Below are 72,089 nucleotides of genomic sequence, written 5' to 3'. Positions count from 1 at the left end.
GAAGGAATTGAAGAAGCTTTTGTCGTGGTACTCTGAGATACGAAGGGTGATGCTTTATGCAGTTCAGATTCTTACGAATTGAGAAGGTCGACATTATTACAAAAGGGGAGATTGTAAGGGTTGAAATATTGTTGTAATATGTCGAAGGGTATGTAAGTTTATTTTACAAGGCATTTTAGTAACGAAGCTTAATGTTTTAGTCCTTGTAATTTTTTGTATGCTTTCATGTCTCCTATAAATAGGGACATTACTTAGAGTTAGATAAGAGTCCTTGTAAGAACTTGTCTACTTTCTCTCTGTAACAATTGAAAGCATAATACGAGCTGAAACCAGATTATATTTACACTCTTTGTTCATTTACTCGATTACTCTAATATTTTCTCAATTCATCACATCATCAATTGCTCAACACCTATAGGTTGCGAGTCTGCTAGTGTTCCGCTGGACTGTCTAGAATAGTCTGTGGTTGTCATCCATACTCTGCTAGATGACGAGTCCAACGCTTGGGTAAAAGGCTTCTCTCATTGTTCACCTCTCACCCTTATCTCATGGTCTATATCACCTCTCATCTCATCATCCAACTCATAGTTCATCTACCCATGTTTTACCCAACATATTTTGTAGATATAAATTACATATACAGTTTAAATCATTTAAAACATGTATAAAATCATTCATCCAACATAGATAGCAAGTATACAGATAATATGCACACGTAGCACGTAATTTATATAAAATATTTCATATCTATGTATAAGATGAAAATAACTATGCACTCACCTGTTAAGTTGGCAATTTTGAACTCATACAGCGTTTCGCTTTTAAAAATAATTTCCTTCGACGAAACCTAGTATTATTATCACTATATTTTAGTCTAATATTATCGTGACTAATTATTAGTCTTAGTATTATTATTATTATCTAAGCATTTAAACAATACTTTTCACCCACTATGTACAGACAGGGTCAGACATGAAAGTGCAAGGATGAAAAGTCCAGGCTTTGCCCCAGACCGTTTTTTTCATGTTTTTATGAAAAAATGTAAAAGTTTTGACTGCAAGGACCAGAAGTGTCAAAATGGCTAAAGAATTAAAGGGGTAGGAATTAGCAACTTTTTAGAAAATGGATCAAAGTTGTCAAACCGTTAAAGTTTTGTGGCCAAACTTTAAATATTAAAAGCTTCCAAAAAAGTGTAAAAATATTGATTGCAAGGACCAAAAGTGTCAAAATGGGTAAAGAATGAGGAGCAAAGTTGCCAAAAAACATCCAAATTTAATATTCCTAACTTTGAAGCCCAACAATAATACAGGGACCAATTCTGCCAAAAAAATGACAATTTCACTATTCCTTTTCTTCATAACTTTAATATATATAATAATAATAATAATAAAGGAGAAAACATTGAAGTAATGAAAAATTCACAGATGACGAAATCACCCTTTTTAATTAAACCATTGTTTAACATATAAAACCAAACTTATAACCATTTATCTAATATTAATATTACATATAAATTATGCTTCTTACAAATAAAGTTCACCACAGAGGCGAATGGGAGATAGGTTGAGATTTTGTTAGATAAATGCCATGCTTCATATCTGTGAATTTTCCATTACTTCAATGTTTTCTCCTTTATTATTATTATTATTATTATTATTATTATATATTAAAATTACGAAGAAAAGAAATAGTGAACTTGCCATTTTTTTGGCAGAATTGGTCCCTATATTATTGTTGGGCTTCAAAGTTAGGAATACTAAATTTGGATGTTTTTGGCAACTTTGCTCCTCATTCTTTACCCATTTTGACATTTTTGGTCCTTGCAATCAATATTTTTATACTTTTTTGGAACCTTTTAATATTTAAAGTTTGGCCACAAAACTTTAACGGTTTGACAACTTTGATCCCTTTTCTAAAAAGTTGCTAATTCCTACCCCTTTAATTCTTTAGCCATTTTGACACTTCTGATCCTTGCAGTCAAAACTTTTACATTTTTTCATAAAAACATGAAAAAAATGGTTCGGGGCAAAGCCTGAACTTTTCATCCTTGCACTTTCTATGTCTGTCATATTTATCAATTCGGAAACAACATTGAAAGCTTCTGGCCCCCGCGTAGCGGGGTAACCTTTCTAATTATTATTATTATTATGAGAGCTCATATGCAAATTGAGATTATGATAAACAACCATCTCCAATCCTACATCCATTTTCTTTAGATCAAAAATGTATAAATAATATTTTATCTTTAACCGACACTATTTTTTATACAAATTTCTATACCAAAAATATATTTCTAGTATATTCATTTTTTAAAACTTATATAGATTATGATAAAATACTCATCAACTTATAATCTTTTTTACATATTTATTTATATTTCCTATATAAAAACTTTATAAAACGTACAAAAATCGGTTCCGGTCCATTAAACCCGGTTCCGGTTTTTTTACATATCCGGTTCCAAAAACCGGTTCCGGTTTTTTTACCCGGAATACCCGGACTCGTTGGACCCATACCCGAAATACCCGGACTCGTTGGACCCATACCCGAAATACCCGGAACCCGGATAAGACTAAATTTAGAACCCAATACCCGGACCGTTTAAATATTTTCCGGTTATACCGGTTCCGGTTCCGGTCCGATTCCGGTTCCGGTCCGGTTTTTCGGTTTTATAACTCATCCCTAGCTGCGGCTGTTGCGACAGCCATGGCTCAATATCACACTACTGGTAGAGCTAGCGGAACCTATTCATTCCACACAAGTTGAGGTCGTCGTGCGCTCGCGAGAGTGCTCTTATAAAGACTTCACCAACTGTAAACCCCGAATCTTCAATGGAATCGGCGGAGTCATTGCCCTATTGCAATGGTTCGAGCAGACGGAATCGGTCTTCGAAATCTGTTCATGTACCGAAGGAAGCAAAGTCAAATTTGTTGCATGCACCTTCGGTGATAGAGCCCTGACATGGTGGAATAGCCATGTCAAGTCACTAACTTTAATAGTGGCAAATGCTATGGGCTGGGAAGCTCTCAAGGAGCTTATGATCGAGGAATACTGCCCTAGGGGCGAAATTCAAAAAATGGAACAGGAACTCTGGAGCTTGACCATGAAGGGCTCCAACATAGTGGCTTACACCGCCAGATTCAGCGATCTGGTGGCACTATGTCCTAATATGGTTCCCACTGAAGGGAAGAAAGTCGAAAGGTACATTTGGGGGCTAGTTCCTCCATTTCAGGGGAATGTCTTAGCTTCAAACCCCAGTACTTTCGACAGTGCCAAGCGATTGGCACAACGACTCATTGATCATAGAGTCACTACCTCAACAACAACAACCCTAGCCATCTTAGAACCCTCCAAAGCCGCTGACAACAAGCGGAAATTCTGGGATAACAAGAAGATCAAATCGGCGCAGAACTCTGCGAAGAAGCAACAAGTCGTGGATGTTCATGCCGCGATTGCACCTGTTGCTACTACACCAAGGAAGCCGTATACTGGAAATTTGCCCAAGTGCAACAAATGCACTTTTCACCACAATGGTCCCTGCCGGGAAATGCAGTGCGCTAACTGCAACAGAAAGGGACACACCATCCGTTTCTGCAAGTCTCCGGCGAGGCCAATTAACCAAGTCCCCGACATTGTTGTGGGCCAAGCTTGCTACGGTTGTGGCGAGGCTGGTCATTTCAAAAGGGACTGCCCGAAGGCAGGAAATGCCGGTGGAGTGGGAAGAATTCTGGCGATAGGCCACGAGGAAGCCGTAGCTGATCCTACGATAGTTACGGGTACGTTTCTCCTCGATAATTCATATGCATGCATACTCTTCGACAGTGGAGCGGAGAGAAGTTTCGTGAACCATAAATTTGCTCATTTACTTAAACAAAAACCACGATCACTAGAAGAATCATTCACTGTAGAAATGGCAAATGGGAAAACAGAAACCACGAATTGCATATACCTAGGTTGTACTCTAACTCTAGATGGTCATTCCTTCCCAATCGACCTCATGCCGGTCCAAATTAAAAGTTTCGACGTCATAATCGGCATGGATTGGTTGAGTCTTTTTCTCGCCGGCATCATGTGCTTTGAGAAAGCAGTTCGTCTTAATCTCCCTAACAACGAATCCCTCATTATCTACGGCGACAAATCAAGTTCGAATCTTCGTATCATTTTGTGTATTCAAGCTCGGAAGTGCTTACAAAAGGAAAATCATGCATTCCTTGCACACATCGTCGACACAAGCCAAGAAGTAAAAGACATTCAGAATATTCCAGAAGTACGCGACTTTCCCGACATCTTTCCAGAAGAACTATCGGGATTACCACCGCAACTTCAAGTCAAGTTCAGAATCGACTTAGTTCCAGGGGCTACCCCAGTAGCCAAATCACCTTATCGTCTGGCGCCAGCAGAGATGCAGGAACTTTCTAGTCAGCTTAACGAACTTCTCAGAAAGGGATTCATTAGGCCAAGCTTCTCACCTTGGGGAGCACTGGTCTTGTTCGTAAAGAAGAAAGACGGATCGTTCTGTATATGCATTGAATACAGAGAACTGAACAAGCTTACTATCAAGAATCGTTACCCTCTACCCCGCATTGACGACTTATTTGATCAGCTTCAAGGATCAAATTACTTCTCGAAGATAGATCTAAGATCCGGGTATCACCAGTTACGAGTGCTTGAGGAGGATGTTCCCAAGACAGCCTTCCGAACTCGTTATGGACACTACGAGTTTGTAGTGATGCCGTTCGGATTAACCAACGCACCAGCTGTATTCATGGATCTAATGAATAGGGTGTGTCGTCCTTACTTGGATCAGTTCGTTATCGTCTTCATCGATGACATACTTATTTACTCCCGAAGTAAGGAGGAACATAGTCAACATCTACGAAAAGTCTTAGAACATTACGATCAGAGAAGCTCTATGCGAAGTTCTCCAAGTGCGAGTTTTGGATTCGAAGAGTCGAATTCTTGGGCCATGTCGTTAGCGAAGAGGGAATTCATGTGGACCCTTCCAAAATCAAGGCCATTGAGAACTGGTCAGCCCCGAAGACACCTACATAAATTCGTCAATTTCTAGGTCTCGTTGGCTACTATCACAGGTTCATACAGATATTCTATAGCATTGCGAAACTGCTTACTACGCTGAACCAGAAAGGCGTGGCCTTTGACTGGGAAGAGAAACAAGAGAAGGCGTTCCAAACACTGAAAGAAGCCTTGTGCACCGCACCGATATTATCCCTCCCAGAAGGGATAGAATATTTTGTTGTGTATTGCGATGCGTCCAACTAAGGGCTTGGTTGTGTTCTTATGCAAAGAGGAAAGGTCATTGCCTATGCCTCCCGTCAGCTTAAGACACACGAAGTCAACTATACAACACACGATCTTGAGTTAGGAGCAGTGGTATTTGCTCTGAAAATCTGGAGACACTCCCTGTACGGAACAAAGAGCACGATCTTCACAGACCACAAGAGCCTTCAACACATATTTGATCAGAAGGAGCTCAATATGAGGCAGCGACGGTGGGTCGAGCTACTCAATGACTATGAAATTCGTTATCACCCTGGCAAGGCCAATGTAGTAGCTGACGCCCTCAGTCGGAAAGAATACTCTGGTCGGAGAGTCAAATCGTTGACTATGACTATCCATTCACACTTGTCCACACAAACTAAGGAGGCTCAGCTAGAAGCGTTGAAACCTGAAAATGTGGTGGGTGAATCCCTGAGAGGGATGGATAAAAATCTAGAAATCAAGGGTGGCGGAGCTTTATATCTCATGGACCGTATCTGGACACCGCGACACGGTGGATTCAGAGACTTGGTCATGACCGAAGCACACAACACCATATATTCCGTCCACCCAGGTTCAGATAAGATGTATCTGGATCTTAAGAAACTATACTGGTGGCCTAACATGAAAGCAGAGATTGCTACCTTCGTGAGTAAATGTCTTACTTGCGCAAAGGTTAAGGTCGAGTACCAGAAACCCTCAGGATTACTACAACAACCGGAGATACCGGAGTGGAAATGGGAGCGGATTACTATGGACTTCATAACCAAGTTGCCCAAAACAACAGGTGGACTTGATACCATTTGGGTCATCGTCGATAGATTGACCAAATCCGCACATTTCCTACCAATCAAGGAAACTGACAAGATGGAGAAGCTTACAAGAACTTACATTAGGGAAATCATACGACTGCATGGTGTTCTAATATCCATTATCTCTGATAGAGATAGTATATTCACTTCAAGGTTCTGGCAGTCGCTACAAAGTTCCCTAGGAACTAGGTTGGACATGAGTACAGCCTACCATCCGCAAACCGACGGGCAAAGTGAGAGAACGATTCAAACTTTGGAAGATATGCTGAGAGCCTGCGTGATTGACTTTGGAAAGGCATGGGACATCCATTTACCCCTTGTCGAATTTTCCTACAACAACAGTTATCACACGAGCATAAAGGTTGCTCCATTTGAAGCCCTCTATGGCCGTAAGTGCAGATCCCATCTGTGTTGGGCTGAAGTTGGCGACACACAGTTAGCTAAAGGACTAATTCCTGAAAGCACTCTCACAGGTCCGGAAATCATATGGGAAACGACAGAGAAGATGTAACATCCATAAATTTTACGCCAAATTCAAACTTTTCAATCATAAATAAAAATCAAATATCATTGTTTACAAAAAAATGTTTTCAAATCAATATCCATCAGAGTGTCCCAAAATCATATCATAAGGATGAGGAGCGGTATGGTCACGCCTTCGCCTTGCCATGATCTCCTGAAGTACCTGAAACAATAAACTGAAAACTATAAGCCTGAGGGCTTAGTGAGCTACCCCCAAAATACCAATACCACATTGACAATGTCATATCAGCAACAATCAATCAATCAACATGCTTACTGGGCCATCGACCTGACTGGACCGCCCTACTGGGCCTACAGTCCATCTGAATCTGTCCTGAGCCTTCGGCATGACTGGTCCGCCTCATGGGCCTGCAGTCTCCCCGGACCGCTCATAGGGTATGTTGGCCTTCAGCACAAAGTAGGACCGCCTCAACCCAACCAACAACCAAATAACCACGTGCGCATAACTATCATATACTGGCATATACAAACATCAAACATATCTATCACACTGATCATCAATCATAGAATTCTCTCGTAACTAGAGTCTCGACCTAGCAGGTCACTAACATACCAATCCTTACGGATCATAAGAGCATAACATACTGTCTACCCTGATTCCGATCTAACAGATCATAACCACATGTAGCATACCATAATAATAACAACTAAAGGGTCGGCCTTGGTGTCGTAGACCCTATCGATATAGTGAGGATAACTCACCTTGCAAATGTCGACTCGGAAGATAAACTCCAACTCTCGTATCACTTGACACAGGCTCCACCACCTATGATCATAGTACAATATACTCATAAGTCCTTAACCTTATAAGGTACTCCATAACCCACCAGTCAACCCCTGGTCAAAGTCAAAGTCCTCAGTCAAGGTCAACAGTCCATGTTGACCCCAACTCGCCGAGTACCCTCGGCTACTCGCCGAGTTCCTTGAAGTACAATCCAACTCGCTGAGTCATTGGGGTGACTCGTAGAGTTCCTTCGATTCTCGCTCAAACTTGAAGGCCACCCGTCGAGTTCCCTTCTTGCATCTCGACGGATACACACGCATACATATTCTAGGGAAAACTCATCCGACTCACCGAGTTGTTCTTCAACTCGTCGAGTCTTATGGTCATCTTCATCGGACTCGCCGAGTTGTTCATCCAACTCGTCGAGTTCACGGCCATCTTCATGTAACTCGCCGAGTCAACCTTGTGACTCGCCGATTCCATTCAGTCCTCTTTCCATACAAACTTGTTTTGAGCCATGCAGCGGCTCCAAATCACAGATCCAAGCTTCTAGGGCATGCTTATCACGTAAAGTTGCAAACTTTACGTGCATGCAAGGCTATAAAGGCTCTAAATACCTATTTTAAGTTCTTAATGGAACTTCATGCTCAAGAGGGACCTTAATCATGACCAAAACTGAAACTTTATGCTTCTAGAATCCAAGGAGGGTCCAGATCTGAAGTTACAACCTCAGATCTAGCCCATAGCTCCTCTTTCCAACTTATTATCTCACCAAAAACCCTAAAACTCAACCAATAAAAGAGATTCACAAGGGAAAAGGCGATGTGGTAACCTCCAGAAGATGATAACTGAGGTAAGAGTTGATTCCCACACTCTACTTGCTCCAATCTCCTTCTCCTCCAAGCCTTCTCCCTCCAAAGATCCTCTTTTCAAGCTTCAAACATACAATGGGCACACACACACACACGCGTATTAGGGTTTTAAGGGGCTCTCAAAGACTGCAAAGAGGCCAAAGGAGGCTGAGGCTCCTTTAAACAGGGGTGCAAACCCCGGGATTTAGGGTTTCATCTGTCAGCTCCTACTCGTCGAGTCCCAATATGGACTCGTCGAGTAGGTCACTTAACACGCGATCCCACCCCGCTGCTACTCGACGAGTAGGTCAACCAACTCGTCGAGTAGAGCTTAACCCAATAAATCTTATTTAAACAATACCTGAGAATCGGGGCGTTACAGAAGATCGTTCATATTCGTGAACGATTGAAAGCCTCTAGAGACCGACAGAAAAGCTACGCTGCCAAAAGGAGGAAACCTTTGGAATTCCAGGTTGGAGACCGCATACTATTGAAAGTCTCACCCTGGAAGGGCTTGATACGCTTCGGAAAGCGTGGAAAGCTAAATCCAAGATACGTAGGGCCTTTCGAGATTCTTGCCAGAATCGGCCCTTTAGCTTACAAACTCAATCTACCGCATGAACTCAATAACGTACATTCTACTTTCCACGTCTCGAACTTAAAAAAGTTTCTGTCCGACGAGACTCTTGTAATTCCGCTCGACGAAATCGAGATCAACGAGAACCTCAACTTCGTGGAAGAACCAGTAGAGATCATGAACCGAGAGGTCAAACAAACGAATCAAAGCCGTATCCCGATCGTGAAGGTTCGCTGGAATGCCAAGCGAGGACCTGAATTCACATGGGAACGCGAGGATCAGATGAAACTAAAATATACTCATCTCTTTACTTAGTTATTTTGTAACTACTTATTTGCTTAAACTCTAATTTCGGGACGAAATTCTCTCTAACGGGGGGATGATGTAACAACCCGAAATTTTCATGTTCAATAGATCAATTCAATCAAAGTTAGACTCATTTTGCTATCATTTAGCACTGTTTAGGGTCTACTGGAGTGTTCTAAACAAAATACAATCAAGGTAGGAGCTTAGAAATGGGTTAACTCGATGCATATGAATCAAACCTGGGCCAAACACTCCAACACATGGAGTGTGCGGCCACACACATGGAGTGTGCGGCCACACACCCATTTCAGCCACACTCCTTCATATAAATAGAACACTTAGCCAATTTTGATCACTTTTCCACTTCTTCAAGGCTAGAACTCGATATTCTCTCAAGTATCATCCATATATTCATCTTGGTCTTCATAAAAGTAAGTAATACTTCCTTTTGATTTGTTGATGCAAGACCTTAACTAGCCTTTCCCTTTGTTTTGATCCATGAAAACATCCATTTTGAGTCAAGAACACCAAGAACACCAAGAACACACACTAGTTTTGGACCTTAGTCACCCTTTCAAGCCTCTATAACATGTATATACTTATCATAACATGTTATATGCTAAGAACACTTGATGATTCACATGAAAAACTCAAATTTATCATCTTCATAGAGGGTGTGCGGCCGCACACACCCTTTTTAGGTCCTAAAATAGCAATGAACTTCATATAGGGCTAAATCATGAAGAATGAAACCTTCCTAAATGAGTCTTATAGCTTAAAATCATGTTTTGGCACATTCCATAAGGAGTGTGCGGCCGCACACACACCCTGTCCGCACACACACATTTGTTGTGTATTTTGACCATACACTCCCTTGTATAGTCATATACCACTTATATACAATCTTATATGGTTGTAACACTTCATTATAAGTGTTTACTAGTCCATAAGTTGGTTCCAAATCAATAATTAGTTGTTATATACACTAATTGTGTATAGGATTCGTTTGTGCTCAAGTCTTCAATTGACACTCAACTTCCTATATCGATCTTACATTCGACTTACTCACAGACAGGTGAGTTCATAGCCCTTAATCTATCCTTTTAAATGATTTTAAATACTTTTAGGGGGGAGGGGGAATACAAGTAGAAAACATGTAGTTATAGAATCAATCACATGTGATTTATAATTGTGTTTCAAAACAATGGATTTCATATACTTCAAACTATGTTTCAAACAAAGGATTTCAATTACTTTAAACTGTGTTATCAAAACAAACTGCTTTTAAATCATTTTACAAATTGACATCAAGTCATCAATATTTATCATTAAACTCTTCAAATGTTTTACAAAACTTCTTTTAAACTTATATAGTGTCAAATGCATGCCTATATATGTATAGTTATGTAAGTAATGTTTAAAGGACTTAGGACTGATAACTCGCTTTATTTCCTTTTGCTTGTTTGGATGTGGCCTTAGGGTATCGGTTATTTGTCCGAATGTCGTCTAAATATTAATTATATATTATGTATACATATGTGGACATAAAAGTTCTATTCAACCAGTTCACTACTCATATACATCAATTACTAGTAAACTATAATAGGTATAGTTTAGGAGAATACTATCATATACAAGTACATATACAGAGAATACTATCATATAGAGAGAATACTATCATATACAAGTACATACAGAGAATACTATCATATACAAGTACATACAGAGAATACTATCATATACAGAGAATACTATCCAGAGAATACTATACATAGAATATTATTACTATAACAAGTATACTATAACAAGATTCAAGGATAACATAATGTGAGATACTACTTCATGACACATCGACCATTTCGTTGTGTCACGTTTTGTAACCAGAATCCCCTGGAGGGAGAGCGTGAGTTTGCGTATAGATCTATACTGGATTGACTATCCTACACCTTTGCTGTTCGCTACAGTGGGACTTGCAAGTATACAGGTGCCAAATGTCATTTCTTCCGACGTCTTTCATCGTCGTGTTATAGTCGGTTTAGCATGGTAACAACCATATCACATTTTACCTTAATTAACCATTGGTTTTGAGGTAGTTATTACTACAGTGATTAATACAAATAATATTGCAGTACACACTTACAGTTTTCCCATTATATTCAAATTGTGATCTTCTCACATAAAGGATAATATAAACCTATATTTTGGTAATAGTAGTCAACTTGGGAAAGATACTCTTTTACAAAGAACAAACATACAAAAAAGTTGGGTCTTGGTAGAAGACTACTTTTTATTATACTAGTAGAAAATATAGGATTTTTCTAGGGTTTTCAAACATATACAAACATTTACAAACATATACATTGAACATATACAAACATTTTCATCAAACTTATACAAACATTCACACTAAATACTTATGAACTCACCAGCTAAAATGCCGATCTACTCTTTCAAAATAACTTGTATTCTCAAGTCACCAGTAGACAGGTACGATGACCAGGTTTTGAGAAGACGGAGCAGTCAAGACTCGTCTATTATTTTGCTTATTCATTTTTGGTGTCTTAATACTATCAAAGAACACACATGTATTAAACTTTACTATTAATGCAATGGATGATGTTGTTGCTTGTTTACTACTTTGCATTGTTATGATACTGCACATGACGTCCTCCGCCCCCGAACGTTTCCGCCGTTCCGGTTTTGGGGTGTGACAAAAAATCTCAATTTGGATGTACCAAGTGGTAGATATCTTAACAAGGTTTTCAGAAATATAAAGAACACAAAAATCCGAGTTATAACGAAGAAGTTATGACCAAACAAAGATACGCGACAAATACTGTAAAACACTGTTAAACGAAAAACGCGAAGTTTCAATAAACTACTTATTAGCCTTAGGCATCTAAACGAAAGTCATAGATTATGTTAAACCGTGAACGTGCACAAAAAGAACGTCCAAATCTGACTCCGTATGTGGAAGTTATGATTTTTCTAAGTTTCGGAATAGCAGTACACAGCTAAAAACTCGAATTAGAGATCGAGAGATTTTTGGCCGAAACAACCTAAATGATAATCGAAGATCTAAACAATAGTAACACAACGGTAAAAAGTCTAACGAAAACGGACATCTGATGAAGAAGTTATGGATTTTTAACGGACTTTTCGTGTCCCGGCCTATTAAAAATATATAATTAAAATTAAAGTCAAAATAAGCCGACGAAGTCTAAACGAGAGTTGTAGAGTATATTCTCGCCTACGCATACATATAAAGAACGTAAAAATTGGAGCTCGTATGTGAGAGATATGAATTTCTTAAATTCGGGTGACGAAACACGAAGCTGTCAGACAGCTCACGACGTGAGCCAGCTAGCTCACGACGTGAGCCTATGACCGATGGGTTCTAGAGCTTGGCCAGTAGACGTCGTGTCCATGGAATGGATAAGGTCGACCTCACGACGTGAGCAACACCATTCTCACGTCGTGAGACCCAAAATTCACCCTATAAATAGAAACGAAGGCCTCGGGTTTAGGCTGCTAAATTCTCTCCTTCTGGCCACTTTTGCTCTGCGTTTAGCATCCCGAGGCCACCCCAACACCCCGGTTACGTGTCCAAGTCTCGACGAAAGTTCGAAGCCCCGCGATTTCCGAGAAATTGACTTCTTCTCGGTCGAAGTGCTGCAACAAAGCATCATTTGCATCAAATCGTCACTTCTACCAAGTGAGTTCATACCCCTACAAACACACTTTAAATACGTTTTAACTGCTTTTTAAATACTTTTAGGCGGAGGATACAAGTATACACACGGTTAAAATCGTTTGAAAAACATCAATCTTTTGCTATACTTTTCATTATATAATCAATCATATGTGATTTATAACTATCATACGAAAACATTAGCATGCAAAACATCTCACGATACCATTTTGCCATTTTGGAATAAAACATGTTTATATATATATATATATATATATATATATATATATATATATATATATAACTATGTTTCATTTATATGTTCGTATAACATATCATAAACACGGGTAACCTTTTCATCATAATATTATTCATTTCATAATACGTGACTTAGTTGAGAATATGTGAGGCATTTGTCTTCCCGTACCTATCAAGGTATACATTAAAGCCATGTTTTATAACCAGAATCTCCTCCTGAAGAACGTGATAAATGTGTATAGATCTATACGGGACTGATGATCCCGCGCCTTGATTGTTAGCTACAGTCCAAGAGGTTCCTGAAGAACATCGCGACAGGCAAATTTATCTTAGTATGATTATGAAAACTCACAGCATAGACAGCTATTATGGTATTCATTTTTACGGGAAAAGTAATATTACAATTACTTTTACGTATGATTTCAAGCTGTTGGATTAGGTGTCTAAGCCCATAACTATAATTGGTATGTACTTGAATTGATAGCAGCACAGTCCTTTTGGGTTGCCCTCAACCTAGCAACTGGACAAGGAAATCATAAAAGGAGAGATATTAATTTATAAGATTAATAAATTAATATATATATATATATATATATATATATATATATATATATATATATATAAATGATTTATTAATATGTTAATGGATTAATATATTAATTAGAAATCATTATGTTTAATTAATTGTTAGCCAGAAATTAATCAAAATTGATTTTGGGGTTAAAAGAATTAATTATAAAGTGCAGGGACTAGTTTGCAATTAACTGATAGTTGAATGGAAGGATCCAGAACTCCCTTGGAAGGGGGTGGACGAAAACCCTAGGGGAAACCCTAGAGAATTCGTCCAAGGGGTCCAAGATAAGGCCCTTGGGTCTTGCTTAGGCCCTAAGCAAATGATAACTAGGGTTTTCCCTAAACCCTAGTTCCCTCAACTATTTAAGGAGCCTCCTGGCTTACATTTTGAGGTACTGATTCTTTGGAAGAATACTAAGGCCGAAATTGCATACTCCCTCCCCTCTCTCTTCTTCTACTTTCCTTCTTGCTAGTTCTTGGGTGTGATTCCATTAGAGGCATTACACTTGTGGTGCTAAAGCTTCCAAGAAGATCAAGATCAAGATCAAGGGAATTATCAGTTGTTTGCTATAACAATTGAAAGGTATGTAAACCCTAAACCCTAGTTTACTATTTTTGAAAATAGCCTCTCTCCTCTAGGGTTCTTGTTTTGCAATTCAAAGTTGTATGTTCAATAGTTAAAACATAGATCCAAAGTAGGTTGCATGTGAACTTAGGAATTGTTTTCTAGTTTATTTGTTTTACCAAAATCCCATCAGTGGTATCAGAGCCATTGTTTGTTTTAAATTGAATTGCTATAATTGTTGAATTGCAAATTAGGGTTTATATCTATTAAACCCTAAAGGCCAAATTTTCGATTTCTAGGGTTTTGGATCAAAAGGGTTTTTTCGAAAACCCTAGCCTCCAAAGAACCCTAATCGAAATTAGGGTTAGGGTTTTGAAAACCCTAGCCTCCTCCCTTGTAAATTTCGAAATTGCTAGAAGTTTTAGGGTTTCTTGTTTTGGATAACTGTTACTTAATTAGATTAATTGGATAATTATCCTTACCCTATTTTTCGAAATTTAGAGGGATAAGGATTAGGATTAAATTAATTGATTAATTTAATTAGATAATCCTTACAAGATTTAATAATTTGATTAATAGTTAATTAAAAGATAAATATTAAATCTAGTTAATTGGTTTATTTAAATTTAAATTTAATAGTTTGAATTTCGAAATTTATATAAACCCTTGAAGTTTTAAAATATTTTAAAACACACCTTATATATGTATTATGATTAAAAGTTTAATATTATATATGTATAAGAATATGGTCAGTCAAATCGCTAGTATGCCTCATTCACGAAGCTAATCTATAAGGGGGGTATAAGGAAACTGCCTATAAAATGGTAGTTGAATGGGTGTGCTCTCTCACCCACCGCTTCCTTGATTAGTGGAGGGTCGTTAGCAGAACGGAATTGATAGGACAACTACTTCTCATTAAAAGTATAATGATATTAAAGAAAGTACTAGAACATTATTTTCAAAATCCCAACTCTAGTTACTTTAGGAAAAATGTGAAAAGTATGCTAATCCATGAAATTGCACATTATGCTTTATTGGTCGTTAGTGGAGCGTGTGTGGTTAACCAGCACACTAAAAGGCACTAATAAAGAGTAGTAATGGGTATCTCATAATTGTCATTTTGATGGAGCGTGTGTGGTTTACCAGCACATCAATAGTTAATGATAAAGACAATGAGGTTACCAAGCACATTTGCATGGTTATTCACATCTTGTTTGTGATCCTCGGCATCCCAGTCACAAATAGAAGAGCATAATTTGAGATTAAAACATGTCATTGAATAGTTTCAATGTATCTCAAAAGGAATTAGGAATTTCACTTCGTTTGTTTCGTCTAATGGTGGAATTGGTGAATCGTCATTCACCTACCTTTATGAAATTTACTCTTGGATCTCGGCATCCTATTTCTAAGTTGTGAATCTTCATAGTTGGATCCTAACCTTGATATTTTATCTTTGGGTTATTATATTGAGGTATCTTGAAATCTAACTAAAACTTTCTTTCTTTTCAGATGTCTACTCCTGGAAACACTTCTGCTTCATCCTCCAACCAAAACTTCTCCTTGCTCAATATCTGCTCCAAAGTCGTTATGGATGGCTCAAACTATAACGATTGGATGCGCAACATCAAGATGGCTCTTCGTTTCGAGAACAAAGAATATGTTCTTGAAAAGGAGCTCAAAGAGCTTGATGAGTCTGAAGCTACTCCTGAAGATCTCGCTGCCTACAAGAAACATTACGATGATGCTACCAAAGTGGCGTGCATCATGGTGGAAACCATGTCCCCAGAACTGCAGAGGTACTATGAGGACTACTGGCCTTTCGAGATGAACAAGGACCTTATGGAAAAGTACCATAAGCGAGCTCGTCAAGAAAAGTTTGAAGTAGTCAAGTCACTCATGGCTTGCAAGATGAAAGATGGGGAGTCGGTGGTGTCACATGTGCAAAGAATGCAACGCTACATAGAGCGTTTGGTCAAGCTCAATATTCACTTTGATGAGGAATTGGCCATTGACATGGTCTTGAACTCACTTCCTGAATGTTATGGTCAGTTTATTCTAACTTACCATTTGAACAATACTGAGCAGACCTTGGCCCAATTGCACAACTTGTTGCAGACAGCTGAGGCAGGGATGAAGGGTAAAAGTATACCCTCCACACCTGCGAGTGCCCCTGTTTTGGCTATTGGACAGGGAAAGGGGAAAAAGAGGAAAGGTCCTCCCAAGCAAAACTGGAAGAGCAAGGCTCAAGCTGGGTCATCTAGTAATGGCCCAAAGGCTAAGCCCAATGGTTCCACTCCCCATGTTTCTGATCCAAAAGAGGCCGTTTGCTTTTACTGCAACCAAAAGGGGCATTGGAAGAGATCTTGCCCACAATATCTGCAAGATATCAAGGATGGCAAAGTGAAGCCATCTTCGGCAGGTATTTACACTATTTCTGCTAATAACTCATTATCTTCTCGTTCATGGGTCCTTGATACAGGATGTGGTTTTCATATATGTTCTGATTTGCAGGGTCTAACGGAAAGTGAGGAGATAGAGCGAGGAAGGATAAACATGATCATGGGAAACAGAAAGTCTTCACCAGTAACCAAGATCGGAGTTTATCAGCTTCTGCTTAGTAATGATGTTAGATTAGATTTAATAAATTGTTGCTATTCGTCTGAGATGACGAGAACCATTATTTCATTTCATGCATTGTTCAGACAAGGTTTTACATATTCTTTTAATGATTTGAATGGTTCAATTTCTGTTTATAAGAATGGTGTTTTTATGTTTGAAGCTTTGCCTTGTAATGGTGTGTATGAAACAGTGACTTGTGTTGATAGCTTCGGAAATAGTGTACTTAATATTGACTTGTCTAATAGTGTAGACAAGGCATGCTTGTGGCATTGTCGTCTTGGACACATTAACAAGAAACGCATAGCCCAACTCCAAAAGGATGGAGTGTTGGAATCATTCGACCTAAAGTCAGATGATATGTGTGAATCTTGTCTTTTGGGAAAGATGACAGAATCACCATTCATAGGGTCTTGTGAAAGAGGTGAAGGTCTGTTGGATCTCATACACACGGATGTGTGTGGGCCCTTCAGATCAACTACAAGAGATGCTAATCGATTCTATGTGACTTTCAATGACGATTATAGCAGATATGGATATATCTACTTGATCAAGCATAAGTCAGAAACTTTTGAAAAGTTCAAAGAGTTTAAGCATGAAGTCGAAAATCAATTGGGCAGAAAGATAAAGATACTCAGATCCGATAGAGGCAGGGAGTATCTTAGTATCGAGTTTAACGACTATCTGAAAGAATGTGGGATAGTCTCGCAATTGACTCCTCCTAGGACACCACAGTTAAATGGTGTAGCTGAGAGGCGTAATAAAACCTTGTTAGACATGGTTCGTTCTATGATGAGTCGGGCTTCGCTTCCTATTCACTTCTGGGGGTATGCCTTAGAGACAGCCGCCCACATCCTCAATCTTGTCCCTACAAAGAAGGTTGCCAAAACGCCTCACGAAATGTGGACAGGGAAAGTTTCCTCGTTAGCACATATTAAAGTCTGGGGTTGTGAAGCTTTCGTAAGACGAGAGACTCACGACAAGCTAGCAGCTAGAAGTGAGAAATGTGTTTTCATTGGTTACCCAAAGCAGTCTTTTGGATATTTGTTCTACAGGCCTAGTGAGAACGTGGTCTTTGTAGCACGAAGAGGAGTCTTTCTTGAAAGAGAGCTCATATTCAAAGAGGACAGTGGGAGCACTATTGACCTTGAAGAAATTCAAGAGTCAGCAAATGAAGGAACCTTAGATGACACTAGCACTCAACCAGAGGAAACAGTTCCTGTTGAACCAATTGATAACTCATTACCTCTTAGAAGATCCACTAGGGTGAGTGTGCCACCTGAGTTGTATGGGTTTCATATTACTTCAGATGGTGACACATTCATAAGTGACAGAACACTGGTAAACTTAGATGAACCAGTCACTTATAAGGAAGCAATGGCAGGCCCAGAGGCTTCCAAGTGGAAAGAGGCAATGGACAGCGAGATTAAGTCCATGTATGACAACCAAGTTTGGAATTTGGTTGATAATGCACCAGGTCGCAAGACAGTTGGATGCAAATGGATCTTCAAGAAGAAGACAGACATGGATGGGAATGTGCACACATTCAAAGCTCGACTGGTTGCAAAAGGTTTCACTCAAACCCCAGGGGTTGACTATGATGAGACCTTCTCACTAGTAGCTAAGATTAAATCTATCAGGATATTGCTCGCCATAGCTGCCTTTCATGATTATGAAATCTGGCAGATGGATGTCAAAACTGCTTTCCTTAATGGGAAGTTGGCTGAATATGTTTACATGAGTCAGCCAGAGGGTTTTGTTGATGCAAAGTTCCCCAATAGAGTGTGCAAGCTTGAGAAATCCATTTATGGATTGAAACAAGCATCTCGCAGTTGGAATCTTTGCTTCCATGAGAAAGTCAAAGAGTTTGGTTTCTCTAGAAGTGAAGATGAGTTCTGTGTGTATATCAAGGCTAGTGGGAGTATAGTAACTTTTCTGGTGTTATATGTCGATGACATATTACTCATAGGTAACGACATTCCAACCTTGAAAGAAGTTAAGTCTTGGCTTGGAAAGTGTTTTGCCATGAAAGACCTTGGAGAAGCTGCCTATATTCTTGGGATTAGAATATTGAGAGATAGAAAGTAGAGACTAATTGGACTTAGTCAGAGCACATACTTGGATAAGGTACTAAAGAGGTTTAGTATGGAAAATTCCAAGAAGGGAGAGCTACCTATCCAGAGCAATACCAAAATGAGTAAGACTCAATGCCCGAGTACAGATGAGGAAATAGATGACATGAGTCGTGTACCTTATGCTTCCGCTGTCGGATTGATCATGTACGCTATGACATGTACTCGCCCTGATGTGGCTTTTGCTTTGAGCATGGTCAGTCGCTATCAGGGAAACCCAGGTAGAGCTCATTGGATAGCAGTTAAGAATATACTCAAGTATTTGCGAAGGACAAAGGACTGGGTCCTTGTGCTTGGTGGCAGTGATACTTTGAGAGTAGATGGTTACAGTGATGCCAGCTTTCAGACGGATAGAGATAACTTCCGTTCTCAGTCGGGCTGGGTGTTTTTACTGAATGGAGGAGCGGTTACTTGGAAAAGTTCCAAGCAAAATACGGTGGCTGATTCTACTTGTGAATCAGAGTACATAGCAGCGAGTGAAGCGTCAAAAGAAGCAGCTTGGTTGAGGAACTTCATCGGAGATCTCGGAGTTGTTCCAACCATCCAGGAGCCTATGGAACTGTTCTGCGATAATGAAGGAGCGGTTGCCTTGACAAAGGAACCGAGAGATCATGGTAAAACCAGACATATCGACAGAAAGTACCATTTCATCAGACATAGAGTAGAAGAATGACATCTTATAGTAAAGAGGGTGTCATCTGAAGATAACCCTGCAGATCCCCTCACAAAGGGTCTGAGTAGGGCTAAGCATATTCAGCATGCTCGGAGCATAGGACTGAAAGATGATATTAGTTTTAGTAGTTAGATTAGTTTTGTTCTGAAACTTGTAACAAAGTAAATGTAATTGACTTTTGGTGATTAAATAATAAAGTATTATTTATAAGTTTGGTTTCTGCCTCTTGTCAATTGTTTATTATTGTGTTTCATTTTTGCATGTTTTACTTCCTGAATAATAAGATTATTCAAACTCCACAGTCGCTCATACTTTTGGAAGTAAGTAGTGAATTAAGACTGTCATGAATTGGATTGCAGATTGTCTAAGGATAGACATGGCAATAGAATTGCTGCAACGTTCATGAGTACTCAGAAATTGAGATTTGAGTATTAGATAAACCCTCGCTCAGAGTATCACTTCATGGAATTCATCACGAGTGATACTGAGACGATAATATCTTATAATCTTGAAACGAAGATATATAAGTTGTAATTTACAAGTCGGTTATGCATTGGTGATACGAAAACGCATCAGTAACTTGGTGTTATAAAACGTATTGTCATGTATAATTTGATGAGTAAAAGATACAAGCATATGAGTCAACGTTTATTCGTTCCTTTTGCTCTAACAGGAAAAGCGATATATGTGGGCCCCTCGATGATTTGGTGTTGACTTATGTGCTGGGCCCAACCAGGACTAAATTGATGTGTTCAATTAGAAGTCCTACATCATCACAAATCAGGAATCGGGAAACATAGATTCTGGACAAAGAGATTGATTACATTCCATGTCTTATGTCTAGGGATATCTAGCAGAACGAAGGATTATATGATCACTTATCTTAGGACACGTAACTGACTGGGTCAGAGTTCGGCAGCAGCTTTTGGAAGCTACAATTTGCTGGTCAAATTTAGAAGGCATACTAGCAATTATAGTTACAGACTTATCCAAGTGGGAGACTGTTGGATTAGGTGTCTAAGCCCATAATATAGTTGGTATGTACTTGAATTGATAGCAGCACAGTCTTTTTGGGTTGCCCTCAACCTAGCAACTGGACAAGGAAATCATGAAAGGAGAGATATTAATTTATAAGATTAATAAATTTATATATATATATATATATATATATATATATATAAATGATTTATTAATATGTTAATGGATTAATATATTAATTAGAAATCATTATGTTTAATTAATTGTTAGCCAGAAATTAATCAGAATTGATTTTGGGGTTAAAAGAATTAATTATAAAGTGCAGAGACTAGTTTGCAATTAACTGATAGTTGAATGGAAGGATCCAGAACTCCCTTGGAAGGGGGTGGACGAAAACCCTAGGGGAAACCCTAGAGAATTCGTCCAAGGGGTCCAAGATAAGGCCCTTGGGTCTTGCTTAGGCCCTAAGCAAAGGATAACTAGGGTTTTCCCTAAACCCTAGTTCCCTCAACTATTTAAGGAGCCTCCTGGCTTACATTTTGAGGTACTGATTCTTTGGAAGAATACTAAGGCCGAAATTGCATACTCCCTCCCCTCTCTCTTCTTCTACTTTCCTTCTTGCTAGTTCTTGGGTGTGATTCCATTAGAGGCATTACACTTGTGGTGCTAAAGCTTCCAAGAAGATCAAGATCAAGATCAAGGGAATTATCAGTTGTTTGCTATAACAATTGAAAGGTATGTAAACCCTAAACCCTAGTTTACTATTTTTGAAAATAGCCTCTCTCCTCTAGGGTTCTTGTTTTGCAATTCAAAGTTGTATGTTCAATAGTTAAAACATAGATCCAAAGTAGGTTGCATGTGAACTTAGGAATTGTTTTCTAGTTTATTTGTTTTACCAAAATCCCATCAGTGGTATCAGAGCCATTGTTTGTTTTAAATTGAATTGCTATAATTGTTGAATTGCAAATTAGGGTTTATATCTATTAAACCCTAAAGGCCAAATTTTCGATTTCTAGGGTTTTGGATCAAAAGGGTCTTTTCGAAAACCCTAGCCTCCAAAGAACCCTAATCGAAATTAGGGTTAGGGTTTTGAAAACCCTAGCCTCCTCCCTTGTAAATTTTGAAATTGCTAGAAGTTTTAGGGTTTCTTGTTTTGGATAATTGTTACTTAATTAGATTAATTGGATAATTATCCTTACCCTATTTTTTGAAATTTAGAGGGATAAGGATTAGGATTAAATTAATTGATTAATTTAATTAGATAATCCTTACAAGATTTAATAATTTGATTAATAGTTAATTAAAAGATAAATATTAAATCTAGTTAACTGGTTTATTTAAATTTAAATTTAATAGTTTGAATTTCGAAATTTATATAAACCCTTGAAGTTTTAAAATGTTTTAAAACACACCTTATATATGTATTATGATTAAAAGTTTAATATTATATATGTATAAGAATATGGTCAGTCAAATCGCTAGTATGCCTCATTCACGAAGCTAATCTATAAGGGGGGTATAAGGAAACTACCTATAAAATGGTAGTTGAATGGGTGTGCACTCTCACCCACCGCTTCCTTGATTAGTGGAGGGTCGTTAGCAGAACGGAATTGATAGGACAACTACTTCTCATTAAAAGTATAATGATATTAAAGAAAGTACTAGAACATTATTTTCAAAATCCCAACTCTAGTTACTTTAGGAAAAATGTGAAAAGTATGCTAATCCATGAAATTGCACATTATGCTTTATTGGTCGTTAGTGGAGCGTGTGTGGTTAACCAGCACACTAAAAGGCACTAATAAAGAGTAGTAATGGGTATCTCATAATTGTCATTTTGATGGAGCGTGTGTGGTTTACCAGCACATCAATAGTTAATGATAAAGACAATGAGGTTACCAAGCACATTTGCATGGTTATTCACATCTTGTTTGTGATCCTCGGCATCCCAGTCACAAATAGAAGAGCATAATCTGAGATTAAAACATGCCATTGAATAGTTTCAATGTATCTCAAAAGGAATTAGGAATTTCACTTCGTTTGTTTCGTCTAATGGTGGAATTGGTGAATCGTCATTCACCTACCTTTTTGAATAAATTTTTATAAAAGTATTCATACATACAATATAGAGCAGTGTCGTAATAAAACAATATAGAAGTATTATAGATGAGTTGTTCACTGCAAGTATGCCTTGGGACATGTAATCGGTACTTGGACGAATATAGCCTGATCAACTATATTTATCCGAGAGCCGACTAACGTATGTCGGGGAATAGCTGCAGTGGACAACAAGTCTAAAACTTACCAAACTTATAAACTTTAGAATCAAACATAACATTTAGAATACTATAGGAGTATTTTGTAAATGCAATAGCTTAACCTACATGTTCAGATCTACATGCTTTAGTTTTAGACAATTCTCATATCACTATTCTCGCTTAGATAACAATGGATGGATTCCACCCTCCCGGAGATCCGTACTTTCCCAACCAAGGGAATGCTGGTTGGCTCGGTGCCGAACCAGAAGAAGATCCTGCAATTCCCCTAGACGATGATTTTGCTGAAGACTTTCCCGAAGGCGAGGATACAAAATCAGAAGTTTACAATCCACGCCAAGTTGCTCAGAACCCTAACCCTCGTCAGAACTTTCAGGGCCCGACGCCTCTGTGGGCCATAAACTTAGACAGGTGGAGTGATGAACAAGGTCAGAAACACCCATACCAAGGAGACCGAAGCTTCTACAATCTAGAAGACGGAGGTTCAGCAGATAGGGCATTTCCTGTACTGGTTCGTCGTATTTCTCGTAACACCGAATAGGGAAGAGCTATCATCGATCGTGTTATGCAGATTGAAGCTACAGCTGGTGTCAATGTCGTTTGTCTTCGCAACCTGGAAGGCATTCATGAAGCAACAAGGGAATGTGCCAACTTCTTGCTTAGAGAACTGGCGGCATCCCAAGCCAAAGTTAGAGAGCTGCGAGATCGTCAGATGGTACAGGAAAGACGTATATACGAGTTAGAACGCCAGCCTTCCAAATCCAAATCAGGGTCTCGCAAGAAGTAGTGCTTGCACAACTCCCAAATTTTGTTATAGACTAGGACCACGGCTAAATGTTTTACTTTTATTAAACTTCCGTACTGTAGACCTTTAGAAAGGTCCAATTTTCACAACAATCACGATGTATCGGATATATATATATATATATATATATATATATATATATATATATATATATATATATTAAAGTATTTGCTTTGCATTATGCTTCGTTACGTATCACTCGAAATTTATGGTTTATATTTCATATAAACTCTTGTCATAAATTGAATACGAATTACCTCTTAAGTCGAATCACAACACATGAAGACCCTGAAATGATTAGTCTATTAACACTCGACTTCCATATTATCAAAGACTTATTGTCTTTCATTGTTAAATTCGTTAGCGGCAAGATGCCTCCTCGCAGATCTGCTCGCCGTGTCAACAACGCAACACCAACACCACCTTCACCACCTCCACAATATGATCTCGTCATGGTGCAGGCTGCTATCACTGCAGCAGTAGCAGCTGCTCTTACGCAAATAAACACTAACGGCACTGGAAGCAGTACCAACCACTTGAATCATGGCACTGGCCATGGTCATACCAGGGAATGCACATACAAAGAATTTTCAAATGCGAAACCAAAGAATTTCAATGGAGTAGGAGGATTCATTGCACTTATGCAATGGTTCAAGAAGACCGAAACGGTCTTCGAGATTTGTGCATGCTCGGAAACGAGCAAAGTCAAGTTCGCTGCTTGCACTTTCACTGATCGAGCTCTCACCTGGTGGAAGGGTCATGTGAAAGCCCTATCTCTCCTAGTTGCTAATTCCATGAGCTAGGAAGACCTCAAAATCTTGATGCTGGAAGAATACTGCCCAAGGGGCGAAATCCAAAAGCTAGAGCATGAGTTATGGAGTCTAAGGATGACTGGATCGGACCTAGCCACTTACACGGCCAGGTTCAGTGATTTGTCAACCTTGTGCCCAGGTACGGTAAACTCGGAGTCAATAAAGGTGGAGAAATACATTTGGGGACTGTCACCCCAAATCCAAGGGCATGTCTTGGCTTCTAACCCAATCACGTTTGACAGCGCAAAGCGCTTAGCACAACGATTGATTGATCACAGTGTTAAACAGGGTACTATTACCGCTGTTTCGTAGTCACCAAAGGAGACAGAGGACCGAAGGAAACCCTGGAACAAGATAAAGGGGCAAACCATGCAGGAGAACCCCAAGAGGCAACAGTTAGTGACAGACCACGTTGTTACTGTCCCTACCGCCCCTACACCAAAGTCATACAACGGCAACATGCCGAAGTGCAATAGATGCAACTTTCATCACCACGGACCCTGCCGTGAAATGCATTGCACTAGGTGCAACAGGAAGGGACACATTGTCCGCTTATGCAAGGAACCAGCCCAACCGGCCGCTCCAGCCACAAATGTCAGAGTAGGCTATACTTGTTATGATTGCGGAGCAACGGGGCACTTCCGAAGGGATTGTCCAAAAGCAAACAATGGGAATGCTGGTGGAAGAGGCCGAATATTCGCAATGGGCCAGGAGGAAGCCATTACAGATCCCATGGTGGTTACGGGTACGTTTCTACTCGATAACTCTTTTGCATACATTCTATTTGATAGTGGAGCGGAGAGGAGTTTCGTGAGTCACAAGTTTAAAAATCTACTCAAACAAACACCCCAACCATTAAACGAAACATTTATAGTAGAAATGGCTAACGGAAAAACAGAAGGCGCTAAAGAAATATACCTAAACTGTACTCTCACACTAAACAACAATTTTTTTCCAATCAACCTCATGCCAGTCTCAATCAAAAGTTTCGACGTTATCATAGGCAACGATTGGTTGAGTTCTCATCGTGAGGACATTTTATGTTACAAAAAGGCCGTTCGCCTTAATCTGCCAATTGGCGAAACCCTCGTTATATATAGCGATAAACCTAGTACAAATCTTCGTATCATCTCCTGCGTCAAAGCTCAAAAATATTTACGCAAGGAATGCCATGCATTCTTGGCACACGTTGTAGACATAAAACGAGGAGTAGAAGACATCAAGAGCGTGTCCGACGTCTGTGATTTTCCCGACGTTTTTCCCGAAGATCTCCCAGGAGTACCACCTGCAAGACAAGTCGAATTCAGAATCGACTTAGTTCCTGGAGCCACCCATGTAGCCAAAGCACCGTATCGTTTAGCCCCAGCAGCGATGCAAGAATTATCCAGTCAACTGAACGAACTGCTCAGCAAAGGATTCATCAGACCAAGCTTCTCACCTTGGGGAGCACCAGTGCTGTTCGTGAAAAAGAAAGACGGATCATTCAGAATGTGAATCGACTACCGCGGGCTAAACAAACTCACCATTAAGAACCGGTATCCCTTGCCACGAATAGACCATCTGTTCGATCAAATCCAAGGGGCAAATTACTTTTCAAATATCGATCTGAGATCAGGATATCACCAACTGCGAGTCTTGGAAGGTGATATTCCTAAGACGGAGTTCCGAACGATGGGCACTACGAGTTTGTAGTGATGCCTTTCGGACTAACCAATGCACCTGCCGTGTTCATGGACTTACTGAACCGCGTATGTCGTTCCTTCCTGGATAAATTTGTGATCGTGTTCATAGATGACATACTCATTTATTCAAGGAGTAAAGAAGAACATAGTCAGCACCTTAGACAAGTCTTGGAGACACTACGAGCAGAAAAGCTATACGCTAAATTCTCGAAGTGCAAGTTTTGGATTAGGAAGGTAGATTTCCTAGGCCACGTGGTCAGCGAAGAGGGAATTCACGTGGACCCCTCCAAGATAAAGGCAATCAAGAATTGGTCAGCACCAAAAACGCCAACCGAAATTCGCCAATTTCTAGGCCTTGCTGGCTATTACCGTAGATTCATACAGAACTTCTCCAGTATCGCAAAACCACTTACCACCCTGACTCAAAAGGGAGTAACCTTCAACTGGGGAGAAAAGCAAGATGCCGGATTTCAGACCCTAAAGCAAGCCTTGTGCAGCGCGCCCATTTTGTCTCTTCCAGAGGGGACAGAAGACTTTGTAGTATACCGCGATGCATCCAAGCAAGGACTGGGTGGCATACTGATGCAACAAGGAAAGGTTATTGCTTACACCTCACGACAACTAAAAACTCACGAGGTCAACTACACCACTCATGACCTAGAGCTTGGAGTTGTAGTGTTTGCTTTGAAGATCTGGAGGCACTACCTATACGGTACAAAGTGCACCATCTTCACGGACCACAAGAGTCTTCAACATATATTCGACCAAAAGGAGCTAAATATGAGGCAACGATGTTGGGTCGAACTACTCAACGACTACGAATGTGAAATTCGTTATCATCCAGGAAAAGCCAATGTAGTGGCGGATGCCCTTAGTCGAAAGGAGTACTCTGGTCGAAGGGTGAAAGCACTAACCATGACAATCCATTCACACCTGTCAACACAAATCAAGGAAGCCCAACTGGAAGACTTGAAACCGGAAAACGTAACAGGTGAAACACTTAGAGGGATGGACAAGAACTTTGAAATCAAAAGTGACGGATTTCGTTATCTCATAAACCGAATCTAGACGCCAAAGTTTGGTGGGTTCAGAGAGGTGGTTATGAACGAAGCGCACAAGACTCAATACTCCGTACACCCAGGTTCAGATAAGATGTATCTGTATCTCAAACAACTCTATTGGTGGCCAAACATGAAGGCAGAGATTGCTACCTACGTTGGCAAGTGTTTAACTTGTGCCAAGATCAAGATTGAACACCAAAAACCCTCAGGTCTTCTCCAACAACCTGAAATAGCTGAGTGGAAGTGGGAGTAGATTACCGTGGACTTCATAACCAAACTACCCAAGACACAAGGCGGTTACGATACCATTTGGGTGATAGTCGACAGGTTAACCAAGTTTGCCCACTTCTTGCCTATCAAGGAGACCGATAAGATGGAGAAACTGACAAGAACTTACATCCGGGAAATCGTGTGACTTCATGGAGTGCCGATATCTATCATCTCGGACAGAGATAGCAGATTTACATCCCGATTCTGGCAATCGCTACAGATGTCCTTGGGAACTAGGCTCGATATGAGTACAGCCTATCACCCGCAAACTGATGGACAAAGTGAGAGAACTATACAAACCCTAGAGGACATGTTGCGGGCTTGTGTAATAGACTTTGGTAAAGCATGGGACATCCACTTACCATTAGTTGAATTCTCGTATAACAACAGTTATCACACTAGCATCAAGACTGCTCCATTTGAAGCCCTTTAAGGCCGCAAGTGCAGATCCCCTCTGTGATGGGCGGAAGTGGGCGACACGCAGTTGGCAAGAGGTCTAGTCCCTGATAGCCCTCTCACTGGCCCGGAAATCATTAGGGAGACAACTGAAAAGATCATTTAAATTCATGAACGACTGAAAGCCTCACGAGACAGGCAAAAGAGTTACGCCGACAAGAGACGAAAACCCTTGGAATTTCAGGTTTGGTGACCGTGTTCTACTAAAGGTCCCACCCTGGAAGGGCATGATACGCTTTGGAAAGCGTGGAAAACTAAACCCACGGTACATTGGACCCTTCAAAATTTCTGCCAGGATTGGTCCAGTAGCTTATAGACTCCAGCTACCACTCGAACTTAATAACGTACACCCGGTGTTTCACATGTCTAATCTGAAAAAGTGTCTCTCCGATGAAACTCTCGTAATTCCACTCGAAGAGATCGAATTAAACGAAAACCTTAACTTTGTGGAAGAACCAGTCGAAGTCATGGATAGGGAAATCAAACGAACGAAGAAAAGTCGCATACCAATAGTGAAGGTTCGCTGGAATGCTAAGCGGGGACCTGAATTCACTTGGGAGCGCGAAGACCAGATGCAACAGAAGTACCCGCATCTCTTCCCTAGTCCTTAAACACTTACTTTGTAAATAATTTCTGGACGAAATTCCCTCTAACGGGGGGATGATGTAACAACCCAATATTTCAAGTCAATGTAACGACTTCCAGTCATCTGTTTTTAAGTTAATAAAATAGCTTCGAAAATAAAATGTTCAAAAATATCAATTTGGATGTACCAAGTGGTAGATATCTTAACAAGGTTTTCAGAAATATAAAGAACACAAAAATCCAAGTTATAACGAAGAAGTTATGACCAAACAAAGATACGCGACAAATATTGTAAAACACTGTTAAACGAAAAACGTGAAGTTTCAATAAACTACTTTTTAGCCTTAGGTATCTAAACGAAAGTCGTAGATTATGTTAAACCGTGAACGTGCATAAAAAGAACGTCCAAATTTGAATTCGTATGTGGAAGTTATGATTTTTCTAAGTTTCAGAATAGCAGTAGACAGCTAAAAACTCGAATTAGAGATCGAGAGATTTTTTGCCGAAACAACCTAAATGAGAATCGAAGATCTCAACAATAATAACACAACGGTAAAAAGTCTGACGAAAACAGACATCTGATGAAGAAGTTATGGATTTTTAACGGACTTTTCGTGTCCCGGCCTATTAAAAATATATAATTAAAAATAAAGTCAAAATAAGCCAACGAAGTCTAAACGAGAGTTGTAGAGTATATTCTCACCTACGCATACATATAAAGAACGTAAAAATTGGAGCTCGTATGCGAGAGATATAAATTTCTGAAATTCGGCACACGAAACACGAAGCTGTCAGACAGCTCACAACGTGAGCCAGCTAGCTCACGACGTGAGCCTATGACCGATGGGTTCTAGAGCTTGGCCAGTATACGTCGCATCCATGGAAGAGATAAGGTCGACCTCACGACGTGAGCAACACCATTCTCACGTCGTGAGACCCAAAATCACCCTATAAATAGAAACCAAAGGTCTCGGGTTTAGGCTGCTCAATTCTCTCCTTCTGGCCACTTTTGCTATGCGTTTAGCATCCCGAGACCACCCCGACGCCCCGGTTACGTGTCCAAGTCCCGACGGAAGTTCGAAGCCCCGAGATTTCCGAGAAATCGACTTCTTCCCGGTCGAAGTGTTGCCCAAACAAAGCATCATTTGCATCAAATCGTCACTTCTACCAAGTGAGTTCATACCCCTACAAACACACTTTAAATACGTTTTAACTGCTTTTAAATACTTTTAGGGGGGATACAAGTAAACACACGGTTACAATCGTGTGAAACATCAATCTTTTGCTATACTTTTCATTATATAATCAATCATATGTGATTTATAAGTATCATACGAAAACATTAGCATGCAAAACATCTCACGATACCATTTTGCCCTTTTAGAATAAAACATGTTTATATATATATATATATATATATATATATATATATATATATATATATATATATATATATATATATATAACTATGTTTCATTTATATGTTCGTATAACATATCATAAACACGGGTAACCTTTTCATCATAATATTATTCATTTCATAATACGTGACTTAGTTGAGAATATGTAAGGCATTTGTCTTCCCGTACCTATCAAGGTATACATTAAAGCCATGTTTTATAACCAGAATCTCCTCCCAGAGAACGTGATAAGCGTGTATAGATCTATACGGGGCTGATGAGCCCGCACCTTGATTGTTAGCTACAGTCCAAGAGGTGACAATTATCATATCATTTCGACGCCTAAAGAACGTCGCGACAGGCAAATTTATCTTAGTATGGTTATGAAAACTCACAGGATAGACAGCTATTATGGTATACATTTTTACGGGAAAAGTAATATTACAATTACTTTTACGTATGATTTCAAGCTTCATATAGTTTCATTCATGGATAAAACTATACACTTCATTATAAGTATGACATATTTACTTACATGTTCGGTCTTGGTTCATTTAAGACTACTTCTCACTTTTAGGAAAATATAGGATTTTCCTGGTTCAAACACATACATTTTACACAAACAATGATTTGTAACATCTTTCATAAGAAAATATCGGATTTTCTAAAAACAAACGCGGACTTTCAAATGGCATTCATTTACTCAAATAACAACTTATGAACTCACCAACTTAAATGTTGACACTTTTTCTTTCAAATAACTTGTATTCTCAGGGAATCGCTAAACCAGGTTGGCAACTACTTTTGAAGACTTACGCGCAGGCGTTAGTTAAATCTTTTGGACATCATATTGTAATTGACTTTTGCAAACATGTAATACTACAATCATGTAAACTTTTCAATTATGTATATGATGGTTGTGTGTACTTTCTTTACTATTCATTTGTTATGATACTGCACATGACGTCCTCCGCCCCCGAATGTTTCTGCCGTTCTGGTTTGGGGTGTGACATATATATATATATATATATATATATATATATATATATATATATATATATATATATATATATATATATATATATCAAATGTGTAAGTTAAAAATTATTCTAATGTTACATACAATTGATAAGCAATTACTTGACATGTCCTTTTAATTAACTATACCATACTCTAATATTAACATATACTATGTTATCGATTAACAAGTTTAAAGTATTGTTATACCCATCCAGTGGACGGTTGACTGATGTAATGAAAAAAACTATCGAACGGTTTTACTTCTTTGTATAACATGTATTTTCGTTCATTCCAACTATAGCATTGTATTATGAAATCATTACTTTTTGTATTTATATCGTTCCTTTGTTCCTATTATACAAACACATATACTGATAAAATCCATGAAACAAATATAATGATAGTATACGATACAAAAATAAGTCATTTTATTTAGTAATATTAATAATTTATATTATTCAAGAATAGAATGAGTAAGTACAATAGAAAAAAAAATAACCATTGAGAGTATGACCGAAATGCAATGAATCTTAAAATTATTATGTTATTCAGAGTAGGTTCCAAGACCATTATTATTTAGCCTTACACATTTATTAAAATTATTTTCAAAACGAATAACAATTCCGTGAAATCAATAACTAATTGTTTTTATTTTTTTATTTTATAGCATCTGCAAAGTATAATTTTTGTTTATGTGTTTAATTTTGTACCATTCATTTATAAAACATATATACGGTAATGAATAATGTTGGTAATACATCTTTTCCCTCTTTTCCCTCAAGTGATTTTGATTTAGTGACAACAACCGATGTTTATGCTTCTTTACCTTTTGATATTGTTGAAAACCCACAAGTAAGCCATACACCTATATTTTTATTATTTTTCATATTTATTAACCCGTACTACCAACACTTATTACACACCCATTTTGGTCCTAAGCCCCTACTCACCCATGTAACTTTTAATTAAAAAATTTATTAATTGAAAATATGAATTTATATAGTTCTATTTAATTTGTATATTAATTTATATTTTATATGGTGATATTAAAAATAAAGAAAGTATTGAATATAATACTTATGTAATAATATATTAATATATAATACTAACATCATTAATCATTATATCTCGTCGTCGTTCAACTTGCACGTCGCCTGCCGCCTCTAGGTAGTCAGAACTGATGTGAGTATGGTCTGCGTTGATGTCTCTTCGGCTCCGATTCTTCATACATTTAAACTGTTCCCTAATGTGAAAATGGTCCTTTTAACATTTTCATCACCAACCGACGATAAGTTGCATTTTATCCTCCTCTGTAAAAAAAAACTCCATCGATCAATGGCAAATATCGATCCAAGGGCTAAGCCACAATTACAACTATGGAGTATAAGCAGTGAAGAACCAACAAAGTCACCAATCGTAGAGTATGGGAAAGGAAATGATAAGAGATTCACGATTAGAGTTGTTCATGGAGGATATTTTACCGATTATCCAGTTAAATGTTATGAAAAAACAAAAGTTCACTATATTCATTTTGTCAACATCGATTTGCTTAACATGGAATTGCTTGGTCGGTTTTCTAAAAGTTTGGGTTATCCTACTATGGGTTATTGGTATCATATGCCTACCGAAGAACATTGTGGTTTGTCCATGACTCCAATTTTGGACGATGATGCTTTGGGAACTTTCAAAATGACGGTTAGGGCATATCAATTTCGTGAGGTTGAACAACTATATCTAGAACACAAGCCGATATATGTGTCAATCAATTTCTCCCACTTCATGATGAACTCACCATCCAAGAGGATTGAGAAGTTTAACCTATTTGTAACAGAACACCCAATGACAACAGTTGATGAGGGAATAGCAAACATCAAGCACATGCTTAATATTACGATTCCCAGAGGAAAGATGGAAGATTTAATGGACATGGCCAACGAGAACGTGATTGCATGGCGAATGGTAGTGTAGGGAACTTTTATGTATTTTTTTGATGAAGCAAGCTATTTCATGGTTAAGACATAGTATATATGCTGTGTATATTGGATGGAATAGAACATCCTATTTTGTAAGCACTTTAAAACTTCTTTTTGGTTTAATGTTATACATGAAGTGTATATATGCTTTATGTTAATGGTTGTGTTGATTCTAATTGTGAAAGGGGAAAAATGGGGATTAATGAAAAAAATATGAATTTTCCATTGTAATCTTCATTGTTTTTCATAATTATCATAAAATTATTATTATACATGCCATTTTTAGTGTAGATACTTTGAAACTCTTTTTTGTTTAAAGTTATAAAAAAGCAATGTACTTTGAATATTATATATAAATTGGGTTATAAGACTAAGTTCTAGGTCAGATTAATTTATGTGGTTGTGTTAGATCAGTAAGTTTGTTCCATGTATGTTTTATAGTAAAACTTTAAAAAATTGTAATTACACATAAGGAGATTATGATAAAACAGGGTATATCCTTCAGTTGTTCATTATTATCAGAAAACAAAGAAATGTTATAATTTTGCCATTTTAGGGCTTCTGAGTCTAGAAATAAAGAGCTCACTTCAACCCACCCAATTCGTCTTGACCTGGCTCTCAGTTTCTCAATATTCTCCTGTAAAGTAAATTCATATATTTTATTTTCTTTATTTAAAATTTGCATATGATTTATGAAATTGAAGTATTTTATATGATGAAATTACAGGATTTTTATGAGGCGCTTTCTGAGTTGGACACTTTGAGTGAGGAATTATATAAAGACAACACCTTCATCATGCAACTTTTGAGAGATAATTTTACTCTTTGGTCTTCTGATTTGCCTGAGGATGGATGTATTCCATACCCTTCTGATATGTTTTATACCCAAAAAGTCAATGAAGTATCTATACTTGGCTTAATGGAAATGTTTAAATGTTGGTGAAATAGCTAAATTACCCTTCTACGATGCTTAATATATTTAGAAAGATTTTGAATCAATCAAATGCATATCATTGGAAATGTTACCATCCTTATGGTTATTCTGTAGTTGGAAGGGCATAAAAGTCAAATTTATTTTTTCTACTTGACTCAATATAAATAAATAACATTAAACTTTTGATTATTTTATAGTTTTTAGTTTTAAACCTCGATTTAATATGGATTTTATCCTTGAAACACTATTTGACATCATGAACAATAAAAATTAGTGTTATTTAACTTTTTTTTTTATAGTAGTGGCCTTATTGTCTGCTTGTAATGATGGTTAATTGTTATTTTGTGCCAGCTAAACTCAAAATATAAGACCAAATCACTATATTAATGGTTATATTTATTCGGTAGTTATCTTTTAGTAGAAAACTAGGGAAGATCTGGGGTTGGACACGCTAAAGACATGAAAAAGATCTCATGTAGTTGCTATATGAAATACATTAGTCTAATACACAAATCTAACATAGTTGTTTAAGCTTTAATACATCTGATCCTGCTATGATCAATATGTTAATAACCTAAAAGATGGATAAGTATGAGACAAATTTCATTTTTCATCGTTCTGGCCATTAAGGCAGGCTGAGTGAAGCGGTGTCTCCCACAAATTACCCCCACCAAGAGTTCTCCGAAACATCATATTGAATAAATTAGTTTAAACAGAAAGAAGTCATATACTAGCAATGTACTTAGGTTTTGAGTTTGTAAGGAACGTGGAAAGAACGAAATTATCCATTCAATTCCATCTGGCAATGGAATGAAAAATTCTATCCTTCCTTTTTATTCCATCATACCAAAAAGCAAGCTGCTATGCACTTAATAACAGTGATAAAACATTATGTAATTCGTTCTGGTTACAGTTCTGCTTTCCAATCCAAATCAGTGGTTCCATCAACTGGCAATGCTCTGGAGATTATTGTTGTCCTTCATAGCTTCCATTTATCGATTTAATTTGCCATCTTACACTACATTAAAACAAATTCGTTAAAACGACTACATTACTATAAAACAAAAGACCAAGAAAGTAACAGATCTAATAACATGTTACCTAATGCCCTTTTCAAGAGAGATCGAATGGAAAAAAATCTAGGGCTTTGTATCTGGATAAAAATAAAACCAATATTCCTTCAGAAAAAAGTTCCATTTAGCAATATTGTAAACTTTAATTAGAGACAAGGGAAAATTATGAATTTGGTCCATGTGATATAAAATGGTAATTATCAAAGTTTTGACAACTACACTAATATGCTTCAAGAGTTTACCAGCCTTCATAATGCACAATAAGGTCAATGATTTCTGATGTTATGACAGGAGTTGATGGGTAACAGATCCTCCTAAACACATCTATGTTTTCAAAAGAAAAAAATTTGTTAATCACACATTTAAATTGAAGAAGAACGATCGATAAACAATTTATAACCAAAATATCATATTCAAGCCATATTTAATATGAGGAAGCAAAGCATGAGAATTTAAGGAAGGAAAGCATCAGATTTCAAGGAAAGCATATGACTTCAGAAAACAAAAGTAAACAACAATAATCTTAATTTAGAAACAAATCTATTCCAGAAAAAAACTTCGTAACCATTCCTAAATCTGATTTTCAGAAAGAGAAAAAACAAACAACCGCCATCTATCTGATTTAATAAAAAAGACATCATAACCATATGATTTTATAAGTAAAACATTCTAGAAAAAAACGTCTCCAACTCATATTTTAGGGCAAAAGTAAAGGAAATCTCACATTTTACAACTTCGACAACTCATATTTTAGGGCAAAAGTAAAGGAAATCTCACATTTTACAACTTCGACAAAGCAGCACCGCATATCTGTTTTATCCACTCCCTCCATTCCCATCTATACCCCTGTTAATTTCCATTTACTCATCAGGAAAATAAAACCAAATACATATATGTTTACTATATGAAAGACCTTAGTGTAATTCAATACTTTCTTGCTATATGAAATACATTAGTCTAATAACAATTTCAATTCTTTCATTGAATCACCATTAAAACATGAGATCTTGCAGCAAAAAAGGAGGAACTACATGAGATCCTGAAATACATTAGTCAACACTCAACAGAAAAATATGATTTTTATATTTTGTGTGCAAAGTCAACTGTTTTATGAAGTGGGTTTGGGTCAAATTTGAAGAATTGTTAAAATGTAGGTCATCAAGAACAGTAAATTTGAAGAAAAAGACATCGTACCAGAGAACTAATTCTTTTGAAGGATGACGATGAGGCCGGCATCAAGAACTGTTAAGATTTTTCCAAAATTTTAATTATTTTCTGTATGTTTGGAAGTAATCTTGTAGCGTATAGAGAGAGAAAGTAGGAGAATTTCGCCCTAATATAATAAAACTTCAAGGGTTTTTCCTTTTCTTTCTCTCCGTGTCTCGGTAGATATGATTTTCCATAGACCCTCAATCGGAACTGTAGAAGCTTAGGGCACCACCCTTGCTGCTGCCACAAATTTCCTTTTAATCATAGTTAACGGTTAGGATTTTTTTCTTTTGATATCAATATCATTATTAGCTATAAGATTTAACTCATTTGATGGAGGCTAATGCCCATTCGACAGCCTGGTGAAGCATTATCCAGCTAATGTTGTTGAAGTTTCCTAAGAATTCAAATCTAACTCTATCAATTTTGATCCGTTAAGTCACAACATGTGCAAGGCATCTGAGGGCAAAATCGTCATTTACAAACCACAGGGACCATTCATCAATGCTTGTAAAATACAAGGTTTCTACTGCAATTGGTTTTTAAAGCTTCCTCTAATGCTTCAGCCTGATCAAAACTAACTTTAAATGTCACCATTGTTATTCCATCTTTTCCTGTATCTTAATCTTGTTCTATTTCTTCAGCTTTAAATGCCTGAAGCTAAAAAAATCACCAACAAAAAAAGGTAAATAAATAAACAAATACTATTAACAGTTAAAGTAGTTATTTATTTATTTATTACTACCAAACAATATTCAGTGTTACCTGGTGGTAAACAACCCCCAAAAGATCGAAACTAACCTCAACACCCATACGAACCTGTAAACATAACATGTTTTTCCAAGTTATAGCAATGTATTAGTATTATTTATTTGTTTATTTTATAAAATCATCAAATTTATTGGAAAAGTAATTACTTGAGATTTTATAAGTCAGCGTAGGAGCATTTTTCAAGCATTCTGTTGCTACACCACCATAGGCCCTAACTAAACCTCCAGTGCCTAGTTTGATCCCTCCAAAGTGCCTAAAAAATAAACAACTATTTTATTAATTTCTTCACTTAAAATTTATAGAAATTTTGATAAATTTTACCTAACGACAACAACCATTATTCAATCTAATCCAGAATTTTCAATTGCAGAATGAATTTGTTTAAGCTTTTTCTCACGTACATGGGCTTTAAAGAAAAAGAAATATCCCTTTTGGTTCAAGCATTTTATCAAACATATGGTGTGCAAAACAAATCGTCAAATCTGCATACTTCAATTCCCAAGCTTGTTAATCCCCCAAAAAGTATGTTGTGTTGGTTTTGTTTTCTGCATAAATTAAATAGCGGAAAAAAGATAAAATTTGTATTCTAATGAAGAATTCACACATAGTACATATAAAAAAATCCAAACTCAAATCAACAAAAAAGCTACTAAGCAGAATAATAACAATTTATCAAGCATGCTATTGATTTATACACAGAAATCAGTTAAACTTGTTTTGTAATCACACTTACGGGAGAAGACATAACGGGAGGGAAGGGTTCGCAGGTGATACAATAGTGATGGAGGCGGTGTTACACGAGCATGAGTGCTGAATGTTGGAAAGGAAGAAGGGGTTGGTAAGGTGTAACACGATGGGGAACTTGCAAAAAGGACTAATATAGATGCCGTCTGCTGCTATTCCAGGAGACACCGTAAGTAGCTTCAATCGATTAAGTGGAACACTAATCATGGTGCGTGGAAATCCATCCGAGTCCTGCTTACCAAGAACATTAAAATCGAGCTATAAAATGCTCATAAAGGAACCAATAATTTAGAACTACGTACCTTAGAAATCAGGGGGAAATCAACCCACCCCGCTCCAAATGTACTCGTCGGTTTCTCTTTCACCATTTCTTTGACCTCGCCAAATCAAAAGTCGGCGGACACAGAGTCAGAAAACGTCAATCGACACATATTCATCCTAAAAAGTCACCTATATTGGGGGAAGAAGCCGGAGGTATTGGAGTCGAGCTGTGTCGGTTCGATGGAGGAAGAAGGTGTGTTTAGGATTAGTTTTGAACATCAATGTAAAATCACTTTTTGTTTCGACGTCGTCGTACCACCACCGACAGCAGCGTCAGTATGCATTCTTCGTTCTTGCTGCTTCCCTCTCGAACTCGTCTACTGAACGAAAGAAGCCCCCAATCGATTATAGTGAAGGACAAATACTTGGGATTGGATGTTCGGTCAGACGCACAACATTAATCGACACTCTTGGGTTGTCGGTTTTCTTGGTTTAGGGGAAATCGCCAGCAAAGGAAGCGACGTCGTCGAACGGTTAGGGTAAATAAATCAAAACAAAAGCAATAATCAGTCATAAAAAAACAGAAAAACATTTCATAGAACACCTTATGTACATACCACATATACATCTCCAAAAGTACAAATAGAGAGCTATAGAGAAGGCGATTACAGGACCTTACATGAGTCCAACGACTCCTAACCACATACGGAGATTAGAAATAGGAAAATAACCCCAAATAGTAAAGGGTAACGGTACCCGGCTGATTAAACGTTTGTACACTTATGAAACTGCGAAAACCAAAGAGGAAAGAAATTGTATCCGTACCTGGCTGAGTAAACGTGTGATGAACACAGAATCAAACCATAAGAGTTGGTGGTTTATTGATAGCTTCTGGATGGAATTGTGAGCGGAGGTGGAGACGAAGGGTCTGTGAAACAAATGAAAGCCGTTGGGGTGGTATGAAAAGGTTGTAGAAGGATTTGGGTCGGTGATTGAATATGAAGCGGTGGGGAACATCTAGAAAAGTGTGTGGGCGGTGGGTTGTTTGAGAAGATAACACATGGCCATTAGATGTAATCCACTATAGAAGAAGATAAAATCAGATAAAAAAATCCAAAAAAAAATTAGCCAATCACATAAAAGCACTGTTCAAGTGGGACTTTAGAATTAATATATATATATATATATATATATATATATATATATATATATATATAATATAATATAATGATATATTTTGTATTTTAAATTGAATAAATTTTTTATACATAAAAATAGTGGTGAGGTTTTAGAGATCTCTACTATATGAGTAAGATATTATAAAATAAATAAATTAAAGTTGTTTTTGACAATGATATAATTAGAAAACATAAAAGTATAATGTTATAAAAAAATACAATATTATTAATAATTATCTAATAGACCAAACTATGAATAGATTTCAAATTAAATTATGACATCTGAACATTTAATAAAAATTTAAGTTTAATTATGATCCTCTATATACTTATGTTATTAGATATGTTAAAACGCCTTTCAAAAAAAATTACATATGTTATAACTAATCAATCAATAAATGTTATATTAAAGGAAAAACACATATCATTAAAATATTTATATTAAACCACCTTTAAGAAAGTTCAATATGTGACTACAATACCCAAAGACGATTCCAACATAAACTTATCCAAAAACCAAAATATATTATACAATCACTCCATAATACTAAACCAACGTACATCCAAAAGACATTTCAACACCCATTCATATACTAGCATATACCTACAACTTCCCACAAGCATATCACTTAACATCTACATCCTTTCAATACAAAAGATAATTAATTGCTTCATTCACTTTCTCTGCAGTAATGAAAACTCCATATGTATCAAGCATAAATTTCGTTGCATCCCAAATGGACACATAAGGATTTTCTTTAACCAAAGGAAAGAGAAGCTTTGCCAGATAACCTTTTGGATCTGACTTCAATGTATATGGAAAAAAACTCTCTAACAGAAGTTATGTTGTTTTCTACATATACATCTTGAACCAAATAAAATCCATCTCTTTGAATTTTTAATGCAAAAGCATCAAAATCATTGGGATGATTAAGAGGCATGAGTCCAATATCCAATGGAGCAAGATACATAGAAGGATAGCAATGGACCAAGTCGAAATCATAGCCCAAAGTACGTATAATTTTAGAAAAAACATCAATATTGAAGTTTTTTATGTTGACAAAATAAACATAATCCACCACACGAGCATTGTATGAACGATTTGGAGTATATTGAAAGTTCCCACCAATCACCATGTATGATTTGCATTGAGAAAAACAGATTACTTGATGAACCTAATAAAAAAAATCAAAACATTTTAATATATTTGAAAGATTTAAATCAGAAAGCATACCGTAGAGTTCATGCAAATCCAAGTATTCAGAAGAAATCGCGAATACACCAACTTCTTGGACCATTTTCCATGATTATCATAGGAGTTCTTAATTTTTTTCAAGAGAGATTATAATCTCAGTGCGTCTTTGATCTTTCTAATAGGTAACAAATATATTGAAATGGAAAACGAATCGGGTTAATAATTACTTAAAAGGGTAATATATTTTTCGATTTGTACACATTTGGTCACTGAGTTTTTTTTTCGTTCACATTTACCCCTTCAACTTGTTAAACTGTATACATTCAGTCTTTATGACCGGCTACTCCAGGTTACCCGGTAAAAATGACTTAATAGGGTAATATATTTCTCACTTTGTACACATTTAGTCCTTAATATTTTTGTACACATTTAGTCCTTTTTTTTTTTTTGCAAATTAAGTCATTTTTTTATACTCATTCAGTACTTATTAATGATTTTTTAGTTTTTTCTCACGAAATCTTACGTAGGACATTCATTAATGAGGTGTATGTGGCTTTTGATGCTTATATCCATTGTGATCTCGACTACTTGGTTGATTAGGTTATGTGTTCTGAACGTCATAACTTCTTCATATGATCTCGGATTTTAACAATTTTTATATCCATGCGTTCGTATTTTAGTCTACTACAACTTTCATTTAGATTACTCCCATTAAAAATAATATATTTTTACTTACCATTTTTATATCCATACCCGGTGGCGGATTTAGTATGGTCCCGGTGTTGCACCGACAACACCTGTTTTTTCTGTTCGCAGTGGAAAAATTTTCGCTTTATTTTTTATGCTTATACCGATTTTCTATGTATCGGCAACACCTATTTCATCTCGCCAACACCTACTATGTATTACTGCGTCTTCCCCTGTCCATACATTTTTTATGAATGCATGTATGTATGTTTTTTTTATAAAACCGTTAGTAAAAATATATTACATTTTAAGGGGGGTAATCTTAATGAAAGTTGTAGTAGACTCAAAAAATGAACAATGTGGATAAAGATCCTTAAAATCTGATATCATATTAAGAAGTTACGATGTTCAAAATACAAGACCTAAGCCAAACCACAAGACTTACGCAACCAAGCAGTCGAGATCGCATTGGACATAAGCATCAACAACCCCAAGCACCTCATCAATGATTGTCTCACGTAAGATGTCGTGAAAAAAACCTAAAGATATCAATCATAAGTACTGAATGAGTACAAAAAAGGACTTATTTTGAAACAAAAAAAAATTTTAAGGACTAAATATGTACAAAAATATTAAGGACTAAATGTGTACAAAATGAAAAATATATTACCCTATCAAGTCATTTTTCCCGGCTAACCTGGAGTAACAGGTCATAAGGACTGAATGTGTACAGTTTAACAAGTTTAAGGGGTAAATGTGGACGAAAAAAAAACTCAGTGACCAAATGTGTACAAATCGAATAATATGTTACCCTTTTAAGTCATTATCCCGTAAATCTAATTTACTGATGGATATTCAATGCTATAGGATAGATAGTTGTAGCCGACGGCTTACTCAAGTATATCTAAATGTTTGTTAAGATATATATATATATATATATATATATATATATATATATATATATATATATATATATATATATGGTTAGGTTCAGTGAGACGGCCTAATTTTGTGAGACCGTGAGACGTATTTTTTTATTTTTTTTTATTTTTTTTTATTTTTTTTTTAGTTAATTCAAGTTCCGAAAATAATATTTAAAAAAAGAATTTTTTGGATTTTTTCATTTATTTTGCATTTTAAAATTATTTTTTTAGAATATGTATAGTGTAATATTCTATTAGAATATTTCACGTATTTTTCAAAAAAATCGGGATTTTTTTTACTTTTTTTTATTTTTTTTTAGTTAATTCAAGTTCCGAAAATAATATTTAAAAAAAAAAAAAGAAATTTTAGATTTTTCCATTTATTTTGCATTTTAAAATTATTTTTTGGAATATGTCAGTGTAATATTCTATTAAAATATTTCACGTATTTTAAAAAAAAAACGGGATTTTTTTTATTTTTTTTAGTTAATTCAAGTTCCGAAAATAATATTTAAAAAAAGAATTTTTGGATTTTTCCATTTATTTTGCATTTTAAAATTATTTTTAGATTTGGTCTCACGGTCTCATAAAATTAAAATGGTCTCAAATGAACCTGAACATATATATATATATATATATATATATATATATATATATATATATATATATATATATATATATTATTTGACAATCCTATTTTGATTTTCTATCTGATTTAAAATTTGAATTTTTGCTCATTTATTTTGGAAACAAATGTACATGATTTTTCTTTCACAACGACCTTTAATTGGTAATGATAATGATTCACAAGGGTAAATATGGTAATTTTGATTGAGTAGTTAATTAATTTCTATATTGTAGGCACAAAATATTAAGGGATAGTGGGGAATACGGTTTGTTGAGTAAGTTGCACAATCTTTTTTCCAAGTCACGTTCTATTGACTTATATAAAGACTCCTGTTCATTTAAAGGCATCAGACATGTTGTGTTTGCTCCTTGCTTTCTCATTGTCCAAAAAGTTAATCATTTCTCTCATATTTGAACAATTCATCGCATTCAACACAGGTTTGCAAATTATGATACTTATAATAGGAACTTGGGTCAATGCCCTAGTTCCCTACCTGCAATTCGAGCTATATGAAGACTCCAATAAAAAAAACCTCACGGTATTTTTATTAATGCATAAAAAACCTAAACAAACTCTGGAGCACCTTAAATAGTGTCCAGCTAAATAACAGCAACAAAAACTAAACAGATAACTATTATCTCCTACTTATCCTACCAAAAACTATTTAAATATATCATAAACTACCCCTTATCATTATCCAAACCAATTCCCTACCTAATCCTCCTGCGATAAACCTTACCAAACCGCTGGGTCATAACATTACTCCCTTCCCAAACTAAAACCTTATCCTCAAGGTTGAAGTCAGGGAACTGCTTAGCCAGAGTCGCCAAATGCTCCCACGTGGCCTCATACTCCGGTAAATCCTTCCAACGTATCAACACCTCTTTCCCAGCCGCCCCTTCGCGTACCTCCTCCACCTGACCAGGTTGCAATAAAACTTCCATGTCCTCTGTTAAAGTAGCTAGCAGGCATGGCGTGGCTATTCGTTCCCCGACAGTTTTCCTTAGCTGAGAAACATGAAACACATTGTGAATACGAGATGCCTCAGGCAATTCCAACCGATATGCCACTTGCCCTATTTTCTCTATTACACGGAAAGGACCAAAATACCGAGATGCCAACTTCTCATTTCGTCTTTTTGCTACCGTTTGTTGCCGATAAGGTTTAAGCTTCAGATACACTTGATCATCCACGTCAAAATGCAATTCCCTCCTATGTCTATCTGCTTGTAACTTCATAGTCTGTTGCGCTTTCATCAAGTATCCCCGCAATTCTTGGAGAATCCGATCTCGTTCTTCCAAATATTGATCCACGGACCCTACTGGAGACCCGTTTTGGCCATAAAACAACAAATGTGGAGGATCCCGCTCATACAAAACTCTGAAGGGGGTTGTCTTGGTGGAAGTGTGAAAAGAAGTGTTATACCAGTACTCCGCCCAAGGTAGCCACGTTACCCATTTTCTAGGCGAGTCTGTCACAAACATTGCAAATAAGTTTCCAAACAACAATTCACAACTTCCGTCTGACCGTCTGTTTGCGGGTGATAAGCCGTGCTTCGCTTCAATATGGTACCCTGCAGTTTGAACAATTCTTTCCAGAATTGACTTAATTTTTTTTTCCCAATCCGAGACAATAGACTCGGGAATTCCGTGAAGTCTAACGACTTCCTTAAGAAACACATTAGCCACGGTAACTGCTGTATAGGGATGCTTGAGGGGTACAAAGTGAGCATACTTGATCAAACGATCAACCACCACAAAAATTACTGTGTACCCTTCCGATCGAGGAAGCCCCTCAATGAAATCCATCGTCAGTTCAGACCACACCTTGTTCGGTAATTCTAAAGGTTGTAACAACCCACCCGGCGCCATAGTCGAGTACTTCTGCCGCTGACACGTGTCGCATTCTGCCACCCTCCTCGCGACATCTCCTTTCATTCCTCTCCAATAGACCTCCCTTGCGAGCCGTTGATAAGTCTTTTGAACCCCCGAATGCCCTCCCACTGCTCTAGCATGCAATTCCTTGAAGATAACTGGTATCCAAGCCGAGTCACTTGGTATCACCAGTCGCCCTTTAAACAACAACTGATTTCGTACCAGCATATAACCCGCCAAGGTTTCCCCACTTAAGAGTCGTTGCCGGATAGCGCTCAATTCTTCATTTTCTCCAACCTCCTTCCATAACCCCTCCCAATCAACGAGGCTCGTGGCTGCCAAAGTCGACAATTGTGGAGGTTCAACCCGTCTTGACAAAGCGTCCGCCACATTGTTCTCCTTCCCAGGTCGATACTCCACCACAAATTTATAACCCAATAACTTTGATAACCACCGTTGGTGATCTTCGGTTACAGTCCTTTGCTCTAACAAATATTTCAGACTCATTTGGTCTGTTCGCACCCTAAAATACCTTCCCAACAAATATGGACGCCACTTCTGTATTGCAAGTACAATCGTCATAAGCTCTCGCTCGTATACGGATTTCAATCGGGCCCTCGTCCCCAGAATATGGCTGAAATAAGCCAATGGTCTTCCCTCTTGTGACAACACTGCTCCCAAACCGTATCCCGATGCGTCGGTTTCCATCACGAACTCCTTATCAAAGTCAGGTAATGCAAGAACTGGAACCTCAGTCATTACCTTTTGTAACTTTCAGAATGCTTCTGTGGCCTCTCCCGTCCACTTAAAGTTGTCCTTCTTAAGTTGCTCCGTTAACGGCCAAGCAATCTTCCCATAATTTTTAACGAACTTACGGTAATAGCCCGTCAAACCCAAAAATCCCCGCAGCTCACGAAGCGATTTAGGTACAGGCCACGTCAACATGGCCGCAACCTTAGTCGGGTCAGCCGCTACCCCTTCCTTTGACACTATATGACCCAGATATTCGACCCTATTCTGAAAGAAAAAACATTTTTTTTATTAGCATACAACTGGTGAGCTCGCAACGTGTCCAGAACCTTCCCCAGGTGCAGCACGTGTTCAAATTCTGTTTTACTGTAAATGAGTATGTCGTCAAAAAAAACAACACGAAGTGGCGCAGGAACGGATGAAAGATTTTATTCATTAGAGACTGGAACGTAGCAGGCGCATTAGTCAACCCAAACGACATTACTAAAAATTCGTAATGACCCACATGGGTCCTAAAAGCTGTTTTCGGAACATCCCCCACCTTCATACGAATCTGGTGATAACCGGCCTTCAAATCAATTTTTGAAAATACGGTAGCCCATGTAACTCATCCAACAACTCATCAATCACCGGAATAGGAAATTTATCTAACACCGTGACTTTGTTCAGTGCACGATAATCTACACAAAACCGCCAACTCCCGTCCTTTTTCTTTACGAGCAACACAGGACTCGAAAACGGGCTAGTACTAGCCTGAATAATTCCAGCACTGAGCATCTCCCCCACAAGTTTTTCAATTTCATTTTTCTGGACATGCAGATAACGATACGGCCGCACACTGACTGGTGGAGTCCATTCTTTGAGAGTTATGTCGTGCTCATGGCTACGGTTCGGCGGTAGACCACTACGCATGTTAAACACATCTGAGTAGTCATCAAGAATCGCTTGAATTTCAGCCGGTACCTCAGGTGGTTCGTTAGTATCAACCTTGGCAGCCAATTGTACCAAGAAACCTTCCACCTCTTGGTGCAACATTTTACAAAAAGTCTTACATGAAGCCAAGGATTTCGATAGGGTCAGGTCACCTGTAATTGTCACAAGCCGACCTCCATCCCAGAACTGCATGCGTAGCTCCTTCCAATTAACGATCATGTCTCCTAGAGTTCGCAGCCAGTGTATACCCAATATGATATCAAATCCCCCAACATCGAATGGAAGGAAATCTTCCACCACCTGCACTTCTGGTAGGTTGAGAACTACACCCTTACATGTTCCTTGACTTCTAACCATCAGCCTGTTGCCTAGCTTGACCCCCACTGTTCCCTTTCCTACAACCGCCACCCCCAAGAGGCGTATGATCCGTGTTGACAGGAAATTGTGCGTAGCCCCACTATCGATTAAAACAATCACCTCTAGTCCTCCGACATCACCTTTTACTTTCATCGTCCTAGGAGGTGTCAACCCACTGATCGTATTGAGTGAAACCTCTGCCATATCAAAGTGGGCATGCTCCAAGTTAGATCTCTCGTCAACTTCCTCGTCCACAATAAGGGCCTGCAACACCTTGCTAGGGCACTTGTGCCCTGGAGCAAACTTGCCATCACACCTGAAACACAAACCCTGTGCTCGTTTCTACGCCAGCTCCGCTTGAGTAAGACGTTTAAATGCACCTAGTCCACTAACTCCCTGCTTAACCGAAGCTGCTGGGGCGGCGGCGTTGTTTTTTTCTATGACATTTGTTCCATGCTTTGGAGTTCCAGAACCAACCCTGTTGCGGCTCAATCCCCTGGTCTGATTTTCGTCTATCTTGATAGCCATACGGATAGCCTGAGTCAACGATTCTGGTTCGGCTATTCGTACTACTGCTCTTACATCTTCCTTCAGTCCCTTAATGAATGTACTCTCCTGAATTGACTCTGGTACCTGCTCAAGTTGCCCCGCGAAACCTTCAAACCGGTCCACATATTCTCGGACTGATCCCGTCTGTTGAATATCTAAGAACTGCTCTTGGACGCTACCTTCGTCAGACGCTTGAAAACGATCCAACAATTTGCATTTGAATCTTTCCCATGAGCGAAATGGTCGTTTGGCATCATTCCACCTGAACCAGGTTAACGGAGCTCCTTCCAAACAAATAGCCACTGCACGTAACTGATCCTTTTTACTAAGCTTCTGAATTTTGAAGTATCTTTCTGCCTTGTAAATCCACCCATGAACATCCTCCCCGCTGAAAACCGGAACCTTCAATTTCCGGCAATCGAGTACCGGGTCCCGCCTCCCATGCCTCTTTTTGGAACGCTTGGAAACGTTAGACCGTATACTCGCATCAGAATCACCAGAACCTTCTTCCTCGCCCCCTCGTCGTCCCCTGAACTGGAAGACGAACTATAGTTAGTCTATCTTCCCTTCTTTCGTGGTTTCTTGATCGCCAGAGTTAGATCCGAAATCGCCTTGGTGAGTTCTTGCATTTGTACTGCCACCTCTACCCGATGTGCTTCAGTCGAATCAAGCACCTGGTTGACGGTCTTTTCTAGTGCCGCCATTCGTTCGGCATTAGTGTCTTTCCCTTCAAGCTTTTCCATCATCAGGACCTGTGAGGGCGGGCTCTGATACCAAATAATAGGAACTTGGGTCAATGCCCTAGTTCCCTACCTGCAATTCGAGCTACAGGAAGACTCCAAGAAAAAAAACCTCACGGTATTTTTATTAATGCATAAAAAACCTAAACAAACTCTGGAGCACCTTAAATAGTGTCCAGCTAAATAACAGCAACAAAAACTAAACAAATAACTATTATCACCTACTTATCCTACCAAAAACTATTTAAATATATCCTAAACTACCCCTTATCATTATCCAAACCAATTCCCTACCTAATCCTCCTGCGATAAACCTTACCAAACCGCTGGGTCATAACAACTTATCAATTTACATTTGTGTAAATTATTGTTATTGTTATATTCTTGAATGCTACCTTATACACTTATCAATTTACATTTGTGTAAATTATTGTTATTGTTATATTCTTGAATGCTACCTTATACAGTATAACAATCATATTTTTTCTTGAAATCAATCCTTATGTTGTAAACTCGGTAGATCATTGTTTTTAATTTTGTATCAAATTTTTGTTATTCAGGTTTATATTTGTTTCTGTGATATATCTTAAGTGTAATTGAAAGGCTTCTTAGGTATGCAATTCTCTTAAACATTAAAGCATGTTAATGTATCTTTGTATTTCAATATTATCATGATGATTACTACATTTTATGTTTTATTATTTAGAACATTTATTATTATGGTAATATGTTTTAAGATATGCATATAAAGTATATTTGTTATTCAATGTTACTTGAGATGAAGTATTCATTACACATAAGCAGCATCTAGAGCATAATAATATAGTTTAAACCTCTACGAAAATTTTCGTCTACATTTCACTACAATTACTATGAAATTGAAACATGTAAATTAGTAAGTTTTTTAAATTTCAAAGTACGAAATTCACCAACAAGGTAATCAGTTGATCTAATAGAATAAGAAAGTAAGCAAACATATATGTATTCATATTATATATAATAAAATTGAAATTATGAATATATACAAAACTTAACATATTATATATAATACAATTCTATTATTATGTTTTTATATTATATTATAATTTCATATATTTTTTGTATTTAACTTGCAAATGTGATAGACGAGGGTAGGACTGTGAATATTGAAGTATTGCAATCTCTTCGTTTCCAATATACCGGAGTTTCGTATACGATGTCATTTGTTCGAGTTCACTTTATTTGGCATGAAATCGAAGGAATTAGAAAACTGGTTTTATTCGTTGACAAAAATGTTAGTAAACATGTTTCTTATTACTTTTTTTAATAACTTTGTACTAAATGTAAATTTTTTAGAGAGAAAAAATTACAGGTTTTGTCCCCCAAGATTTGTTTCATTTGTATGATGATGACTTGATATGAGGTGTTTTTCACTATTGTCTTTTAAAGTAGAAACGTTTCACTTCCATGAATACCCGAAATATGAAAACTATTGTTTCTTTTATGGTGCTTTGAAGACCAGTATCAATGAAAAGACACAGCTTACTCCGGTAGCGGTGGATCTACATAAATGATTGCCTTTCTATCCATTAGTGTTTCCTATAAAAACGACTTTTACATTGCAGTTATGTTTGAAAAGTTTTAATCGGTACATATAAAAGCATACAATTATTATTTCATTATTTATTCACTTACATTTACGCTATATATATATATATATATATATATATATATATATATATATATATATATATATATATATATATAGAAAGAGAGAGAGAGAGAGAGAGAGGAAGGATCATTTGAGAACTTATAGTTTCCCGAGAACCCGAGAACTAAAAGTGGAACGTTATATCATAATTTTTAATGGTTTAGATCAAATATGGCACATTTTGTGACGCCCCGATTCTCAGGTATTAACTAAATAAAGATCTGTTTGGTTTTAAGACCTACTCGACGAGTTGGTTGCCCTACTCGTCGAGTAGTCGCGGGTTGGATCGCGCATTTAGTGACCTAATCGCCGAGTCCAAGGGGGGACTCGACGAGTAGGAGCTGGCAGAGGAAACCCTAAATTCGGGGTTATGCACCCTATTTAAGGATCATGTGTCCCCCCTCAGCCTCTTTTACTACTCCCCTCTAATCCAGAAACCCTAATTCATGATATTCTCTACTTTGGTGTGTCCTTTAGCTTGGAAGAAGGAGTTGAGTGAGGAAAAGTTGAGGGTCAAGGAGCTTTGAGCAAGGAATCAGTCGAGGATCTGAAGTTTACCTCAGTTTATCATCTTTTGGAGGTATCTATTCATCACCTTGAACTTCTTCTAGTAAAACCCCTTTTCTATATTTGAGTTTGGAATCATTTTGGGGCTTTGCTGTTGCATTTCGAGTAATGAGCCGAGATCTGAAGTTGTAACTTTAGATCTGGGCTCATCTTGGCTATCATTATTGCAAAAACCCAGCTTTTAGCATGTTGTTGGAGTCCTTTTGCCTAGAACCTTCTCTTTAGCTCATTATGGGCCATTACCACATTGCATGCACGTAAAGTTTGCAACTTTACGTGATATACATGCCCTAGGAACTTGGATCTGTGGTTTGGAGGTGTTGCATGGCCTAATAAGCTTCTATATGGATGAAGACCTGAAAGTACTTGGCGAGTCGCAAGGTTGACTCGACGAGTCATATGAAGATAGGCCCGGACCCGACGAGTTGGATAAACAACTCGGCGAATCCGATGGAGATTGCCGTAGAACTCGACGAGTGTATGAACAACTCGGCGAGTGGGATGAGGTTTCCCCGATTGTTGTATGCGTGTGTAACCGTCGAGTTGCAAGCAGGAAACTCGACGAGTGTTCTTAGAGTTTGAATCGTAAACCGTAAGAACTCGACGAGTCACCCCGGTGACTCAGCGAGTGGGCTAGCACTTCAAGGAACTCGGCGAGTAGCCGAGGGTGCTCGGCGAGTTAGGGTCAACATGGACTGTTGACCTTGACTGATGACATGGACTTTGACCAGGGGTTGATTAGTTGGTTTATTGGGGTACTTTGGGAAGGTTGAGGACTTATGGGTATTTTCGTATTATGGTAATAGGTGGTGGAGTTCTTGGCAATGATCCGAGAGTTGGAGTTTATCTACCGAGTCGACATTTGCAAGTGAGTCATCCTCACTATACCAATAGGGTCTAAGGCACCAAGGCCGGCCCTTTAGTTGCTATTGTTATGGTATGCTACTTGTGGTTATGATCTGTTAGATCGGAATTAGGATATACAGTATGTTATGCTCTTATGATCCGTATGGATTGGTATGTTAGTGACCTACTAGGTCAGTGCTCTAGTTATGAGAGATTGCTATGATTGATGATTAGTGAGATAGTTATGCTTGATACTTGTATATGTCAGTATATGTTAGTTATGCGCACATGGTTACGTGTTGATGGTTGGCTTGAGGCGGTCCTACTTTGTGCTGAAGGCCAACATACCCTACGAGCGGCCTGGGAGACTGTAGGCCCTGAAAGGCGGTCCAGTCATACCGAAGGCTCGGGATAGATTCAGTTAGACTGTAGGCCCGGTAGGGCAGTCCAGTCAGGCCGATGGCCCAGTATGCATGTTGTTGATTATTTGTTACGGATATGGTTTTATCGGTGTGGTATTGGTATTTGGGGGGTAGCTCACTAAGCCCTCGGGCTTACAGTTTTCAGTTGATTGTTTCAGGTACTTCAGGAGATCATGGCAAGGCGAAGGCGTGACCGTACCGCTCCTCATCCTTATGATCTGGTTATTGGGACACTCTGATGAATAATGATTTGAAAACATTTTGTAAAACAATTACTATCTGGTTTTATTTATTATTGAATAGTTTAAATTCGGCGTAAAATTTTTGGATGTTACAAGTTGGTATCAGAGCCTTGGTTTGAGTGAATTGGAGGAACATTCGTGTGAATCCAGTCTCAAATCAAGGGAATTTTCGGAATAAATTTTAAAATGGTTTTCAAAATAAAGGATGGAGGATGCAGAGGGTACGATCAGCCGGAGCCTGTAAGTAGACCCCAAAATACCATTCAGTTATTTGATATTATGATATGTTAAAACAGCATGCTAGTGCTAGGCTAGGGATCTTCAGGAATCGCATGATAGACTTGCCTGATTATATGATGCCTACTAGCCTAGGGTTTCTTGTATATGGAATTGACATCATAACTGTAGATGTTTAGTGTATGCATCACGACTGTGCTTAATCAAGATCTTATAGTCTGAGAATGTTGATTCGGCCTTCGGGTAGGATTGGATATTCAAAAGTCTATGGGGTCCAGCGTTATGTGCGGCTAGCATGCACTAGCGTTGCAGGGGCTGATGAAAGTTTCATGGATGAGTGGGTTGTGAGAAGCTATGAAGCCAGTTGCGAGATAGTCGATATCCCTCTAGGAGCGAGGGTTGAGCGCATGTTATGTTGATAGTAGTGTTGGGGCGTTGTGGTGATACTTGAGACAAATATGGGTAGGTGTGGAAGGTAGTATGGGCCCGTACTACTGAAAGCACAGGAGCCATACGCGTAGCAAGGAAGTCACAACCCCTAGGGTTTGTAGGAATTGGTCTCCCGATATTATGTTGTTTATCTGACGTCTTGGGTATATTTTCAGCATGGTGGTGACGAGACGTTTTGCTACTGGATCCGGGTCAGGATCAGGGTCAGGATCAGGATCGGGAGACGGAGGGTCGGAGGTGCCGGTAGCACCTAAGCCCGTGGTTCAAATTGGCACAGAGGAGTTGGATGCTAGGATCCGGGAGATTCTGCACGACGAGATTGTTGTGGCGTTCTGATCGCAGCTACTAGAGATGTTTGGGTCGATTAAGACCGCGATGGTTGAGTACTTTGATGATCAATATGCAGCTCTAGCAGAGACAGCGGCCACTGCAGCCACATCGGCTGTAACCGCGGCAGGGGTTGGAGGAGGAGCCGGCATGGCTTTCCAGTACCGGGACTTCGATAACACGAAGCCCCCGACATTTGATGGTACACAGGATGCGATTAGGTCCATGAGGTGGTTATCTGACGTGGAGGGCTATTTCTTCACGTGTTCATGCCCTACTGACCAGAAGGTCAGGTGTGCCCTGAACCTGCTGAGGCTTGGGGCAAAGGACTGGTAGAGATTGACGACAGGGTCGTACACTGATGATCAGCGGGCTGCTGTTACTTGGGAGCAGTTCCGGGATATGTTCCGCACCCGCTACGTTCCACGCGTTGAGCGGGAGCGGTTTGCTCAGGATTTTTTGACATTGAGACATGATGGGGAGTCTGTGTTGGAGATTACTCGTATGTTCACGGAGAGGGCTATGTTTTGCCCGGAGTTTGCTTCAGAGCAGTCTCAGATGACTCGTTATCTGAGTATGCTCAAGACTGATATTCAACAGTTTGTGTCTACACAGCGTTGTGATACCCTCCTGGATCTTCAGGAAGCCGCGAGGCGGCGTGAGTTGGAGATAGAGCTGCAGCTGAAGGAGCAGCGTCAGGTACCGGCACAGTCTCAGCCGGCGCCTAAGCGGTCTAAGACCGCTGATACTCGGACCGGGAGTCAGTAGATCCGCACTTGTGGAAAGTGTGGCAGGGGTCATTCTGGGGTTTGTCGAGCAGGAGGTGGGTGCCACAAATGTGGCACTGTGCCAGGGACTGTCGCCAGTCCGCCCCTCCAGCAGATATGCGGATTTGTTACCATTGTCATCAGGTTGGTCATGTGAAGACCAACTGTCCGCAGCTCGCCGCCAAGCCGACGCAGGGTTCCGCACCAACTACTGTGAGGATTTGGGATGGGAGGCCAGTCAAGGTGGAGCCTCCGAAGGCTCAGGGGCACGCCTTCCAGCTCACGGCCGAGGAGGCCAAGGCAGCACCAGATGTGGTTGCTGGTATGTTTCTATTTTCTGTCTCGGTTATTATATATGTGTTATGCTTATCGGTTGTACCTGTGTTTAGGTACGTTTTTAGTAAACTCTTTGCCTGCTTTGGTTTTATTCGACTCGGGGGCGAGTCGGTCATTTGTATCTCAGACTTTCAGTAGAGGGTTTAGTGTGTCGGTAGATGAGCTTGAGTGTCTGTTGCGAGTTTTGATCGCCAACGAGCACGGGGTTTCTGCTTCCTCGATCTACCGGGGATGCGAGCTGGAAATTTTCGGGGTATCCTTCCCGATAGATTTGATTCCTATTCCCATGAAGGAAGTATGTGTGATCGTAGGAATGGATTGGCTCAGTCGATTTGGCGCCATGATCGACTGTGATGGACAGTGAGTGGTGGTTCGAACCCCAAGTGGGGGAGAACTGGTGGTATATGGCGAGGGCACCAGGATGGGATCAGGGTTTTGTTCGGCAGCCAGGGCTCGACAGTATATTCAGCACGGGTGTGTCGGTTATTTAGCGTATGTGGTGGATACGCGGGTTAGGGATCAGCCCTCAGTTTTGGAGGTCCCAGTAGTTAGAGAGTTTGCTAACGTGTTTCCGGAGGAGTTACCCGGAGTGCCTTCGGAGAGGCAGGTGGAGTTCAGGATTGATCTAGTGCCGGGTGCGGCCCTTATCGCTAAGGCGCCGTATCGACTGGCACCGCCTGAGATGCAGGAGCTGTCATCTCAATTGCAGGAGCTGCTGGGAAAGCAGTTTATCCGTCCGAGTAGTTCACCCTGGGGAGAACCGATCCTTTTCGTCAGGAAGAAGGACGGTTCGCACAGGATGTGCATTGACTATAGGGAGTTAAACAAGTTAACAGTGAAGAACCGTTATCCACTCCCGAGGATAGATGATCTTTTCGATCAGCTGTAGGGTGCATCTTGGTTTTCCAAGATCAATTTGAGGTCCGGTTATCACCAGGTCAGGGTGAGGGAGGAAGACGTGGAGAAGACTGCGTTTCAGACTCGTTATGGTCATTACGAGTTCGTGGTGATGTCGTTTGGGCTCACCAACGCACCGGTAGTGTTCATGGATTTGATGAATCAGGTCTGCAGACCGATGCTCGATCGCTCGGTCATTGTGTTCATAGATGATATCTTGGTGTATTCCAAGACCCGAGAGCAACACGAGGAACATCTCAGGGAGCTGCTGGAGGTTCTACGGCGAGAACGGCTGTATGCCAAGTTCTCGAAGTGTGAGTTTTGGTTACGAGAGGTTCAGTTCCTCGGACATCTCGTTAACCAGGAGGGGATTTTGGTCGATCCGGCCAAGATTGAGGCGGTTATGCAGTGGGAGATTCTGAAATATCCCTCAGACATCAGGAGTTTCTTGGGATTAGCAGGGTACTACCGGAGATTTATTCGAGATTTCTCCAAGATTGCAGTACCCCTCACTCGTCTAACGAGGAAGGGGGTGGATTTCCGGTGGGGCCCTGAGCAGCAGAGGGCGTTTGAGACCATCCGACAGTGTTTATGTGAGGCGCCAGTGTTGACACTCCCCGAGGGAGTCGAGGACTTTGTTGTGTTTTGTGATGCGTCCATCACGGGCTTGGGGGCAGTCCTCGTGCAGAGGGGACGAGTGGTAGCCTATGCATCGCGGCAGCTGAAGCCGCATGAGACGAGATACCCTACGCACGATCTTGAGCTGGGAGCGGTGGTTTTCGCTCTCAAGATTTGGAGGCATTACCTGTACGGGGTCCGTTGCACTATATACATGGATCACAAGAGTTTGAGACACATCATGGATCAGCCAAACCTGAACATGAGGCAGCGCAGGTGGCTGGATGTGGTCAAGTACTATGATTGTGAGATCCTTTACCATCCTGATAAAGCGAATGTGGTTGCGGATGCTTTGAGCCGCAAATCAGCTGGGTCTTCTACCCCAGCAAGGTGTATGAGGATAGCGGTGGATTCCCCGCTTGTGAGTTTGATTAGGGATGCTCAGATTGAGGGTATGAGACCGGAGAACTGGAAGTTGGAGAGGATTAAAGGCGAGAGCGCCCGGTTTGCTCAGGATAGTCGCGGATTATTGACCCGATACGGTCGGGTTTGGGTTCCGATGACCGGAGGGGTCCGGCAGACAGTGATGGAGGAGGCTCATAAGTCTCACTTTTCTATTCATCCGGGGCCACTAAGATGTACCATAATTTGAGTTTGAGTTATTGGTGGCCCGGTATGAAGCGAGAAATCGCTTGGTATGTTGAGAGGGGTTTGACCTGTAGGATGGTCAAGGCCAAGCATCAGAGGCCGCATGGTAAGCTGCAGCCTCTGGAGATTCCCATGTGGAAATGGGAGCAGATCACGATGGACTTTATTACGAAGTTGCCAAAGAAGGCGAAAGGGTTCGATGCTATCTGGGTCAGCGTGGATCGGTTGACCAAGAGTGCCCATTTCTTGGCCATACGGGAGAGTTCGTCGGCTGAGAAATTGGCCGACATATATGTCAGCGAGATTGTCTCTCGCCATGGGGTTCCAGTTTCCATCGTTTCCGATCGGGATGTCAGGTTTACTTCCCGTTTTTGGCAGAAGTTCCATGAGGAACTGGGTATGCGGCTGCATTTTAGTACCGCGTTTCATCCGCAGACCGATGGACAGAGTGAGCGGACCATTTAGACCCTCGAGGATATGTTGAGGGCGTGCGTCCTTGACTTTGGTGGGAGTTGGGATTCCCACCTACCGCTTGCAGGTTCGCCTACAACAACAACTATCATTCCAGTATTGGCGCCCCGCCTTTCGAGCTGTTATACGGCAGGAGGTGTAGAACCCCAGTTTGTTGGGGTGAGGTCGGGCACAGGGTGATGGGTCGGACAGAGGTAGTTCTGCAAACTACCGAAAAGATACAGCAGATCAGACAGCGATTTCAGACCGCTCAGAGTGGGTTAGCACTTCAAGGAACTCGGCGAGTAGCCGAGGGTGCTAAGCGAGTTAGGGTCAACATGGACTGTTGAACTTGACTGATGACTTGGACTTTGACCAGGGGTTGATTAGTTGGTTTATTGGGGTACTTTGGGAAGGTTGAGGACTTATGGGTATTTTCGTATTATGGTAATAGGTGGTGGAGTTCTTGGCAGTGATCCGAGAGTTGGAGTTTATCTACCGAGTCGACATCTGCAAGTGAGTCATCCTCACTATACCAATAGGGTCTAAGGCACCAAGGTCGGCCATTTAGTTGCTATTGTTATGGTATGCTACTTGTGGTTATGATCTGTTAGATCAGAATCAGGATATACAGTATGTTATGCTCTTATGATCCGTATGGATTGGTATGTTAGTGACCTACTAGGTCAGTGCTCTAGTTATGAGAGATTGCTATGATTGATGATTAGTGAGATAGTTATGCTTGATACTTGTATATGTCAGTATATGTTAGTTATGCGCACATGGTTACGTGTTGATGGTTGGCTTGAGGCGGTCCTACTTTGTGCTGAAGGCCAACATACCCTACGAGCGGCCTGGGATACTGTAGGCCCTGAAAGGCGGTCCAGTCATACCGAAGGCTCGGGATAGATTCAGTTAGACTGTAGGCCCGGTAGGGCAGTCCAGTCAGGCCGATGGCCCAGTATGCATGTTGTTGATTATTTGTTACGGACATGGTATTATCGGTGTGGTATTGGTATTTGGGGGGTAGCTCACTAAGCCCTCGGGCTTACAGTTTTTAGTTGATTGTTTCAGGTACTTCAGGAGATCATGGCAAGGCGAAGGCGTGACCAAACCGCTCCTCATCCTTATGATCTGGTTATTGGGACACTCTGATGAATAATGAATTGAAAACATTTTATAAAACAATTACTATCTGGTTTTATTTATGATTGAAAAGTTTAAATTTGGCGTAAAATTTTTGGATGTTACACATTTGTAATTATCAACAATTTAAATGGTAACTTTGACTTTTTTAAACAAATAACGAGGGTATTTACGGTATAAAAAGTTAAGATACCTATTAATTACTAATTAATCAAAATAAATTTATAAACACAGATTTCTATTTCTCCCCACGTCAATGTTCTATCTTTCTCCCTCTAACAACTTGATCCAGATCTAGATTTTCAATCGCCGGATCTCACATCTTGCAATCGTCGGAGTGGAATCGATCCTCAAAGTAGAAGCTTCCGTTAATCTCTCTCTGTTGTCACCATTAAAATTCAACTCGTAATCAAATTGAAGACTGCAAAATTGCCTTGTTCATCTTCCATAAGACTATAGATCTTCGAATGCATATATCATTCGTCGGTGGATCCTCGATAGACTAAGTATTCACCTCCTACAGAACCAGATCCTGATTGAAGATTTCATGAGACTATCATTTAAACGATCGATATATTAGGCATAATTGAGATTAATTCATATTTGAGAAAGGTCAATAAAGTGGATAGATCGGCAAATCCTAGTGTTCAATCTCAATCTCGACTCAGGGTTTCATCCGATTGTGAAAGGTAGCGTAAACCTCTGATTATCTTCTTTTAGTCAATGATAATGTTACCTGGTTGGAAATTTTAGAGAAAATGCTCAGTGCTCTTATGATGGTTTGTTTGTATTTAATCAGCAATTGTTTTTTTTTCATTCAATATGATTCATTTCATTCATGTAATACATTTGTTTGACTGAATTTGCGTAAGATTTTTTTAATGTACATATTATTACAAATCAATTAAATCAATGTTTATAACTTATGATATCCGGTATGTATTAATTGTATCATTTCACACTTGTTTATTATCCGAAAATCCATTTGTGTGTGTTGTGCAAATTAAGGCATCTTGAAAAATTCATGCTTCTAACTGTAGTTAATGTTGTACTTTATGTGATTTAAAGCATCCTGAAAAATCCTCATTTTCAAAAAATAGTTAATAGATTTCCCTGTTCAGGTACTGCTTTTCTATATTAATTAATAAAGTATTACCCACAACAAACAGGGAGTTGAAACTTGAAAGTGAAGTTAACATTATCATTTTTTATTCTATTGGCAGAGTGCAATATGCTCCTGAATATGAATAACTCAAAATAACAAGTGTTTTTATCTGATGTGTTTGCAAGGGCAATGGCGGAAGATTCACCTGTAATGAGTGTATTACCACAAGATGGAATGAATTTGAACATGAACATTGCAAATCATGAACCTAAAAACTGGATACAGCAAATCATGTCTGTAGAGTAAGCTTTTCCCTAATTTCAATATAAATTCACAAAATTACCTAGTTTCAATCATGCGATTCATATGAATTACATGTAATTCACATGTAAATTACATATGAATTATATGTGATTCACATGTAAATCCATGTAATTCACATATGAATTACATGTGCTTCACATGTAAATCACATATGAATTACATGTGTTTCACATATAAATCATATATAATTCGCATATGAATTACATGTGCTTCACATGTAAATCGCATGTAATTCACATATAAATTACATGTGATTCACATGTAATTCACATATGAATTACATGTGATTCACATGTAAATCGCATGTAATTCATATGTGAATCGTCTGTGATTCATATCTTAATCACATATGTATTTTTGTAATTGTTTTTGCATCAATCAATTTTCTTTTTAATTTTCTTGTAGATCTGGATGAAATTGTGATGAATATAGAAGAGGCGAAGATGATAAATTGAAGAAAATATGGAAATATTGACACGAAGACATGAACACGCTTTGGAATTTTATAGCATTTTTTTGTTTTTTATATTTTATTTTGTATCGAATAAAATACTTATTCTATTGTAGATGAGGACTATAAACGTTACCTTGCGATGAATTTGCATCAAAAAATCTTCAAGACCTAAATAAAAATGAGTTTTTTTATGATTTACTTATGAATATTATAGTATAAAAAATATGAATATATGCACCTAATTTTTTTTTTTTTTTTTAAATGCAGTATTTTTTAAATGCAGTTTTTTTTTTGAAAAAAATGTAACTTTCGTTCAAAATGCAGTTTTTTTAAAAAAATTGTATTTTAAAAAAAATATATTTTTTTCAATTTTTTTTCAAAAATACATGTTTTCTATAAAAAAAATTAAAAAATATGCATTAAAAAAAACGAAAAATACTATTTTTTAAAAAATCTGAAAATTTGATTTATGATGTAAATTTTTAGACATTTATATTAATATGTTAAATAACACAAAAAAATTAAACATTAAATGAGATTTGTAAGATGAAGATCATGTCCTTAATGAATTACTTTTGATCCAACACTCCACTTTTAGTTCTCGGGTTCTCGGGAAACTATGAGTTCTCAACCGATCTCAACTATATATATATATATATATATATATATATATATATATATATATATATATATATATATATATATATATATATATATATATATATATATATATATATATTTAGATTTTGTTGGAAAAATTGTATCGGGAAAACGGATTAGATTGCAAGATAAACTTATAATACATTTGTAAGATAAAACGTAAGTAAATATCTTTGATTCAATATTTTATAATTTTGTTGTATTTAGTATTATATAAAAAAATTATTTGTAGGGGATACAAGATATAAATGAAGTTGTATGTGCAATATCAAGGAAATATATAATTTTCATTTCTCGGGTCAAATTGGGTCGGTTACCGTCAAGTATGTTATAAATTATATTTATTCTTACTATTATACAATCTTTTTGTTAGTTCATATTATTAAAAACCATTGTTTTATATATTATATCTTGTTAAACCTTTGTGCAGTGTGTCTTTTGGTATCAATAAAATTTTCCAACATTGCATTTAAACCGAACATGCCTGAAGCACACAATATTTAAATTTATCATATTCATTATAGATATACTTTTCTTTCATTGAATATTAGTTGTTTTTTTAAATTGTTATTTTAAACTTTTTATTTGTATGGTTGTGTCTTTTTTATAAAATTATTAGATTTATGTTGGTCTTACGAGTGTAAACATGAAGTTTGTTATACATACTAAATTAACAAATTTAATAATTTATAAATATTATGTTGTAACATAAAACACAAGGAACTACTGAAAAATGAAACTTAATTTCCAGAAAAAAAAAGTATAATATATAAAAATTATATATAAAAATAAGATGTGTAGGTTTTACAAATGTCAAAAGGGGAACAAACCCAACATTCTCATCTACAATTTCCAAAATTACTCTTATATTTCAACCATCTAAAAACCATAGCAATCAGATTATCCCCCAACTTTGAAGAGTTCACTTGAGTTCTGTTAAACCAAACGTCGTTCATTGCTTTCCACATACACCATAGAAACACATAACAGATAACAAGAAAAATTCTCCTCTTTTTTGGACAGTTCCCCCCATGAAGCAGCAAAATTAACAAAATCTGAAATCGAAAGGAACCTTTGGATAGGAATGTCACACCAATTAAAAATCCAACACATGAAATCAAAATCAATCGAACAATCCAAGAGAATATGATCCGCAGTGTCCACTCCACTAAAGCACATTTGACAGGAAATAGAAGACATGTTGATACCTCTCTTGGAAAGAGCCACTGCTGTAGGAATACGTCCCATACAAGCCCTCCAAACAAAACTAATGCACTTGATAAGAACTAAGTGAAGACAAACCGTGGGGTTATTTATCAGGATAGTCAATTTACTGTCAAAGAGAGTCCTAATATCGCATACACGGAAAGAACCATCGACAGTTAACCTCGATCTCCAAGTGTCAGGCTCATTGGATCTCACAACAAGCCTTGTAAACTCCACAATAAATTTCAATTCCAACAGCTCCTGAGAATGTTGGGTTTCCTATTCCAAGCCCACGAGAATGCGCCATCCACCCATCTGTCACCTAAAAAGCAAGTTTTCCTCTTGTCTAACGCGTATAAAGAAGGGAATTTCACTGCCAAAGTCCCATTCTTTAGCCAATCGTCTAGCCAAAACATATTTTTCTTTCCGTCCCCCACCTAAAATTCAAAAATATCCAAAAAATCAATATCAATATTGCCAAGTGTCGAGAAGACATTGACAATACTACTCCAAATGCCCGGGAGAGATTTTTTAGCCCAAGAGTGAATAGGCTTCTTCTCACATCTATGAATACTACCAATCACTCGCCTCCAAAGAGAGTTATTTTCCGTTTTAAACCTCCATAACCATTTTTTCAAGAGGGCCCAGTTAAGCAAGGCCAAGGATCCGACCCTGAGCCCACCAGATGATTTTGGCCCAAGCACCACTTTCCAAGCGACCCAATTGATTTTTTGTTTTTCTTTATACACTCAAGTTAAATCACATATATTGTGTATTTTAAAACCCATTTAGCTAGTATAAATTCTAGTGAGAAAACCCTATAAATGAGAGCTTTTGTGACATTCTTTATTTTCCAAAAAAAAAAAACTTTTTTGACGCTTTCAAAATCATTTTATATTTGTTTGCGGAAAATCTCAATATATATTAAAACTTTGAGTACAATTGTTGTTCAAAATAACAAAACTCTAAGGATGTCAAAATCAATACAAAATATAAGTTGTAGTGTAAAGACCTAACAGTCCGGAATACTATTGCATGTTGTCTCTTTAAATGACTCAACATCCTATCTAAGCTCCAACGGCCTTAACACCGCTACATGTGATGCATATAGTTTGAGTTGGTCAGGTTTGGGGAAACCTGGTGGCTGGTGAGACACATAAAGTTTTCAATTCCACAATATTTTAATGATATTAATATTGGATTAGGTGTCTAAGTTAATATCTAAATTAGTATAATCTTGAATTATTAGCAAAATCCTTTTGGTTGCCCTCAAACCTAGTAATGGGCTGGAATGTTATTTGGAGAGAGAGAGACTGATTTATTAATTTATTATATGATTAATAAATTAATTAGAAATCAAAATAAATAATTTATTAATATATTATGAGAATAATATATTAATTAGAAATAGTATTTTTTAATAAAAAAATTAATCAGGAATTAATTAGAATTAATTTTGGTATTAATTTGGATTAATTAAAAGTGGAATGACTAAAGGTGACAATGTTCAAAAGTTGAGAATTGACAAATTCTAGAAACTACCATAAAAGAGGGGGGGGGGGACGAATTCTAGATTGATTATGGGGATTTTCCTTGCTATTAAGGAATCCTATGAATCCTTAGGGAGCAAGGAAAGAGGATAAGGCTTATCTAAGGAAACATGCCTTACCCTAGTTCACTTAGTCACCTATATAAACCCCTATAAGGGTTATGATTTTCGGCCATCCCCTCTAAGAGAGTTACAGACGAAAATCCTTTCCTCCTCCTTTCTCCTCTTTAGCCTCCAATTTGTTGGGGTTTGGGTGTGAGCAATTAGAGGCACGAGACTTCTGGTGTTTGCTTTTCGAAGACCAATAAGGAACGTTTACAAGTGGGTATAAGGAAGCGACCTATATATAAGAGAAGTCAGTCAAATCAATAGTAGGCCTCATTCACGAAACTATGCTATAAAGAGGGTATAAGGAAGCGACCTATAAAATGGTCGTTGAATGGGTGTCCACTCTCACCCACCGCTCTATTGTGTGGTGGAGGGGCGTTAGTCGAACGAGTTTGATAGGGTATAATCTCATTAATAAGTATAATGATATAAAGTAACTAAACTATTTTAAAAAAATCTCACTCTTAGCTACTTTAGGAAAAATGTGAAAAGTATGCTAATCCATGAAATTGCACATTATGCTTTATATGTAGTTAGTGGAGCGTGTGTGGTTAACCAACACACTAATAGTGACTATAAAGAATAGTAATGGGCATCTCAAAAAATTATCATTGTTAATGGAGTGTATGTGGTTAACTGACACATTAATTAGAGATGATTAATGACATCTAGGTTGCCAAGCATATTTGCATGGTTATTCACATCTTGTTTGTGATCCTCCGCATCCCAGACACAAACAGAAGAGCATAATCTGAGATTAAACATGCCATTGATAAGATTCAATGAATCTAAATAGATCTAGGAATTTCATTTTGATTGAAATTGGTGAATTGTCTTTACCTACTTTCATAAGTTCGCGATAAGATTACGACATCTTTCTTCTTAGTTATGAATTGTTATTTTGGATCCTCACTTTAATATTAATTATGGGTTAAAATATTAAAGATTATTATCATCTAACTAAAACTACTTTTTCTCTATAGATGTCTACTCCTGGTGATGCTTCTGCTTCTTAAAACCCGTCCCACAACTTCTTGCTTCTCTTGATCATGTCCAAGGCGACATTGGATGACACCAGATACAATGATTGGATGCGTAACATCAAGATGGCTCTTCGATAGAAGGGCAAAAAGTAATTCCTTGAGAAACAACACGTTGCGATCGATGAGGTCACTACCACTCCTGAAGAAATAGCCTCCTACAAGAAACACTACGACGATGCAACAAAGGTTGCTTTCATCATGGTCGCCACTATGGTTCCTGATCTGCAAAGGTTCTATTCATATTACTGGCCATACGAGATAAACTTGGATCTTGTGAAAGAGTTCCACAAGAGAGCTCGTCAACAAAAGTATGAGGTCGTAAAAGCTCTCATGACATGCAAGTTAAAGGAAGGAGAGTCGGTATGCAATCACATGCAGAGGATGCAGAGATACGTGCAGCACTTAGAAAGGCCTAATGTGAACTTCGACGAGGATTTGGCCATTGACATGGTCCTTAACTCTTTGCCACCTTGTTATGATCAGGTAGGTCATTTTGGCTTATGATTTGAATAATACTGAGACCACATTGGCCAAACTCCACAACCTATTGCAGATGGCCGAGTCGGGTATGAAGAAGAATCAAGCCCCAACTCCTACTAGTGCTACTGTCCTTGCCATTGGGCAAAACAAAAAAAATAAAAGAAAAGCTCATGCCAAGTCCAACTAGAAAGGCAAGGCCCATGTTAGGTCATCTAGCAATGGCCCAAGAACAAGGTTTAATTCTGACATTCCTTCTGTTAGTGATCCTAAATAGGCCACATTCTTTTTATTGCAATGATAAGGTCTATTGGAAACGAAGTTGCCCTAAGTACTTGCAGGACATCAAGGATGGCAAAGTGAAGCCATTGCCGGCAGCTATTTACACTATTCAATCTAATAACTCACAACCTACTCGTTCTTGGGTCCTTGATACAGGATGTGGTTTTCAAATTAGTTCTGATTTACATGGACTAAGAGAAAGTGAAGAGGTGGAGCATGGAAGGATGAATCTAATCATGGGCAATAGGTGATCTTCTCATGTTACCAAGATTGGAATTTATAGTCTTATGCTTAGTAGTGATGTTAGATTAGACTTAATTGATTGTTGTTATTCGTCAGAAATGGCGCGAAACAATATTTCTTTTCATGCACTATTTAGACAAGGTTTTTGATATTCATTTAATGATATGAATGATTCGATTTTGGTTTATAAAAATGACATTTTATGTTTGAAGCTTTACCTTATAATGGTGTGTATGAAACTGTTATTTGTGTTGATAGCTTAGGTAATAGTGTATTTCATATTGATTCGTCTAATGGTATAGACAAGGCATGCTTGTGACATTGTCGTCTTAGGCACATTAACAAGAAATGCATCACCCAACTCTAGTGTTGGAATAATTTGACTTAAGGCCAGATGATGAATGCGAATCTTGTCTTTTGGGCAAGATGACAAAATCACCTTTCACTGGATCTTGTGAAAGAGGTGAAGGATTGTTGTATCTCATACACACAGATGTGTGTGGAACCTTCCGATCCACCACAAAGGATGCTAATCGATTTTATATGACATTTACAAATGATTATAGCAGATATGGTTATATCTACTTAATCAAACATAAATCATAAACCTTTGAAAAGTTCAAAGAGTTTAAACATGAAGTCGAGAATCAACTATGCAGGAAGATAACGATGCTCTGATCTGATAGAGGTAAAAAGAATATATTAGTATCGAGTTCCTAACTATCTCAAGGAATGTGGAATTTTTTCACAATTGACTCCTCCTAGGACACAACAACTTAATGTTGTAGCTGAGAGGCATAATCAGATCTTGTTAGACATGGTTTGTTCCATGATGAGTCGAGCTTCTCTTCCCATTTCCTTTTTTGGGTATTCCTTAGAGAAAACCGCCTATATCCTTAATCTTGTCCCTACCAAGAAGTTTAGCAAAACACCTCCGAGATGTGGACAGGGAAGGTTCGCTCGTTAGAATATATCAAGGTCTGGGGTTGTGAAGCTTTTGTTAAGCGAGAGATTCATGAGAAGCTAGAACCTCGAAGTGAGAGATGTAATTTCATTGTTTACCAACAAAAGTCTTTTGGATATTTGTTCTACAGACCTAGTGAGAACGTGGTCTTTATAGCACGAAGGGGCGTATTTCGTGAGAGAGGGAGAGAGAGAGAGAGAGAGAGAGAGAGAGAGAGAGAGAGAGAGAGAGAGAGAGAGAGAGAGAGAGAGAGGGGGGGGGAGAGAGAGAGAGAGAGAGAGATCATATGCAAAGAGGACAATGGGAGTATGATTGAACTTAAAGATATTCAAGAGTTAACCAGTGAAGGAATCTTGGAAGACGTTAGCACTCAACCATAGGATGAGGTTCCTATTGAGCCCATTGACAATTCATCACCTCTTCAATGTTCTAGTATAGTTAGCATGTCACCAATGTTCTATGGTTTCCATATAACATCAGATGGTGATACGTTTATCAGTAATCAAACACTAGTAAAGTTGGATGAGCCAGCTAACTACAAAGAAGCGATGGCAGGCCCTGAAGCTGCCAAGTGGAAATAGGCTATGGACAGCGAGATCAAGTCCATATATGATAACCTGGTCAATAACCTGGTCGAAAGACAGTTGGTTGCAAATGGATCTTCAAGAAGAAGACTGACATGGATGGAAAGGTACACACTTTCCAAGGCGCGACTGGTTGTGAAGGGCTTTACTCAAATCCTTGGGATTGACTTTGATGAGACCTTCTCGCCAGTGGACAAGATAAAGTCTATTCGGATAATGCTCGCCATAGCTGCCTTTCATGACTATAAAATATGGCAAATGGATGTCAAAACTGCTCTCCTTAATGGGAAGTTGGCTGAGGATGTTTACATGAATCAGCCGGAGGGTTTTGTAGATGCAAAGTATCCCAATAGAGTGTGTAAGCTTGAGAAATCCATTTATGAGTTGAAACAAGCATCTGGTAGCCGGAATATTTGCTTCCATGAGAAAGTAAAAAAAATTGGTTTCTCTAGTAGTAAGGATGAGTCTTGTGTGTATGTCAAGGCTAGTGGGAGTATAGTAACTTTTATAGTATTGTATGTTGATGACATACTCCTTAAGGGAAACGACATTCCAACCTTGCAAGAAGTGAAATCTTGGCTTGGGAAGTGTTTCGCCATGAAGGATCTAGGGGAAGTTGCTTATATTCTCGGGATAAGAATTTTAAAGGATAGAAAGAAAATACTAGTTGGACGTAGTCAAAGAACATACTTGGATAAGGTGCTAAAACATTTTAGTATGGAAACTTCTAAGAATGGAGAGCTACATATTCAAAGTAATGCCAAATTGAGTAAGACTCAAATTCCTAGTACAGATGAAGAGATAGTTGATATGAGTCGAGTCCCATATGCTTCGGCTGTAGGATCGATCATGTACGTTGTGACATGTACTCCCCCTGATGTGTCTTTTTCTTTGAGAATGGTCAGTCATTTTCAGGGAAATCCATGCAGAGTTCATTGGATAGCAGTGAAGAGCATTCTTAAGTATTTACGAAGGACTAAGGACATGGATTTCTTCCTTGGTGGCAGTTATACATTGAGAGTAATTGGGTACAGTGGCGCCAGCTTCCAGACAAATTGGGACAACTTTTATTCTCAGTCGGGATGGGTGTTTGTCTTAAATAGAGGAGCAGTAACCTGGAAAAGTTCCAAGTAGGATACGGTTGCTAATTCTACTTGTGAATCATAGCACATCGCAGAAACATCAAAGGAAGCGGCTTAGCTGAAGAACTTTATCGGAGATCTCAGGGTAGTCCCAACCATTTAGGAGCTAAGGGAACTTTACTGTGATAATGAAGGCATGGTTGCTTTGACCAAAGAACCTAAGGATCATGGTAGATCAAAGCATATCGACAGAAAGTACCATTGTATTAGACATAGAGTTGAAAAAGGTCATCTGATAGTTAAGATAGTGTCGTCAGAAGACAATCATGCAGATCCTTTCACAAAGGCTCTGAGTAGGGTTAAGCATAGTCAACATGCTAGGAGCATTGGTTTGAGAGATGATATTAGTTTTAGTGTTTAGATGATTAGTTTGAAACTTGTAACAAGATAAATTAATTGATTTTGGTGATTAAATAATAAAGATTATTTATGAGTTTGTTAACTACCTTTGTCGATTATTTATTCTTGTGTTTCGTTTTGCATGTTTTACTTCCTGAATAATTTGATTATTCAAAATTCCACAGTCGCTCATACTTTAGGAAGTAAGTAGTGAATGAAGACTGTCATGAATTAGATTGTGGATTGTCTAAGGAGTTTAGACATAGCAATTGTGTTGTTACAACATTCATGAGTACTTAGAAAAAGGAGATTTTGAGTATTGGATAAACCCGTGCTTAGAGAATTACTTCATGGATTCTATCACGAGTAATTCTGGGATGATAACATTTTATATTCTTGAAATGGAGATATATAAGTTGTAATTTACAAGTCGGTTATACATTGGTATTGCAAAAATGCATTAGTAACATGATGTTATAAAATGTAGTATCATGTATGATTTGGTGAGTAAAGGATATAAGCATATGAGTCAAAGTTTATTTGATCCTTTTGCCCTTACACGAAAAGCAATATCTTTGGGCCCCTCGGTGATTTGGTGTTGAATTATAGTGTTGGGCCTAGCCAGGACTAAATTGATGTGTTCAATTGGTAGTCTTATGCCGTCATCACAAATAAGGAAATCGGGAAACAAAATTTTGGACAATGAGATTGATTGTAATCCATGTCTCATGTTTATACAATATCTATAACAATGGAGAAATATTCGATCACTTATCTAAGGAAACATGCCTTACCCTGGTTCCCTTAGTCACCTATATAAACCCATATAAGGGTTATGATTTTTGTACATCCCCTCTAAGAGAGTTAGAGCTGAAAATCCATTCCTCCCTCTCTCTCCTCTTTAGCCTCCAAAGGGTTTGGGTGTGAGCTATTAGAAGCACAAGACTTCTAGTGCTTGCTTTCTGGAGACCAATAATGAAGGTTTACTAGTTTATTTGTAAAAATAAACTAAGGTATGTATTTTTTTTTAATGACTCTTTAGTAATTTCGAAAGTAGCAATGTAATTTTAGGGTTCTTGATATTCAATAGTTGTTTGCAAATCACTGTAAGCAACGAGTTGACTATATTGCTTTGGGGGGTCCTTTGCAGCAGATGTAAGTGAATAAAGACAACCATGGGGGATAGAGTACCCGAATAAACACACAATCATTTTTCATGGATCAATATGATTCATTAACAACATAAGACAGTTAAGTCAAGGGTGGTCATATATACTTCGCTAGATGACATGGACATACCCACCAGTAGTCCGGTACAGACGTGCCATTTCTGGCTATCTTAAAAAGAGGAGGAATACTAGTATAGTACCCCGATACGTAACCCATACATTGACACAAAAGAGTTCCCTAGAACAGAGCTCTACTCTTTATTCTAATCTCACACACACCCATAGTATGATAATATTATGATAGTATTGGATTAATGTGTCTAAGATCATAAATAAATTAGTATATACTTGAAATCAAAGAAAAATCATTTTTGGGTTACCCTAAAAACTAGTAATTGTATAGAGTGATTTTTGGAGTGAGAGGTTGATTTATTGATTTATTATATGATTAATAAATAACAATAAATGATTTTTTAATATATTATAAGATTAGTATATTAATTAGAAATAGTATTGTTTAATTAATAATTAATCATAAATTAATTGGAATTAGTTTTAGGATTAATGAAAAGTGTAAGGAGTTAAGTTGTAATTGTTCAAAAGTTGAATAAGAGAATGATTCTACATCCTTTCTAAGGTGGCTGAATTTTGGCTTGCTATTAAGGTTTCTGGAATGTTCCTTTTAGATAAATGAGGAGTTGGATAATTTCCTAATTTGAAATATTAATATTATATTCAAATTAGGGTTTCTAGGGTTCCTTGTATCATATATAAATAGAGCCATTGGGCTCCTTATTTTCAACCACCTCCATACGTAAAGGAAGAGCTGGATTTTTGCTTCCTCTTTCCTCTCTCCTCTTGTATTCTTGTTACTAGGGTTTGGGTACAAACCATTAGAGTGTGACATCCCTATTTTATTTATAAGTGTGAAATTTGGTCCTGTAAAAGTATTTATGAAAAAATATTTTACATTGATTTATAAAAGTTTGGGATGTCATAACTGATACAAAATATAAGCATAAACATGTCGTACAGTATCTTAGACTATCAGTCTACATATCCTTGAATCTCTCATCATTCATGTACCTTTGTACTACTACTTGTGATACAAACAAATTGAGTGGTTCAGGTTGGAAAGCCTGGTGAGTACATAAGGTTTTCAACCAACAATATTAGAATCTTTAATATTACATTTTATCAGCAAACAAATAATGCAGTTACCCATTCCCGTTATCCTCGCTTCATAATCTTTAAATAATGATCTCGAGGGATATTTCCTAAAGGATCTTTATCAGCAGCAATTTTCATCTATCATTCCTTAAACATTTTGGCACAACAGCACAATAGTACTTTTGGGCACAACACAACAGTACGATAGTACATTGTTCATAGCATAGCAGGTCACAACTCATTATTTCGCACAACATTTTACTAACTAATATATTCCTACGTGACTAGACACAACATTACAACAGTACTTAAGTTACAACATAGTGGGTCACAACTCATTATTTCGTACAGTCCTTACCTCAACATCTCATTTACTATTTTACTGTAACATCTAATTATTCAGGTATTCGTTTTAACCCTTGATTTGTGCTTTATTTACAAGTTTGGTCCCCAGTGGCAATTTTGTAATTTCGGAGCCAATTGGAGTACACAGGGTATACACCTTCATATGCAGGGCGTACCCGTGCTCGCATGAGTATGATACCCATTCGCTGGTACGCAGGGCATAAGCAGCCAAGTTATAAACCCTAAATTTTAGGGTTTGGACCCTATTTAAACACATTTATGGCCACATGCACTTTCTTATCTTCAACCTCCTTCCTCATTTCGAAATCCTAAAGAGTGTTAGTGCATTGTGAAGCTTATATAGCTTTTTTTGGTGCCTTTTGGAGTTGAAGAAAGAGCATTGAAGTGGTGGTGTTTCACTTAAAGCTTTGGATCTAGCATCTTGTTCCCCTTGTGCACCTTGTGGAGGTAAAAAGCTTCAACCTTGGTGTATAAATCTTATGGATCTAGTTTTAGCTCAAAGTTGTTCCCCTTTTTGTCCCAAACTTGGTCTTTGTGAGTAGAAGGTACTCCAAGTAATTTGAGCTGTCCTTTCAGAGGTTTTGAGGGGTGTTAAGTCATAAAGTTGGATTTTTCGGTCATTAGTTTCTCTCAATGCAAGTGCTAGATTGTCTTAATGGGTTAAGAGACTAGGGTTTTTAGAGTTAAGGTATTTATAGCCATGCTAAACCATAAAGTTGGAAACTTTATGGTTAAGAACATTTTTTGTTGCCAAGATCTGAAATTTGGATGTGAATGATTAAGGGATTAAGCACTTAATAAGAGGGGTGGTGAGCAGCCGCGTATGCTGGGCGTACCGAGGGGTACATTGCGCGTACGAGGTCACATCCCCGATCCTCAGTCAACTACAAAGCATGCCCTGCATACTGACTGAGTCAACCCAGTTGACTCCGTTAACTTTGACCGGATTTTCTAGGGTTTGACCTAGGATATTTTAGGTATTTTGGCAATAAGTTGAGGTTGTGTTATCGAATTTATTAAGTTGATTGGTAAAGTTGATCTCGGAGCGGCGTGCTATTCAGTTTGCTTATCTGCCTGATAGGTGAGTTTTCTCACTATATCCAGGGGTCGGAGGCACCAATGCCAGCCCATTACTTACTATGTGGTATGTTAGTTGTCTCTGAAATAATTGCATGAAAGAACAGGATTTGGCCCCTGTCAATTGTATGAAAGACCAGGATTTGGCCCTTGGCACTTATATGTAAGACCGGGATTTGGCCCTCGGCATTGCAAGGAAAGACCATGGGAGGTAGCCCATGGCACTCACATGTAAGACCAGGATTTGGCCCTCGGCATTTCAAGGAAGTACCATGGGGGTAGCCCAAGGAACTTGTATGTTTGTGTATGTGGTATTTTGAGGATCTCACTAAGCTTTATGCTTACAGTTTACATTTATGGTTTCAGGTACCTCTAATTGGAAATAATTTTATAATCTGATGTTTTAATATTATGACTTGGTACGGTTTTTGAATAATTAATGAATGACTTGATTGAATTTTA

At 38.1% G+C, this 72,089-nt stretch overlaps 1 long non-coding RNA gene across 4 annotated transcripts; it reads right to left on the bottom strand.

The window, feature by feature from the left end:
- Positions 1-34,527: 34,527 nt before the first annotated feature.
- Positions 34,528-38,947, bottom strand: LOC145166614 (uncharacterized). Of its 4 annotated transcripts, XR_013740626.1 has the most exons (11): positions 38,734-38,947; positions 37,950-38,394; positions 37,637-37,878; positions 37,225-37,448; positions 37,050-37,156; positions 36,898-36,951; positions 36,118-36,792; positions 35,701-35,769; positions 35,166-35,247; positions 34,952-35,003; positions 34,528-34,868 (listed from the first exon to the last, which is right to left on the bottom strand). It is a non-coding gene; the product is annotated as an uncharacterized LOC145166614 (long non-coding RNA). The 4 variants fall into 4 exon arrangements; XR_013740628.1 differs by having other exon boundaries at positions 35,648-35,769; positions 37,950-38,947; XR_013740625.1 differs by having other exon boundaries at positions 37,950-38,945.
- Between the last annotated feature and the right edge of the window lie 33,142 nt (positions 38,948-72,089).

This window comes from Lactuca virosa, chromosome 3 (genome assembly GCF_052849685.1).
Source record: "Lactuca virosa cultivar CGN04683 chromosome 3, Lactuca_virosa_CGN04683_v6, whole genome shotgun sequence".
Taxonomy (NCBI): domain Eukaryota; kingdom Viridiplantae; phylum Streptophyta; class Magnoliopsida; order Asterales; family Asteraceae; genus Lactuca; species Lactuca virosa.
The sequence above is the reverse complement of the archived record's forward strand: the minus strand, read 5'-3'. Positions and strand labels throughout refer to the sequence as shown.